At 45.2% G+C, this 72,089-nt stretch overlaps 3 protein-coding genes across 5 annotated transcripts; 1 reads left to right on the forward strand and 2 right to left on the reverse strand.

Moving 5' to 3' along the window:
• Positions 1–2,476: 2,476 nt before the first annotated feature.
• Positions 2,477–4,600, reverse strand: LOC100274649 (uncharacterized). 2 transcript variants are annotated; one of them, XM_035966792.1, is made up of 4 exons: positions 4,233–4,600; positions 3,507–4,148; positions 3,295–3,415; positions 2,477–3,044 (listed from the first exon to the last, which is right to left on the reverse strand). In XM_035966792.1, exons 1-2 carry the CDS (start codon positions 4,239–4,241, stop codon positions 3,738–3,740), a joined length of 420 nt encoding a protein of 139 aa, XP_035822685.1. In that variant the 5' UTR covers positions 4,242–4,600; the 3' UTR covers positions 2,477–3,044; positions 3,295–3,415; positions 3,507–3,737. The 2 variants fall into 2 exon arrangements, with proteins under 2 accessions (XP_035822685.1, NP_001142452.1); NM_001148980.2 differs by lacking the exons at positions 2,477–3,044; positions 3,295–3,415 and having other exon boundaries at positions 3,583–4,148; positions 4,233–4,477.
• A 2,387-nt stretch (positions 4,601–6,987) lies between these two features.
• LOC100279894 (uncharacterized) lies at positions 6,988–10,839 on the forward strand. Its single transcript, NM_001152846.2, is given in 3 exon segments — positions 6,988–8,623; positions 8,744–9,669; positions 10,403–10,839. Coding segments are annotated over 3 exon segments (2,409 nt in total). The 5' UTR covers positions 6,988–7,294; the 3' UTR covers positions 10,557–10,839.
• A 2,402-nt stretch (positions 10,840–13,241) lies between these two features.
• Positions 13,242–15,942, reverse strand: LOC100141385 (CBL-interacting protein kinase). Of its 2 annotated transcripts, XM_020551253.2 has the most exons (3): positions 15,788–15,942; positions 14,940–15,125; positions 13,242–14,838 (listed from the first exon to the last, which is right to left on the reverse strand). In XM_020551253.2, exon 3 carries the CDS (start codon positions 14,825–14,827, stop codon positions 13,496–13,498), a length of 1,332 nt encoding a protein of 443 aa, XP_020406842.1. In that variant the 5' UTR covers positions 14,828–14,838; positions 14,940–15,125; positions 15,788–15,942; the 3' UTR covers positions 13,242–13,495. The 2 variants fall into 2 exon arrangements, with proteins under 2 accessions (XP_020406842.1, NP_001108478.2); NM_001115006.3 differs by having other exon boundaries at positions 13,248–15,125; positions 15,788–15,871.
• Between the last annotated feature and the right edge of the window lie 56,147 nt (positions 15,943–72,089).

Genomic DNA, 72,089 nt, shown 5'->3' on the forward strand with positions numbered 1-72,089 from the left:
CGCCGCCTGCGCCGCTCCGACTGCTGTGCCACTCGACAGAGTGAGGCTGACAGCAGCCAAGTCCGGCCTCTGGCGCCATAGGAAACTCCGCATCGCCCAAAGGGCTCGGACTCGGGCTCAACCCTGGAAGACGACGAACTCCGCTTCGCCCGACCCCAGGGCTCGGACTCGGGCACAGCCCCGGAAGACGACGAACTCCGCATCGCCCAACCCCAGGGCTCGGACTCGGGCTCGGCCCCAGAAGACGACGAACTTCGCATCGCCCGACCCCAGGGCTCGGACTCGGGCTCGGCCCTAGAAGACGACGAACTCCGCTTCGCCCGACCCCAGGGCTCGGACTTGGGATCGGCCCCGGAAGACGACGAACTCTGCTTCGCCCAACCCCAGGGCTCGGACTCGGGCTCAGCCCCGGAAGACGACGAACTCCGCATCGCCCGACCCTCGGGCTCGGACTCAGCCCTGGCCTTAGTCGACGGTCTCCGCCTCGCCCGACCCAGGGGCTCGGACTCGACCTCGGCCTCGGAAGACAGACTCGACCTCGACCTCGGAGGAGCCTCCACCTCGCCCAACCCAGGGCTCGGACCAACCACGTCACAGGAGGCACCATCATTACCCTACCCCAAGCTAACTCAGGCTACGGGGAACAAGACCGGCGTCCCATCTAGCTCGCCCCGGTAAACAAGTAATGATGGCGCCCCACATGCTCTATGACGACGGCGGCTCTCAGCCCCCTTACGGAAGCAAGGAGACGTCAGCAAGGACTCGGCAGCCCCGACAGCTGTCCTTCCGCCAGGCTCCAGCGCTCCTCCGACGGCCACGACACCACACGAACCGGGCGCCAAAACCTCTCTGGCTGCCACGATGGCATGTACTTAGGGCACTAGCTCTCCTCCGCTAGACACGTTAGCACACTGCTACATCCCCCATTGTACACCTGGATCCTCTCCTTACGCCTATAAAAGGAAGGTCCAGGGCCCTCTTACAGAGGGTTGGCCGCGCGGGGAAGGACGGGACGACGCTCGCGTAAGCCTCTTGCTCTCTCCCGCGTGGACGCTTGTAACCCCCTACTGCAAGCGCACCCGACCTGGGCGCGGGACAAACACGAAGGCCGCGGGTTTCCCCTTTTACGCCTGTCTCCCTCCGGCTTTTTCCCCCCTTCGCGCTCCGTCTCGCGCCGACCCATCTGGGCTGGGGCACGCAGCGACAATTTACTCGTCGGCCCAGGGACCCCCCGGGTTCGAAACGCCGACACCGCCGAAGCAAGATAACTTGGTAATGTACTTGTTAGAGTTTCAGTTTGATTAAAAGCAATAGTAGTATCTGGCAAATAAAATGTTCTAGTTCAAAAAATTATAAAAAATTTGGAAGCATAATGACAATATATATTGTCTACAACTGCCTAGTGTTCTATTCTTAATTAACAAATCTTGCAAAAAGAAGCAGTGGCATATAAAACTTGTGGTTATGAAATTTGCCCTAGAAAAACTTTCAAGAAGAAAGGTCACCATCTCGAACAGGTCACTGAAATCTTGCCAAAACAGAAGCAGTAGTATGTCTGATGCTCAATAGAAATAGGTAGGTAATCATTAAAAATGGACAAGCCACAAAATGATCATCTACATTCAAGAATTAAATAGCAATAATGGACTCGACACGGTAGAGTAGAATGGTAACTCGCTTGTTGAGTCGTGAAGTACAACGACTCCAAGAATAGTGTCAGGATTTAAATCAGATATGGTTCATCCCAGTCTCCCCATGTAAGTCCTAAAATTGACGTGGTTGTGGAATAATCCTAAGCTCTCTGGATTTAATAGGATGCAACATGTAGAGCTCCGTACATGAAATCAAACCATAAAATACAATTGGCGTCATTGAGAGCACATATGCTTCTGATGCTATTTAGTACTTACATTCAGTAAAAACAAGGATGGAATTAACACTGCTGAAACTCTGACAAGGATAAAAAATAAGGATTCCAAAGACAAAATTGATAACTATTGATGGACCCTTACTTCTAGTGTTGCACTGAAGTTTCTTTTCTCTGCTTGTTCTGTTCTTAGGATCACTAACCTGTGCAAGCTTCATCTAATCCATACTATAGAACTGATATCCTCACAAAAACAAAAAGTGTTCTATAGCTTTATGCTTATAATAGTCCTAAAGAAGTATGCACAACACAAGATGCATTATTTCAGGAATGGAAATAAGTTAGACAACAGGTACCATCAGCCACTACACATGATTATTACCTCAAGTACCTAGATAAATTTTCTAACTATATTTATTGTGCCCTGAAACCAACCAACAGCTCCTCAGACATTTGTGTTGCAGAGCATTTGAGCTTCAATCACACATGTTACTTTATAAGTTGTACGCTAGGTTTACAAAATGAAATTAGAATTAACTTTGTCAAAAGGATTCTGGCATTTTGACCTTTCTTAGAATACGCAGAAATTGGCATAACAAGAACTCCACATTAAATGAAATAGTTGAAACAAAAAAAGTTGAAATTAATGAAGTCATAATAGGTCTTGGTAGGTTTCCTTTATTTTGCCTGGATACAAGACGACGACATTTACAGTAAAGGGCATAATTGTTTTCAACATGCAGTTCAGAACTATCACCCAGTTATGGCAGTGTTTTTGTGAACTCGATCAGATGAAACAAATTCAAGTTTGGTACCCACAAAAAATCAAAAATAATACAAGAGAGATGAAAATTAAAATTATCCTCTCTTTTTTTCAAAAACTATACTTGACGGGTAACTTACAATAACCAAGGTAAGGTGAGCCTAACAAGATGAACAACAAGCCACCAGAGGGAAACCTTGTATGGTCGACAGAAGACGTCCAGGCTAACATCCAAATGTCATACGGTTGTTGTCTCGAGCAAATATGTATCTTGCAGCTTCATAAATGTGTTCCATCAGCCAGAAAAGAGAAAACTCATATAAGTCTCAGCTCATATTCGCCAGCCATCGTGATATATCTAACCCAGGGGAGTGCCTGGTAACCACTCTTTTCAATTATCTTCAGATAACGGACCTGCACAATATGCAATATAGTGCATCATTCAGCGACCGAATATTCCAGACAAGATACAATAGATATAATGCTACTCCCTCCATTCTAAATTATAAGACATTTTGGATTTTCCAGATACATATCTTTTGCTATGAACTTAGATGTACACTACATAGTAAAAGTAATGTATCTATAAAAACTAAATCGTCTTATAATTTGGAATGAGGAAGTACACCAATAGACAAATATCTTCAAATAGCAAATCTATTACCTGAATACCTGATACGGTGAAATATGGTATCTCAAATTTCACTCGTATTGGTGCCTTCTTCTGGGGCCCCTTCTTTCGCTGTTATGCTAGGAAGACTAAATTCTGCTCTGCACATGTACTCCTACAGGATGGATTGCTTCAGCACATGAGCACATTTCAAAATTGCAATGAACATGGAAAAAGGAATTGATTAGGAATTGGATAGTAATAACCTTTGCCACCAGGGAATGATTTTACTTTCCAGACCATTGCATCTCTCTCAGGAGCATATGCAACAGAACCCATTGAAGCAGATGTCCATGCATCTAAAATTTTATAGAAGCGGATGTGGAGGCAGTCAAACAGAGGAGAAGGGGACAACCGTCTCTATGGTGGTCATCAGCTGCCCACCAGGGACACCACACACCTGGTACCCTTCAAACACGACAGGATTCAGGTTCGCCCTAGCAGGCGTGTATGACAAGATTCAAGCGCTCCTCGATCATGACACCGCTATCAACTGCACGACCCCCAATGTGGCCCTCATCGGGGAGCGAGGCAGCGACGCCGAGTGGCACCTCCAAGAGGAAAGACGCATTCCTGGACCCAAACGTGAGGCATGGGACCCCGCTGTCGGACACGGTGATGACGGAGATCTCCGTGACGCGCGCTCTGGAGCCGCCTGTCTTCGTCGGAGTCGTTGGAGATGAAGTCGGTGACTGCTCACCGACGGGGGTGAAGTTCCTGCCGATCTGCACGACCGGGTCTACTGACCGGGACCGGAGGCGAGGCCACTCGAATTTGTTGCGGATGGAGCTCCGCGCTGGTTGGATGACGCCAAGGCGCCCGGTCATTTTCGATCCACGCCATCGACCCTGTTACCAGTGAAGGAGCGGAGTAAAATATGAGCACGAGATGGTGAGCGAAGCACCCGACAACCACGGACATGAGGCGCTCGCCTGAATCATCCTGGAGGTTACACCCGTCTCTTCGCCACGCGCGTGCTTGGGTATCTGGATCAGGGCGATTGAGGGAGAGAGAAGGGGGGGAGATGGAGGTGTGAGTGTGGGCGCGCTTCCATGGATGGAAGGGCGCTGGCGACTGCCATGGATGGAGGGGCGCGGTTGGGAAGGAAAGGACCAAACCGTGTGCCATGGATGGAAGCGCGCGATTGGGGAGGCGCGGATTGCGGTTCTGGCACGGTGGGGGAGGCGTTCTGGATTGCGGCGACCGCCATGGATGGAATGGCGCGGTGGGGGAGGCGCGAATTGTGGGGGAGGCGATTGAGAGCGGCGTAGGCGTGGTGCGAGCTCATCCGTGCGATGAGGAGCGGAGGGCCAGGATTGCGCGGCAGAACTTGGCGCACGGTTGTGGACGCCTACACTACTGTCTTAAGTAGTAGTAGAGATATCAGAGATATTTATGTACTACATCTATACTATACTTAAAGCATCAGTTTCAACGGTCGTCACACATCATCTTTTTACAAATAACCCCTCATAGCTATTTCAAATTAATCCGTTGCACGCATATAGATGGCCAAACGGCGGCCCGGCATAGACCAGATGCACACGGGCCACAACTATGGCCCAGGCACGTCATGTCGGCCTGCTGACGGTGCCGGGCCAGCCCGTTAGCCCGTCGACCCATTTGATTGAATCAGTGTAAAATGTTAAAAAAAGTGCAGGAGGTGGGGTTCGAACCCATGCCCTGATGGAAGAAGAACGAGAGACACTGGGTGATGGAACAAGGGCGGGAGACACTGGGTGAAGCTGTCTAACCAGTAGAACATCATGCTCAGATATTTTTAATATTAAATATAAATTGTATATATGTATATACGTTTTTTGTAAAATAAAAAAATATAATCGTGTCAGGCCGAGCCAATACTACGGGCCGAGGCTACAGCCAAGCACGACACGACGTTCTTGGCTCTTGCAAGCATTAGGTCGTTTCTGAAACCACATTGGCGCAATGGACTACATTGTGTTTGAGGTTGCTGAATTGGATGGAGCAACAATGATTTGTCACACTAACAGTAAAATAAAAGGTTATTTGTTGGTTTTAAACGTTAGTAATTGCTACGAAGTAGCATAATTTATAGAGAGCACATCCAATTTTTATTGATGTATGACTTTAGCAATCACTTCATATTTTGATCTATCTTTTTTTATCAGTTTGACTTCATGTGACTTATTTTAGAAACTTGAGCTCACAAACTTTCTCTTATTTGGTCTTTGTATGGTGGAATTATATTATTTATAATCTACGTTCGTTCAGTCAGTTGTTGTGAACCCTCTTCTAATCGCTCACTTCATTGGTCGTGTTGTACCAAGACATATTGTATGGAGTAAACAATAACATCAGTTAGCCAAATAAAAAATATTATACAGAGAGCGGAGACAATCAATAAAAATCTTAAGATTTTTTTGGTGGATAGTTTACGTGGGTATTGTTGTAAGCCGTCGCAACGCACGGACAACCGACTAGTTTTTAATATAAAGGAGTGAGCTGAAGCATAATATAAGTTGTAAAGTAGAAACAAATTTGTATATATTTAGCTCTTCACTGTTAATGTGTGACGTACTCAATTCTTGTATCTAAGTCGGCCGTAAGTTTGCAACATGTTTCTTTTCCCTCTCCATCTCAATATTTGGTCTACTTATATTCTCTTATTATATTTGCTCTTAGGTGCCGTTTGGATCATTGAAATTGAATTTCATTCTAACAATAGTAATTTAGTCATATATCAATTAAGCTAATTCGGTTTTATGTAAAAAATATGTGTATACTATTATTAGCAAGTTGTTGGAGATATTTATGTGTTAAATTTTTACTATAGAGGAGTTAGACGAAGAATGTCATGTAAGTTACAGAGTAGAAACAAATTCCACTAATGCATAAATCATTTCCTATCATCCACCCCATGAATTTGAGATATGATTATATCTGAACTTTGGAAAGTGGTGGAATATTAAATTTCAAACTAAATAAGTTAATTTATTAAGTGAATTCTAAATCCTCTAAAAAAAGGGATCCAAACGTCTCGTTAGAGTTTTGTCCGAGCCACCGACCACCATTGTTCCTTTGTTTTTAACCCATAATTCTAGATATGTGTATAGACCAAGGACTCATAAACCAAAAGTTCATTTAATCATCTCCTAAATATGAGTTGTTTATTACTACGTCCCAAAATATGATTCTTTCTACCTCTTTCCATCCACATTTATATGAATAATAATGAATGTAGATATATATACAAACTATATATGCAGATTAATTATAAATCTCTATCTATATGTCTAGGTTATTTTTCAAACCATTACAGTTGAACTACCATTCACGTTAAACTCATGTTTATCGTTTCATCCACTTAAAATACTGTCACATATAAATTTTTATTGCTTTTAGCTATTAATCACAAACCGTTTAATACTTAGTCTCTATGCCAAATTAAATTTCGTTCAACACTTGATAGATGTGTGTTATATGTGCATAATTAAAATTCGTTCAACACTTGATAGATGTGTGTTATATGTGCATAAATTTATTATCATCTATTTAAATATGGACTTATGAGAGTTTTTCTCACATAAACGAATAGGGAAAGAAACTAGTAGAAAAAAATGGCATGGCCATTGTGGTGTGGCTTTACCTGGTTTTCTCACGGTCACGGCTTGCTTCGTCTCCCTTCCGTCGCCGACCGAGAAGGAGTGGGAAGAAATGGATTGGAAAAGCTAGGGTTTTCGCCATGGCCATCGCCCACCTCCAGCTCCCCGTTGTCGAATCCATTCTCCCCACGCTCTCCTCCTAGCTGCGGCATCTCACATCGCCGAAAAAAGGGGCCCGCCCGCTTCTACTCCGCTCCCCAATTGGAGGGTTTCCCTCCCCTTCCCCCAAATCGAATCGCAGCATTACCCGCCGAGCAAGCAACCCACACCCACTCACCCGCCTTTCAAGGTTCCTACTGCGCTGGCGATCCAGCTGGGGGCGAGCGCAGCGGTGGCGGCCGGATAATCCAATGTGTATGCTCTGCGCCGTGCAGCGCTGGTCGCGGCGCGTCGCCACCATGCTCCCGTGGCTCGTCGTCCCGCTCATTGCCATCTGGGCTGCTACCCAGCTACTCCTCCCGGCCGCCTACCGCTTGGAGGTCACCTCCCCGCGCCTCGCCTGTGTCTCCGTCCTCCTCCTCACCCTCTTCTGGTATGAGATCCTCCTCCCGCGGCTCTCCCTCTGGCGCGCTCGTCGCTCCGCGCGCCTCCGGGAGGAGCGCCGCGCCCACGCCCTCGAGCTCCACAAGCTCCGCAAGATTGCCACCCGACGCTGCCGCAACTGCAGCAACCCCTACAGGGAGCAGAACCCCGGCGGCGGCAAGTTCATGTGCTCCTACTGCGGCCACGTCTCCAAGCGCCCCGTGCTCGACCTTAATTCGACCGGGAAGGCCTCCTCCAGGTGGCCCTGCGCTCAAGATTGTGGAGACTGGCTCGACCTGCGCTGCTCTGCCAGCCCCAGTACCTCCTTCTGGGGGTTCTCATGGCACCTACTGTTGTCGTTTTTTACAACAACAGTGAGGTGGCTCTTGAGGAAGACATTCAGATTTACATCGTCAGGTGACGGTGAGGGCTTGGGCCCAGATGGTAAGAGGTTGGCAAAGGCAGGGGATAATGGAGGAAAAGCTGAGGAGAGCAGGGTCGAGAAGGCGAGGAGGAAGGCAGAGGAGAAGAGGCTGGCAAGGCTGGAGAGGGAAATGCTGGAGGAGGAAGAAAGGAAGCAGCGGGAAGAGATGACAAAGCTGGTGGAGGAACGCAGGAGACTGAGGGATGAGAAAGCTGCGGCAGAGGAGCGGTCCAAAAGCGCTACCCCTGTTGGGGAGAAGGATGCTAGGAAGGAGGCAGAGAGGCGGCGCCAGGAGAGGAGGAAGAAAGAGGACAAGGGGCCAAGCAAGAGTAATTCAGATTGTGAGGACATTGATAGACGGTTGGGCCGAGAAGGCGACATGAAGCGGGCCTTCGATAGAAAGATTGAGTCTGACAGACGTGAGGGTTACAAGCCTCATTACTTTGAAGCTAACAATCGTAGTAATAAGACAGTGGAGAGCAGGGCAAAGTACTTTGGCCGTATGACGGGTGGTTTCTTATCTTCGTCAAGAGGGTTTGGTGGTGGTTCCTTCTTTGGCAGAAGTATCCAGGCCCCTGCCCCTCAAGTTAACAAGGTTAGTAGACCCATAGTTCCTGCAACTGACCAGGGCAATGCAGCCAAAAGGGATGTCCAACATGCATCCACACAAGCTGCAGCCAAATCTACTTCAGCTGGGGAAACCAGAAATTCATGGACTAATTTTAATCGACCGGTGAGTAACAAGGGCATTTCTACTTCAGGGTCGAGTCGTGTCGTTAGAACCAATTGCATTAGCTTTTTTTACGTGAATTTCCATCTTAAATCTTTCACTTTTGTATTTTGCTTTATGCAGGTCAGCCCAAATGTGCAGCCAGCCCCTACCAGCTTTAAAAAGTCATGGCATCAGCTGTTTAGTCGTTCAGCATCAGTCTCCCCTTGTCCTGATGCTACAACTTCAGCTCGTGATACGAATCAGAAGCCAGAGCCAAATGGAGCGCAACTAAGCAATGCTTATACATTCCTCTTTCAGTACCCTCCTCTTGACAGCAAGCCAAGTTCGAGCCAGTCCATGCAATTTCCAGGTTTTCCACCGCTTAATGGAGCACCTCCCAATAAGCCACTACCTCATTTTCCTGCTGGACATATGCCATTCTATGATGATGCAGAATCTGTGGTATTTGAAGATCCAGAACAGTTTGAGGACCCATGCTATGATCCCGATGCAATCGCATTGCTTGGGCCAGTTTCAGAGTCTTTAGATAATTTCCCTCCAGACTTGGATTGTGGATTCATCTCGAGTGATGTTGTCAAGGAATCACATGGGAGGCCTTCACCAATTGAGTCTCCTCTCTCTAGGTCTCGTATGGTTGAAGAAAATCCTATCAAGCCCCTGCACTTGTTAGTTGCAAAAAGGCCTGGTGGTCCTATTCAGCCTGAGGCTAGCAGTGAGCAACGCACATGGCAAATGTGGAGCACACCATTGGTTCATGAAAGTTTAGGTCTCCAAGGTCATCAAAGTCAGTGGCTTCAACAGACAAATCAATTAAACTATAGTGCCAATGTTTTCAATGGCAGAACAAACGCCCCCCTGGGTACTGGTTTGAATGACAGTGATCCTTGGCTGCAGAAAGCACCTTTCAAGCAATTGCCACCTGATACTCCAAGCCTGTTCCTTCCACATGAAATACCAGGGAAATTACACAACGACTTGGTTTTTGGGTCTCCAAACAAATCAGCACGTGAACACCCCTTTGGATCACCTGGTCCTTCTTGGCCCAAGTAAATACCTTTCTATCTTCTTTTTCTTTTCAGTGATTTTGCTGCAACAAAGGCTTTCATGACCCTTGAACATCCTATAATTTTAACCTGAGCTATAGAACTGGTATAATAAGTTAATAACTGATTATAAAATAGTCATCATGAATTGGTTAGAAAGAAGCGTACAGAAACCAAGGAGAGATGATAGCTGTCATCATGAATTATTGGAGTGTTAACTAATGTTTTTGTACTTGGGTCTTGATGATGTGCTCCTCTAACGTTTAGTGTATCATTTGGATTTTGGTGGTCTGGTCATGATTTGTTTTCCAATAGTAACATTTATTTTCAATAGCTCAGGGGTACTCAAGTGTCTGATAACTGTCTAGTCGCTGTGTTACAATGAGGAAGTTTTGAAGAGGATAAACAGACTAAAGACATGATCTTATTACTTATAGGATGCTTCCTGCGACATCATGGTCTTCTATGTTCATATCATCCATTGTTTGCATTGATTTTTTTTGTATTTTTAAATAATGTGGATGGCTGCTTCTGAGACATAATTAGAGGCTAGACTTAGATGACGCAAAATCAGAACTTGCCGCTTGATTTCTGTTTTAGGCCTGACAAAACATTTCAGCTATCCGTATCTAATCTGGATTCGTGTTTTTTTCGGTAGTAATATCATACATACATACACACATACTGGCAACACTGGAACTGATGGCTTTGCTTGGGTTGTGTGTGATCTACGCAGGGAGGAACTGTCGTTGAGTGGAGCCCAGGAAGGTGGTGGCCATTTTTCATTGCTGTCGGGCGCACATGTTGGCGGCAGCGGAGACTTATTTTGCTCCACAAGTCCTGATGTGCAGTCCTTGGTGTGGTCTTTCAACGAAAAGGAGACAGCATAGCAGGGACGGACTTTGTTGTGGAAGGAAATGGAGGATGTCTGACTGAGCCAAAACCTCCTTGCCTCCTCTGAGTGTCACAGGGCGGGGTTAATCGGCGAGGAGATAAGTAGTCTCCCTCCATGTCCCTTGGCGCAAAGAAGATTTGGGGGGGGGGGGGGGGGGGCATTTTGTTTAGTATCGACTCCTCTCACCTGACCTGTTACCACGCGCCATCTTACTTTCACCTGATGGGTCGTTGTATGAACTCTGGGATTCAATGAAAAATGGGGCTGATTTGTTTCAAGGTGGCTGTTGGGCTGTAGTAAGTATTCCTTGGTTGCTGGATGTAGATGCTAAGGTTTTCAGTTAGTTTCTCCGTGACATACAGTACAAAGCTCTGCTACATTTCCAGTACAAACAAGCCACCACCCAAGATGTGCAGTGAACCTCTCTGGTCGGCCTACAAGGCACCGACGACGGTGGCGGCGCGCATCCATGACGGCGGCAAACTCTCCCTCTCTGTTCGTTTCTCGCAGTGGCGGTTCTCCTGTCCAAGGCGCTCCAGATCACACGGAGGATCCCAATAAACGCCTGACGGCTACGGAATCCCGAATCCGTAACCACCCAAGAGCGCAATTTTCTTCTTTTCAATTTTCCTTTCTATTCCTTATTCCAATTTAAATTTCCAATTTCAAGTACAAATGCAACAATCCAAAAACTCATCATGATATGCAACAATATATAATATTTATTTTATCCATCCATTTAGGCCTTTGTTTCAAATACACATATTATTTATTTGAAGAAAGTATTTATTTTGAATGTGTAGCCCAATTAAAAGTTCATTCAAAAACTTAATATTCATCACTTATTTGTATTTTTAAGGGAATATATCTTTTAATGTATAATCTCTATTAAAGGATATTCTAGCTTAAATATTTGATAAAATGTTCGAAATATATTATTCAACAAAGGAATGATTTAACTCTCAAATGGACCTTTTTATTTAACATTTTATTAGACACCGCCTTTATTTAAATCTTGGGATAAATCACATCAATTCCCAAAATTGAAATTTTAGGGTGTTACATAGGACAACTCGTGCTCCTCTTTCCGAGAACTGTTCAAGAATCTAAAGAACAGGATCAATCGGTCTTTAGATCTGTTTCGCCAGTCCGCTATGTTTCTCGCGTCGACCAATGGTGTGCTGGCCCACGCTGATGTGTGATGCGGACCTCTTCCAACGTCAAAGAAAAATGAAAAAAAAGATAAACAAAACAGAAAAAACTTATCTATATCATCACTTTCATCTCTTGTTTGTGGAAGATTGGAGATACATCGCATCAACGGCAAAAGCGCACATGTTGAAAGAGGAGCTCACACAGTTTATCTCATAATTATACACAACCTAGCATATAAATTTGAATTTTATATCTATTATTTGATAAAATATATGATAAATTTGAGGTCTATCTTTAATAAATCTTTACAAACTCAATGCTAAGAACAAGAATATAAATTTATATAGTTGATTCTATATCCTATTTATTCATAATCAACCAAAAAATTAATATTCGAATAAGTATCATTTTCATCTCTCCTCTTCCATCTAATTTTTTTTTTGGAAAAAACGATAAACAAAACAGAAATTACTTATCTTTATCATCACTTTCATCTCTTGCTTGTGGAGGATTGGAGATACATCGCATCAACGGCAAAAGCGCACATGTTGAAAGTCAGGAACTCACACAGTTAATCTCATAATTATGCACAACTTGGCACAGCGGTGATTAGTCGGCACTAGAACTAATAGTTAGCCACTAAAATTAGTTGAGACATCCAAACACCCATTTTTAGTAAATTAGTTAATAGTTATATAGTTATTTGTTAGCTAGCTAATTTCACTAACAATTTTTAGTCAGCTAACTATTAATTATAGTGTATTCAAATACTCTATAGTCGGATCGGATGGACTCTAGACCCACTTGGGAAGTCTCATTCCGGTGAAAAACGAGCTGGTGACGGCTTCTTTGGTTTAAGGTTTATTAGGAACGTGAAAAACGAGATCTATCCTTGGTCCCATTCGATGGAGACGAGTTGTCTTTAGTGCAAGTGGACTAGTGGAGTCCAAACATTGGCTGAACTGAAGATTTAATAAACTTACCAACATGTGATGTACGTTTCACCTTTTTTTTACATGTTCTTTTGTGTTCTTTGTCATACCGTTTATTTTAGCGGTACTTTATAATGCTGAAGTTACTGTCGCTATTTATAAATATGGAGACTGGTAAAGTGGTAAAGAGTTACTTGCTCATTCCCCACTTGAAATGCTAATCTACTCACAAGTAAGTTGAGATACGCCGGCCTAACAGAAAAGGAAGAGATACATAACACGGCACCATCCGGTTTACATCCGGAAATATTTCGTTGACAATCTGGGAGAAGAAATGAAAGCCCAATAAGAAAAAAAAATATCAGTTCTTCAGATTTCGTGGGCTCAATCAAAATTTAATCGGACATAATAAAGCGTTCTCGAAGCAATGGCAGATCGCTATTGGAAGGAAGTCCTTTCTGCTGTTATTATGTGCAGGAGGAATGGCTAAAATCAAGCGGTTCCATAGGCAAGTGATTAGGTGCATATCTTTTGCAAATATCTTGCATATTTCACCAAAAGAAGCTGTTAGAGTAGCACAGGAAAGCTCAAACTTTTTTCAAGGATCAAACGCAATTATTTCATTATTGATAGGGACAACCATTACAGAACAGATACCAGTTTTCAGAATGGAACGACTAACAAACTCAGGCCTCCCAACAATTATTGCACGACAGAATACAGTCCAATGGTCCACAGAAACAGAAAGAATGTAACTAGTAAGAAGAACACGCACATGTCGAACAAAATCAATCTGAAGTGAAAGATCTAACAATTTTATGGAACAAAAAAGAGAGATCCAAAGCTACTACTTTTGTTGCTGGTCATCTCCATGCCAGGCCCAGACTATGTCCTTCAGTGCTGGCCGGATGTCCTCTTCCAACAGTTTCTTGTACTCAAGTGAATCACCGCCCGTTTGTTTCATCTCGATGAGGTGGTAGGATGCCGTGATCTCAAATATTTCAGTGTCGAACTCCAGGACACCCTTCCTCCCCACCTTCCTCCCCTGAATCTTGACAACACCATTGTCCTTCTTCCTTACCCTGAGATTCAGTGCTTTTGCAACATCTTCAAGCTTCGAGATGATGGACACGGCACCCTTATCAGAAGTGAACCGCGTCTCCTTCTTACACTCCTTTCTGATAAATAGGCCAGAGAGGTCCAATCCTGTGGAGAAAGATATAATTTCAAAGGCGTTTAAGCTTGTGACAGTCGGGGGCTTCACGTCTTCATGAACATTCTTCTTGCGCCTCATAGCAACGGCTGGAGCAGCATTTGTGGTGTCATTCTCACTCAGAATTTTCTCCTTTACTGTACGGGTCTCCACAGGGCCTTTTCGAAACCAGGTAGACTCTTTTATCTTCTGCACTGAAATTCTTGTGTCTGGGCTGGGGTCGAGGATCTTGTACAAGAGCTTCTTGAGTTTGTGTGAAAACCAACTAGGGCACCTGAAATCACCATTCTGTATCTTGCGATACATCTCCATCATGTTTGGGGCCCGGAAAGGAAGATAACCAGCAACTAGTACAAATAGAACAACACCACAGGACCAGATGTCTGACTTTGCCCCATCATAGCCTGTCTTGCTGATCACCTCTGGAGCTACATATGCTGGAGTCCCACAGGTGGTGTGGAGTAAGCCATCTTGCCCCTTGGATTCTGAAAGTGCACTCAGTCCAAAATCTGAGACCTTGAGGTTCTCATTCTCATCCAACAGAAGGTTCTCAGGCTTCAAGTCCCGGTGATACACACCTCGGCTGTGGCAGTAATCCACCGCACCAATGAGCTGCTGGAAGTACTTGTGTGCAGCGGCCTCTGTGAGCTTGCCACTCTTGCCAATCTTGTCAAAGAGCTCTCCGCCTTTCACATACTCCATGACAAAGTAGATGTTGTTCCGCGTCGCCATGACCTCATGAAGCTCAACAATGTTCTTATGAGCCACCAACCGCATCGTTGTGATCTCCCGCCTTATCTGCTCCGAAAGCCCGGCCTTGAGCACTTTGTCCTTGTCCATCATCTTAATGGCAACACTCTCGTTGGACTCAAGATTCTTTGCGTAGTGCACCTTGCCAAATGTGCCTTTCCCCAGTAGCCTCCCCACCTCATACCGCTCCATCAAAATCTTTCCTGTCGACTCCATATCTTCTCTCTCTGCAAAAAGTATAAATCACACTGCTGGCGCCAATCAGGTGGGACTGGGCAAAGAGTTAGCCTTCCTCCCCCATGTCATGATCCATGACGGTGAACAGTACTCTTATGGCTTGGTCGTGGCGCAGTCTGAACGTTGTAGAATCGATGCAGATCAGGTCATCAAGAGTTGAGCAGATCAGCAGCCCTCGGGGAGCAGCAAGGTCCTTGATGTCGCAACAGAAATATCTTCTAGGAAAGCACATCTTTCAGCATTCCTTGAGGCTTTAACTTGTTGTGATCTCTGTTACCTGCGCAGGAGGAAATAAACATTAGATCCGGCGATGGATGCATAGCAATATGCACAGAAGCTAACGCCTTTTTTGCTAGCTAGCTAGCTAGGTAATGTAAGGACAAACAACCAAATAGATGCTTCACAGTTCACACAGAATTTAAAAAAGGGGGCGTCCTGTACTAAAGCAAACACGAACACGACTATGTGGGTTATCAGTAGTAGAAGATACAATGTTTCCCTACTGGAATGAGTCAGAAAATTCCAACAGCATCATGCATCCGTAGAAAAAGAAACACAAGTGGGCTACATACAAAGAAGATAAGACAGAAGGCATATCCCTAGCACATCTGCATAAAGAGTGAATCCATCCACGGCAGACGTGAGTCCAACCATTCCACATCTGTCAAGAACTTCATAGGACGCAAGTGGCGGCGAAGCGCTTTATCAAGGGAGGGGAGGGCGCAATAATCCAGCAAAAATCTCGCCCCCTCTATACAAAACATATAAACGCCGTATACCTACCGGTCTCCGTCCGTCTGATCAAATTGACGGCACAGGAGAACAAGAACAGGCTCCCGGATTATCTTGGGGGACGGGGGGGACTAGATTCCTCGGTCAACATACAGAACGGTGCGTCGAACTAGTACTGAAATCTGAAACTGCACTGGGGGGGCTCACCTTGCTACGGCGCGGCGGCGGACGGCGGAGACGAGATTGCGGGAGTGGAGGGGAGGGAAGGTGGAAAGATGCGGCGATGCGGGGACGATGAGGAGAAGAGGCTCCTCTTTATACCATACCAGGCGGAGCTCGGGGTGAACAGAATAGAACAGGGTTAGCCGGCCTATACGCGTGGGTGATTTGACGATAATGACCCTGGGTGGTTCCGCCGCCGCGTTTCCTGCGCACCGCATCACACGACCGGATATGATGCTCGCTCGCTCGCTCGCTGCCGTGATTGATTGACAGGTGGGACCAAAGACCAACCAACATGCTGCTGCAACGTTAGTTTAGGAAGTTGTTAAGATGCTTTTCCCCTACTTATGTGATTTTTGCTAAATTTAGGTCCCGTTTATTTTCTCGGCTAAACTTTATTAACATTTTTACTCTTAAATAAAAAAGATTGTTTATTACGTAAATCCAGACGCTTTGAGAAGGGACGGAGTACATGGCTGATGTGGGGGTCTCATCCTTTTGCTGACTCAGGTAGGGACCACTAGGAGGGGGGGCAGCCTGTTCCATGGACCATGGACCTTGGACTGATTGAATGATTGGACCACCACCCTCCAGATGATTCATACATACGTGGCGCTTGGATCTTGTGTGGTGGCCGTTCAGTAACGTTGTCTGTTTGTATAACTAGTGTATAGAGCTCAAATATTTCTCTACTTTTTTTTTGCTGGGGTTAACCTTTGTTTAACATAAATTTTAAATAGGGTAGTTAGATCTTAGTTAGTGGAATCCGAGGTTCATGTAACCACTCTCCTCACTTGCACTGTAAAAAGGAAGGGGATGAACAACATTTGAAGGGGATTTGATCTAAAATGGGTTCCGATCCTTTCTAGAGACACAACATCGATTAGGACAAGCCATGTTCAAAGACAGACTCGACCCCATACACTCTCATGTTAGAGTTTATCTATTAGGCAGTCACAAATGTGGATTAGTATTACTAGGCTAGAACAATGTCACCACAAACCATAAGGTAAGGGGGAGGTAGAAGGATTTGATACTCACTGGTGTTTAGGTTTGTAATCTTTTCCACTTTTATGTCCACCAATCGATAAATATCAAAAGGACGTAAGATATTACACACTACGGCCCTAGCCTCTCTAATAGTATGTGTCCAGGTTCAACACAATAATTGATTTGCGCCATGCTCCTTCCTAATTCTCTCTCTTTTTGGTACTCTGTGTAGCTCGGTGTTATTACACAATAACATGTGCATTACTTTTACTATATATTTGTATATAATGTTATACATCTAAGTGTATATATAGTAAACTATATGTATGTAGAAAATTCAAAACATATTGGAAGGGTGATTTAAAATTTTGTTATGAACTTCATAAGCTGCAATTTGCATATAGCTAGAGAAATGGAAACAAACCCCCTTTTTGTTCTTTTCAATGAACATAAATTATAGAATACCTTTGTCAACTTCAAAAAATCAAAACCATGTATTTTGGTTTGAATTTTGATTCTGTCCCTCTAATAGTTCATCTGTTACTACTATGTCCCCTCATGAATATTTCTCGACCTTCTTCCCCAAACGTGAACAATATTATATATTTTAATATTAAAATAAATTTGATATTCAAATATAAATTTGAATTTGTTTCTTTTGTCTCTTATCCTCGTTCACCAGTCACACCTCTTCAGTAACTAAACAACTCACCTTTGTCGCTTTTATATATGACAAATATATACCCGTTACATCAGTTTTGAGCTATAAAAGCTTCTTATTTGGCACACACTCATGTCTAGGCTAGGTTGCCCGGCCGACCCCACACTAGTGGCACTGGCAGCACACACGTGGGTGTGTAGCTCATGTTTCATCTTTTTTTAAACCACCAATATGTAATACAATAAACACTTTCCAAACTAAATCAGCTTCCTACGTATTTTGAATACGAGATTAATCCTTTATTGCACTAGTATTTACTATATATTTTATAGTTTTTTATTTAAGGTTTGTTAAATGCAATATACGGGCATCACAGCATGTTTGGATATATCCCTGAGTTAAAATAAAGTGACTAAAATTTAGTTACTTTAGGGACTAAAAATTTCTTCTTGTTTGGACCTTTAGCTACTAAATTGAATGAGGGCATGTTTCAATGCACTAGAGTAAATAATTAGCTACTAAAATTAGCTGAAAACATCCAAACAATCTAGCTAATAGTTTATCTATTAGCTATTTTTAGCAAATTACTAGCTAATGTTAGCTAGCTAGCTAATTTCACTATCAATTTTTTAGGTAACTAATTATCAGCTCTAGTGCATTCAAACATGCCCTAAACTTTAGTCACTTTACTTTTTACTTTAGCTTGTCAGATCCAAAAATATATATCAATAAGAAATATGACTTGATCTAGTGATACATTTAAATTTTTAGTTTTTCCCAAAACGAAAACAGAGCTTGTCATATTGTACATTAGATACAGCTGGCTCTTGTTTGTCTTGTACTTTCGATGCTACCCTTGTTTTCTGTCGCTTATGACTCAGTTATGTTTCCTTCACTTGAATCTAGTACCACGCACAATGAATCTTGTATAGAATGGTGGCTGCATTCATTTTCAGGATGCATGTAGTGTATTCCCTTCACACAATAGCGCCTCATCTAGTCCAAAGTCGTGGCTTCATTCATCTACTAGATGCATCAAACATTGCAAAGATCAATCATGAAATAACATGTGGCAATACTTTTTCATTGATAAGAAATCAATACTTGAAAAATGAGTAGCCTCAGAGTCCAAATTCATTCGAAACATGGCAGTAGTGCATTTTGATAGAAACATACGCTCATTCGAATCAAGGTCTATTCAAATTAAAGCAACTACTTGGTGAGTTACCTATATATTTCTCTAAACAATAGTGGGGATGTAAATATAGTTTACCTATATATTTCTCTAAACAATAGTAAGGATGTTGAGTACCGTTTATTTTCCTCCCAAAAGTTTTAGGATTAGAGAATTATTGAAGCTATGTGGCTATCTGCCCCATAGCTCACAAAACATTATTCCTTTTACTTTATATGGTCTGGTGTTGTACTTGGTAGAACTATATCAATTTATATTCCAAAATTTAGGGTGTTACATTTGCTGAAAGAAAACATAGACACTCTATGCCTCTAAATTTTTGGGATGAGACTTCTCTTGCTGTCTTTTTTTAATAAATCGCACACCCAACATAGTCATCTCCTATGCCGCACCTCGATCAACTTTTTCAAGTCAAGCCAGATTATAACTCTTTAAGAGCTTTTGGGTGTGCTTGCTGGCCAAATCTTTGCCCCTACAACCGGCATAAACTTCAATTCTAGTCAAAAGAGTGTATTTTCTTAGGATACAACAACATTCATAAGAGTTTCATAATCTCTTGATGCTACCACAGGTCGTATGTATATATCACGAGAATGTCATATATATTTGATGAAGGTGTTTTCCCTTTCACTAAATTACATCCAAATGTCGGTGCACAATTTCATTCTAAGCTTTTTCCCCTTCCTTCCACATCATTGGCACCCCACTATCTTCTATTGGACACGAATATGTAGACTCCACATTGGATAATATTCCTCCTAATTATGCTATAAATTATCCTAAGAATTGATGCTATGTAGGAGACACAAGAAGCTGCAATGAATCCGGGAGAATCCACTTTGAGATCTGTGTTAACTAATCATGCAGGCACATCTCTGTCCCAGCAGCCTGTGGCAATCATGGGCGACATCGCTGACAACATGATGCCTTAGGCCCCCCTCTATCTTTCACTACGGGTATCCGAGGCAGGGGGCTACTGGTGACATGGTGCCAGATTCTATCGAGCCGCCGACATCGCCAACAACACCGGCAACAATCGATGATGTGACTGAAGATCTGCCTGCAAGTGATGGAATGAATCCCGGATCCTATATGCTTCTAGGATTGAGAGCACCTAGAGGGGGGTGAATAGGTGATCCTGTAAAATCAAACACTAAATAGCCACAAACTTGATTATAAAGATGTTAGTGCGAGTTAATCAAGTTTATGAAGCGAGCTCTTGCGAACACAAGCAATCACATAGAGGAGCAACACAAGAGACACGCGAATTTTATCCCGTGGTTCAGCCAAGTAACACTTGCCTACTTCCACGTTGTGGCGTCCCAATGGACGAGGGTTGCACTCAACCCCTTTCAAGTGACCCGATGATCAACTTGAATACCACGGTCTTTCCTTTGAGATCTTTTCCCGTTTGCGAGGAATCTCCACAAGTTGGAGCCTCTCGCCCTTACAAAGTTGATCACAAGAAGCACAAGAGTAAGGGAGGGAAAACAACACACACAAAATTCAATCCGCAGCACACACACGCACACAAGTCAAGACTTGAGCTCAAAGCACAACACAGGGAGTTCACAACTCGAACGGATCTCAAATCACTAACACTGAAAGGGAATTAGGCTTACACCTATTTCCTAAATGATTTTGGTGGTTGAATTGCCCAACACAATAATTGGACTAACTAGTTTGCTCTAGTGTATAAGTTATACAGGTGCCAAAGGTTCAAAAAGCCAATAAAAGACAAAGAAAAGGGTTCAATAAAAGGAGCAAAGGGATAACCGAAGTGTGCCCTGGTCTGTGCCACCGGACTGTCCGGTGTGCCACCGGACAGTGTCCGGTGCACTAGGGGACTTCAAGCTGAACTTCGCACCTTCGGGAATTCTCAGGGGAGCTCCGCTATAATTCACCGGATTGTCCGGTGCTACACCGGACAGTGTCCGGTGCTCCAGAAGAGAGCAACCCTGAACTCGCCAGCTTCGGATTTCCGCTCCGCTATAATTCACCGGACATGTCCGGTGCACACCGGACTGTCCAGTGAGCCAGCGGAGCAACGACTACTTCGCGCCAACGGTCGACTGCAACGCATTAAATGCGCGCCAGCGCGCGCAGAGGAGCAGAGCACGCGCGGGTGGCACACCGGACAGTCTACAAGACTTGTCCGGTGCACCACCGGACAGCCAGGTGGGCCCACACGTCAGAGCTCCAACGGTCGGAACCCAACGGCCTGGTGACGTGGCTGGCGCACCGGACGGTGCGCCATGCGACAGCAGCCTCCACCAAACAGCTAGTTTGGTGGTTGGGGTTATAAATACCCCCAACCACCCCACATTCAAGACATCCAAGTTTTCCAACTTCCAACCACTTACAAGAGCTAGGCATTCAATACAAGACACACCCAAGTGATCAAATCCTCTCCCAATTCCACAAAAGTTTTAGTGTTAAGTGAGAGTGATTTGTTGTGTTCTTTTGAGCTCTTGCGCTTGGATTGCTTTCCTCTTTTTCATTCTTTCTTGAGATCAATACTCACTTGTAACCGAGGCAAGAGACACCAATTGTGTGGTGGTCCTTGCGGGGAAGTTTTGTTCCCGGTTGATTTGAGAAGAGAAAGCTCACTCGGTCCGAGGGACCGTTTGAGAGAGGGAAGGGGTTGAAAAAGACCCGACCTTTGTGGCCTCCTCAACGGGGAGTAGGTTTGCGAGAACCGAACCTCGGTAAAACAAATCATGGTGTCTCACTTCTTATTCGCTCGCGATTTGTTGTGCGCCCTCTCTCTTGGACTCGTTTTTATTTCTAACGCTAACCCGGCTTGTAGTTGTGATTAACTTTGTAAATTTCAGTTTCGCCCTATTCACCCCCCCTCTAGGCGACTTTCAATTGGTATCAGAGCCCGGTGCTTCATTAGAGCCTAACCGCTCGAAGTGATGTCGGGAGATCACGCCAAGAGGGAAATGGAGACCGGCGACAAGCCCATCGGCGACAAGCCTGCTACAAGCCACGGGAAGGCTTCATCGGAAGAGTCCCGCAACAAAAAGAAAGGGAAGGAGAAGAAAGCCTCTTCCCACAAGTCGCATCGGAGTGGCGACAAGAAAAAGAAGATGAGAAAAGTGGTCTACTACGAGACCGATACTTCATCACCTTCCACCTCCGGCTCCGACGCGCCCTCCGTAACTTCTAAGCGCCATGAGCGCAAGAAGTTTAGTAAGATCCCCTTACGCTATCCTCGCATTCCTAAACATACGCCTTTACTTTCCGTCCCATTAGGCAAACCACCAACTTTTGATGGTGAAGATTATGCAAGGTGGAGTGATTTAATGCGATTTCATCTAACCTCACTCCACAAAAGTATATGGGATGTCGTTGAGATTGGTGTACAGGTACCATCCGTGGGGGATGAGGATTATGATGAGGACGAGGTGGCCCAAATCGAGCACTTCAACTCCCAAGCCACAACTATACTCCTCGCCTCCCTAAGTAAGGAGGAGTATAACAAGGTGCAAGGTTTAAAGAGCGCCAAGGAAGTTTGGGACGTGCTCAAGACCGCGCACGAGGGAGATGAGCTAACCAAGATCACCAAGCGGGAGACGATCGAGGGGGAGCTCGGTCGCTTTCGGCTTTGCAAAGGGGAAGAGCCACAAGACATGTACAACCGGCTCAAAACCTTGGTGAACCAAGTGCGCAACCTCAGGAGCAAAAAGTGGGATGACCACAAAATGGTTAAGGTTATTCTTAGATCACTTATTTTCCTTAACCCTACTCAAGTTCAATTAATTCGTGGTAATCCTAGATATACACTAATGACTCCCGAGGAAGTAATCAGGAATTTTGTGAGCTTTGAGTACATGATCAAGGGCTCAAAGAAAATCAATGAGCTAGATGATCCCTCTACATCCGAAGCACAACCGGTCGCATTTAAGGCAACAGAGGAGAAGAAGGAGGAGTCTACACCGAGTAGACAACCAATCGACGCCTCAAAGCTCGACAACGAGGAAATGGCGCTCGTCATCAAGAGTTTCCGCCAAATCCTCAAACAAAGGAGGGGGAAAGATTACAAGCCCCGCTCCAAGAAGGTTTGCTACAAGTGTGGTAAGCCCGGCCACTTTATAGCAAAATGTCCTATTTCTAGTGACAGTGACAGGGGCGACGACAAGAAGGGGAGAAGAAAGGAGAAGAAGAGGTACTACAAGAAGAAGGGCGGCGATGCCCATGTTTGTCGCGAGTGGGACTCCGACGAAAGCTCTAGCGACTCCTCCGACGACGAGGACGTCGCAAACATCGCCGTCACCAAGGGACTTCTCTTCCCCAACGTCGGCCACAAGTGCCTCATGGCAAAGGACGACAAGAAGAAGAAGGTTAAATCCAAATCCTCCACTAGATATGAGTCTTCTAGCGATGATAATGCTAGTGATGAGGAAGATAATTTGCATACTCTTTTTGCTAACCTAAACATGCAACAAAAGGAAAAATTAAATGAATTAATTAGTGCTATACATGAGAAGGATGATCTCTTGGACTCCCAAGAGGACTTCCTTATTAAAGAAAACAAAAAGCATGCTAAAGTAAAAAAATGCTTATGCTCTAGAAGTAGAAAAGTGCGAAAAATTATCTAGTGAGCTAAGCACTTGCCATGAGACTATTGACAACCTTAGAAATGAAAATATTAATTTGTTAGCTAAGGTTGATTCAAATGTTTATAATGCTTCAATTTCCAATCCTAGAAATGATAATGATGATTTGCTTGCTAAGATTGAAGAATTGAACATTTCTCTTGCTAGCCTTAGAGATGAAAATAAAAAATTGCATGCTAAGGCTAAAGATTTTGATGTTTGCAATGCTACCATTTCCGACCTTAGGAGTAAAAATGATATATTGCATGCTAAGGTTGTAGAACTAAAATCTTGCAAAACCTCTACATCTACAGTTGAGCACACTTCTATTTGTACTAGATGTAGAGATGTTGATATTAATGCTATTCATGATCACATGACTTTAATTAAACAACAAAATGATCATATAGCAAAATGAGATGCTAAAATTGCCGAGCATGAACTTGAAAATGAAAAATTTAAATTTGCTCGTAGTATGCTTTATAGTGGGAGACGCCCTGGCATTAAGGATGGCATTGGCTTCCAAAAGGGGGACAATGTCAAACTTAATGCCCCTCCTAAGAAAGTGTCTAATTTTGTTAAGGGCAAGGCTCCCATGCCTCAGGATAACGAGGGTTACATTTTGTACCCTGCCGGTTATCCTGAGAGCAAAATTAGAAGAATTCATTCTAGGAAGTCTCACTCTGGCCCTAACCATGCATTTATGTATAAGGGTGAGACATCTAGTTCTAGGCAACCAACCCGTGCTAAGTTGCCTAAGAAGAAAACTCCCAGTGCATCAAATGATCATGACATTTCATTTAAAACTTTTGATGCATCATATGTCTTAACTAACAAATCCGGCAAGGTAGTTGTCAAGTATGTTGGGGGCAAACACAAGGGATCAAAAACTTGTGTTTGGGTACCCAAAGTTCTTGTCTCTAATGCCAAAGGACCCAAAACCATTTGGGTACCTAAAGTCAAGAACTAAAATTGTTTTGTAGGTTTATGCATCTGGGGGCTCAAGTTGGATCATCGACAGCGGGTGCACAAACCACATGACAGGGGAGAAGAAGATGTTCTCCTCCTATGAGAAAAACCAAGATCCCCAACGAGCTATCACATTCGGGGATGGAAACCAAAGTTTGGTCAAAGGATTGGGTAAAATTGCTATATCACCTGACCATTCCATTTCTAATGTTTTCTCGTAGACTCTTTAGATTACAACTTGCTTTCCGTTTCTCAATTATGTCAAATGGGCTACAACTGTCTTTTTACTGATGTAGGTGTCACTGTCTTTAGAAGAAGTGATGATTCAATAACATTTAAGGGAGTGTTAGAGGGTCAGCTATACTTGGTAGATTTTGATAGAGCTGAACTCGACACTTGCTTAATTGCTAAGACTAACATGGGTTGGCTCTGGCACCGCCGACTAGCCCATGTTGGGATGAAGAATCTTCATAAGCTTCTAAAGGGAGAGCACATTTTAGGATTAACAAATGTTCATTTTGAGAAAGACAGGATTTGTAGCGCATGCCAAGCAGGGAAGCAAGTTGGTACTCATCATCCACACAAAAACATCATGATGACTGACAGGCCGCTGGAGCTCCTACACATGGATCTATTCTGCCCGATAGCTTACATAAGCATCGGCGGGAGTAAGTACTGTCTAGTTATTGTGGATGATTATTCTCGCTTCACTTGGGTGTTCTTTTTGCAGGAAAAATCTCATACCCAAGAGACCTTAAAGGGATTCTTGAGACGAGCTCAAAACGAGTTCGGCTTAAGGATCAAGAAGATTAGAAGCGATAACGGGACGGAGTTCAAGAACTCACAAATCGAAGGCTTCCTTGAGGAGGAGGGCATCAAGCATGAGTTCTCTTCTCCCTACACGCCACAACAAAATGGTGTAGTAGAGAGGAAGAATAGAACTCTATTGGACATGGCAAGAACCATGCTTGATGAGTACAAGACTTCGGATCAGTTTTGGGCCGAGGCGGTCAACACCGCTTGCTACGCCATCAACCGGTTATATCTACACCGAATCCTCAAGAAGACATCATATGAAATCCTAACCGGTAAAAAGCCCAATATTTTGTATTTTAGAGTCTTTGGTAGCAAATGCTTTATTATTGTTAAAAGAGGTAGAAAATCTAAATTTGCTCCTAAGACTGTAGAAGGCTTTTTACTAGGATATGATTCAAACACAAGGGCATATAGAGTCTTTAACAAGTCCACTGGACAAGTTGAAGTTTCTTGTGACGTTGTGTTTGATGAGACTAACGGCTCTCAAGTAGAGCAAGTTGATCTTGATGAGATAGGTGATGAAGAGGCTCCGTGCATCGCGCTAAGGAACATGTCCATTGGGGATGTGTGTTCTAAGGAATCCGAAGAGCCTCCAAATGCACTAGATCAACCATCCTCCTCCACGCAAGCATCTCCACCAACTCAAAATGAGGATGAAGCTCAAGTTGATGAAGGAGAAGATCAAGCAAATGAGCCACCTCAAGATGACGACAATAATCAAGGGGTAGGTGCAAATGATCAAGACAAGGAGGATGAAAAACCAAGGCCGCCACACCCAAGAGTCCACCAAGCAATCCAACGAGATCACTCCATCGACACCATCCTTGGCGACATTCATAAGGGGGTAACCACTAGATCTCGTGTTGCACATTTTTGTGAGCATTACTCGTTTGTTTCCTCTATTGAGCCACACAAGGTAGAGGAAGCACTATAAGATTTGGATTGGGTGGTGGCGATGCAAGAGGAGCTCAACAACTTCACTAGGAATGAGGTATGGCATTTGGTTCCACGTCCTAATCAAAATGTCGTAGGAACTAAGTGGGTCTTCCGCAACAAGCAAGACGAGCATGGTGTGGTGACAAGGAACAAAGCCCGACTTGTGGCCAAGGGATATTCCCAAGTCGAAGGTTTGGATTTTGGTGAAACCTATGCACCCGTAGCCAGGCTTGAGTCAATTCGTATATTATTGGCCTATGCTACTTACCATGGCTTTAAGCTTTACCAAATGGACGTGAAAAGTGCCTTCCTCAATGGACCAATCAAGGAAGAGGTCTATGTTGAGCAACCTCCCGGCTTTGAAGATAGTGAGTACCCTAACCATGTCTATAAACTCTCTAAGGCGCTTTATGGGCTCAAGCAAGCCCCAAGAGCATGGTATGAATGCCTTAGAGATTTCCTTATCACTAATGGATTCAAAGTCGGAAAGGCCGATCCTACTCTATTCACTAAAACTCTTGACAATGATTTGTTTGTATGCCAAATTTATGTTGATGATATTATATTTGGGTCTACTAACGAATCAACATGTGAAGAATTTAGTAGGATCATGACACAAAAATTCGAGATGTCAATGATGGGGGAGTTGAAGTATTTCTTAGGATTTCAAGTGAAGCAACTCCAAGAGGGCACCTTCATTAGCCAAACGAAGTATACTCAAGACATTCTAAACAAGTTTGGGATGAAGGGTGCCAAGCCCATCAAGACACCCATGGGAACCAATGGGCATCTCGACCTCGACACGGAAGGTAAGTCCGTGGATCAAAAGGTATACCGGTCGATGATAGGCTCATTACTCTATTTATGTGCATCTCGACCGGACATTATGCTTTCCGTATGCATGTGTGCAAGATTCCAAGCCGACCCTAAGGAAGCTCACCTTACGGCCGTAAAACGAATCTTGAGATATTTAGTTTATACTCCTAAGTTTGGGCTTTGGTATCCTAGGGGATCCACCTTTGACTTAATTGGTTATTCGGATGCCGATTGGGCAGGGTGTAAGATTAATAGAAAGAGCACATCGGGGACTTGCCAGTTCTTGGGAAGATCCTTGGTGTCTCGGGCTTCAAAGAAGCAAAATTCCGTCGCTCTTTCTACCGCCGAAGCCGAGTACATTGCCGCAGGCCATTGTTGCGCGCAACTACTTTGGATGAGGCAAACCCTTAGGGACTATGGTTACAAATTAACCAAAGTTCCTCTTCTATGTGATAATGAGAGTGCAATCCGCATGGCGGATTATCCCGCTGAGCATAACCGCACTAAACACATAGACATTCGGTATCATTTCCTAAGGGATCACCAACAAAAGGGAGATATCGAGATTGCATACATTAATACTAAGGATCAATTAGCCGATATCTTTACCAAGCCACTTGATGAACAAACCTTTAACAAACTTAGGCATGAGCTAAATATTCTTGATTCTAGGAACTTCTTTTGTTGATTTGCACACATAGCTCATTCATATACCTTTGATCATGTCTCTTTTATATGCCATGACTAATGTGTCTTCAAGTATATTTCAAAACAAGTCATAGGTGTATTGAAAGGGAATTGGAGTCTTCGGCGAAGACAAAGGCTTCCACTCCGTAACTCATCCTTCGCCGTCGCTCCGACCATCTTTCCGTCTTTGGTATAATCTTCACTCATGTTTTATTTTGCCAAAGGGGAGAAAGTTATTTAAAGGGCTCTAATGGTTCCGTTTTTGGCCACCACCACCAATTTCAAACTTTTAGTCTTTCAATTGGTTTTAAAGAAGAATTTTTCAAATTGGTATCTTATTTGTGATGTAATTTCAAATTGGCATACCCTCTTCAAGATTAACATCAAAACCCTCTTGAACACTAAGAGGAGGATTTCATTAAGGGGGAGTTTTGTTTAGTCAAAGGAAAAGCATTTGAAACAAGGGGAGAAAATTTCAAATCTTGAAAATGCTTCGCAAAATCTTATTCATTTACCTTTGGCTATTTGCAAAAAGACTTTGAAAAGGATTTACAAAAGAATTTGCAAAAACAAAACAAGTGGTGCAAGCGTGGTCCAAAATGTTAAAAATAAAAAGAAACAATCCATGCGTATTCTATAAGTATTTATATTGGCTCAATTCTAAGTAATCTTTGCACCTACATTATGCAATCTAGTTCAATTATGCACTTCAATACTTGCTTTAGTTTGTGTTGGCATCAATCACCAAAAAGGGGGAGATTGAAAGGGAATTAGGCTTACACCTATTTCCTAAATGATTTTGGTGGTTGAATTGCCCAACATAATAATTGGACTAACTAGTTTGCTCTAGTGTATAAGTTATACAGGTGCCAAAGGTTCAAAAAGCCAATAAAAGACAAAGAAAAGGGTTCAATAAAAGGAGCAAAGGGATAACCGAAGTGTGCCCTGGTCTGGCGCATCGGACTGTCCGGTGCACCAGGGGACTTCAAGCTAAACTTCGCACCTTCGGGAATTCTCAGGGGAGCTCCGCTATAATTCACCGGACTGTCCGGTGCTACACCGGACAGTGTCCGGTGCTCCAGAAGAGAGCAACCCTGAACTCGCCAGCTTCGGATTTCCGCTCCGCTATAATTCACCGGACATGTCCGGTGCACACCGGACTGTCCGGTGAGCCAGCGGAGCAACGGCTACTTCGCGCCAACGGTCGACTGCAACGCATTAAATGCGCGCCAGCGCGCGCAGAGGAGCAGAGCACGCGCGGGTGGCACACCGGACAGTCTACAATACTTGTCCGGTGCACCACCGGACAGCCAGGCGGGCCCACACGTCAGAGCTCCAACGGTCGGAACCCAACGACCTGGTGACGTGGCTGGCGCACCAGACAGTGTCCGGTGGCGCACCGGACTGTCCGGTGCGCCATGCGACAGCAGCCTCCACCAAACGACTAGTTTGGTGGTTGGGGTTATAAATACCCCCAACCACCCCACATTCAAGACATCCAAGTTTTCCAACTTCCAACCACTTACAAGAGCTAGGCATTCAATACAAGACACACCCAAGTGATCAAATCCTCTCCCAATTCCACAAAAGCTTTAGTGTTAAGTGAGAGTGATTTGTTGTGTTCTTTTGAGCTATTGCGCTTGGATTGCTTTCCTCTTTTTCATTCTTTCTTGAGATCAATACTCACTTGTAACCGAGGCAAGAGACACCAATTGTGTGGTGGTCCTTGCGGGGAAGTTTTGTTCCCAGTTGATTTGAGAAGAGAAAGCTCACTCGGTCCGAGGGACCGTTTGAGAGAGGGAAGGGGTTGAAAAAGACCCGGCCTTTGTGGCCTCCTCAACGGGGAGTAGGTTTGCGAGAACCGAAACTCGGTAAAACAAATCATGGTGTCTCACTTCTTATTCGCTCGCGATTTGTTTTGCGCCCTCTCTCTTGGACTCATTTTTATTTCTAACGCTAACCCGGCTTGTAGTTGTGATTAACTTTGTAAATTTAAGTTTCGCCCTATTCACCCCCCCTCTAGGCGACTTTCAGACACAATCGATCAAATGCGTGGAGGCGGAGTCTGGATGTCTTAGTATGCTTAGAGAATGCTTGGTGTACTCCTCCATGCGCCTAGGGTCCCTTTTATAGACCCAAGGCAGCTAGGAGCCATTGGAGATCAACTTGGAAGGCATTTCTTGCCTTCTGTCGAGTGGTGCACCGCCGGACATCCATTGTAGCGGTCCGGTGCACGATCTCCTTCCATATCGGGCGCTGCCGACCGTTGAGCCTCGGGACCATTTGGCGCATCGAACACTGTCCGGTGTGCCCAACCGACCGTTGGCGCGAGCCACGTGTCTGAGAGCACCTAGAGGGGGGGTGAATAGGTGATCCTGTAAAACTTCAAAACTTAAGCCACAAAAACTTGTTAAGTGTTAGCACAAGTATGACCAAGTGGCTAGAGAGGAGTCAAAACACAATAACCACAAGAAATCAATCACAGAGATGACACGGTGGTTATCCCGTGGTTCGGCCAAGTACAAAAACTTGCCTACTCCACGTTGTGGCGTCCCAACGGACGAGAGTTGCACTCAACTCCTCTCAAGTGATCCAATGATCAACTTGAATACCACGGTGTTCTTGCTTTTCTTTTCTCAATCCCGTTTGCGAGGAATCTCCACAACTTGGAGCCTCTCGCCCTTACAAAAGATGTTCACAGAGAATCACGGAGCAAGGTAGGGATTAGCAACTCACACACAACACAAAGATCACAGCGAATACGCACACACAAGACCCAGACTTGAGCTCAAAAGACTAGCACACTAGAACGGAGCTCAAATCACTAGAATATCGAACAAGTGTGCAAGATTGATGTGTGAGTGATCAAGAGTGCTCAAGGAATGCTTAGTGTCCTCCTCCATGCGCCTAGGGGTCCCTTTTATAGCCCCAAGGCAGCTAGGAGCCGTTGAGAACAAATCTGGAAGGCCATCTTTGCCTTCTGTCGTCGGGCGCACCGGACAGTCCGGTGCACACCGGACACTGTCCGGTGCCCGATTTCCTTCCTTAAACAGTGCGGTCGACCGTTGCAGATGCGGGAGCCGTTGGCGCACCGGACATGTCCGGTGCACACCGGACAGTCCGGTGCCCCCTTCCGACCGTTGGCTTGGCCACGTGTCCCGCGCAGATCGCGCGGCCGACCGTTGGCCTGGCTGACCGTTGGCTCACCGGACAGTCCGGTGCACACCGGACAGTCCGGTGAATTTTAGTCGTACGCCGTCGGCAAATTCCCGAGAGCGGCGTCTTCGGTCGAGGCAGCCTGGCGCACCGGACACTGTCCGGTGCCCCAGACCGAAACAGCCCCTTGGCTGTACACAGCCACCTTTTTCCTTTTCTTTTTCTTCCTGTTTCCAATACTTAGACAAGTATATTAGTACACAAAACCAATGTACTAAGACTTAGAAACATACCTTTGCTCTTGATTTGCACTTTGTTCATCCATTGCATAAATTCACATTTTAAGCACTTGAGTTGGCACTCAATCACCAAAATACTTAGAAATGGCCCAAGGGCACATTTCCCTTTCAATCTCCCCCTTTTTGGTGATTTATGCCAACACAACATAAAGCAACTAGAACAAGTGCGAAATCACTTCAAATAAAATTCAAATTGATTTTGACTCAATTTTGGCATATATGGATCATCCTTTGCCACCACTTGGTTTGTTTTTGGAAATCAAACTCAAATCTCTATCTCTATGTCAAACACACATATTGAGGCATAAAGAGAGTCATTCCGAAAGAGATTGATCAAAGATTTCAAAAACTCCTCCTATTTCCCATAATCAACATTTCTCCCCATACGAAGCCAACTTTTGACAAGAGAGACAATAAAAGAGTTTAACAAAACAAAAACTCTATTCTACTATTTTCAAAATCTCTCAAGTGGTAGCTGATCCATTTATTGCTTTGGCCTTTATTTTCTCCCCCTTTGGCATCAAGCACCAAAACGGAATCAATCTTGGCCCTTTAACCCCATTGCCTCACCAAAGTCTTCAATTAAGAGTACAAAGGCAATAAGATCTTAGAGATGAACTTGGAATAAGTTACCCTCTCATCGGAGTGCAGTGGAAGTCTTGCATGGTCCAAGTTCACCTTTCCCTTTCAATTCACCTTCAAGACTAAATCAAGCAAACTCAAGCAAATGGTTAGTCTCAAAGGGTCAAGTTGTAACACATCTCCCCCTAAACATGTGCATCACTTTGCAACGGACTTGTGAGGTCCAGGGAGTGTTTGTACAACTTGAGCACTACAATAAGCAACAAAATGCAGAATGAACCTGATCAAATGCATAAACACATGTATGCTACAATTCAATCCAAGTTCCGCGAATCTAAGACATTTAGCTCACTACGCAACCTGCAAAAGGTCTTCTCATCTAGAGGCTTAGTGAAGATATCGGCTAGCTGGTTCTCGGTGCTAACATGAAACACTTCGATATCTCCCTTTTGCTGGTGGTCTCTCAAAAAGTGATGCCGGATGTCTATGTGCTTTGTGCGGCTGTGTTCAACAGGATTTTCCGCCATGCGGATAGCACTCTCATTATCACATAGGAGTGGGACTTTGCTCAGATTGTAGCCAAAGTCCCGGAGGGTTTGCCTCATCCAAAGTAGTTGCGCGCAACACTGACCTGCGGCAACGTACTCGGCCTCAGCGGTGGATAGGGCAACGGAGGTTTGTTTCTTAGAGTTCCATGACACCAGGGACCTTCCTAAGAATTGGCACGTCCCTGATGTACTCTTCCTATCGACCTTACATCCAGCATAGTCGGAGTCTGAGTATCCAACCAAGTCAAAGGTAGACCCTTTTGGATACCAGAGTCCGAAGCAAGGCGTAGCAACTAAATATCTAAGAATTCGCTTCACCGCCACTAAGTGACATTCCTTAGGATCGGATTGAAATCTAGCACACATGCATACGCTAAGCATAATGTCCGGTCTACTAGCACATAAATAAAGTAAAGACCCTATCATTGACCGGTATGCTTTTTGATCAACGGACTTACCTCCTTTGTTGAGGTCTGTGTGTCCGTCGGTTCCCATCGGCGTCTTTGCGGGCTTGGCGTCCTTCATCCCAAACCTCTTTAGCAAGTCTTGCGTGTACTTCGTTTGGGAGATGAAAGTGCCGTCCTTGAGTTGCTTCACTTGGAACCCAAGGAAGTAGTTCAACTCGCCCATCATCGACATCTCGAATTTCTGCGTCATCACCCTGCTAAACTCTTCACAAGACTTTTGGTTAGTAGAACCAAATATTATGTCATCGACATAAATTTGGCACACAAACAAATCACCATTACAAGTCTTAGTAAAAAGAGTTGGATCGGCTTTCCCAACCTTGAAAGCATTAGCAATTAAGAAATCTCTAAGGCATTCATACCATGCTCTTGGGGCTTGCTTAAGTCCATAGAGCGCTTTAGAGAGCTTACACACGTGGTCAGGGTACCGTTCATCCTCGAAGCCAGGGGGTTGCTCTACGTACACCTCCTCCTTGATCGGCCCGTTGAGGAAAGCGCTCTTCACATCCATTTGGTACAACCTGAAAGAATGGTGAGCGGCATATGCTAGCAAGATTCGAATTGACTCTAGCCTAGCCACAGGAGCAAAAGTCTCCTCGAAATCCAAACCTGCGACTTGGGCATAACCTTTTGCCACAAGTCGAGCCTTGTTTCTCGTCACCACCCCGTGCTCGTCTTGTTTGTTGCGGAACACCCACTTGGTTCCCACAACATTTTGCTTCGGACGAGGCACCAGTGTCCAAACTTCATTCCTCTTGAAGTTGTTGAGCTCCTCCTGCATGGCCAACACCCAGTCCGGATCTAGCAAGGCCTCCTCTACCCTGAAAGGCTCAATAGAAGAGACAAAGGAGTAATGCTCACAAAAATTAACTAATCGAGAACGAGTAGTTACTCCCTTGCTAATGTCACCCAGAATTTGGTCGACGGGATGATCCCTTTGAATCATCGCTCGAACTTGGGTTGGAGGTGCCGGTTGCGCATCTTCCTCCATCACATGATCATCTTGTGCTCCCCCTTGATCACACGCCTCCTGTTGATGAACCTGTTCATCGTCTTGAGTTGGGGGTATCACCATAGTTGAGGAAGATGGTTGATCTCGTTCATCTTGTTCCTGTGGCCGCACTTCTCCAATCGCCATGGTTCGTATAGCGGCCGTTGGAACATCTTCTTCATCTACATCATCACAATCAACAACTTGCTCTCTTGGAGAGCCATTAGTCTCATCAAATACAACGTCGCTAGAGACTTCAACCAAACCCGATGATTTGTTGAAGACTCTATACGCCTTTGTATTTGAGTCATAACCTAATAAAAACCCTTCTACAGCTTTGGGAGCAAATTTAGAATTTCTACCCTTCTTTACTAGAATGTAGCACTTGCTCCCAAATACACGAAAATATGATACATTGGGTTTGTTACCGGTTAGAAGCTCATATGACGTCTTCTTGAGGAGGCGATGAAGGTAGACCCGTTGATGGCGTGGCAAGCCGTGTTCACGGCTTCCGACCAAAAACGCTCGGGGGTCTTGAACTCTCCAAGCATAGTCCTCGCCATGTCGATTAGCGTCCTGTTCTTCCTCTCTACCACACCATTTTGTTGTGGTGTGTAGGGAGCAGAGAACTCGTGCTTGATTCCTTCCTCCTCAAGGAACTTCTCCAGTTGAAGGTTCTTGAACTCGGACCCGTTGTCGCTCCTTATCTTCTTCACCTTGAGCTCAAACTCATTTTGAGCTCTCCTGAGGAAGCGCTTGAGGGTCCCTTGGGTTTCAGACTTATCCTGCAAAAAGAACACCCAAGTGAAGCGGGAAAAGTCATCAACAATAACTAGACCATACTTACTCCCTCCTATGCTCAGATAGGCGACGGGTCCGAAGAGGTCCATATGCAGCAGCTCCAGGGGTCTTGAAGTGGTCATCACATTCTTGCTGTGATGTGCTCCTCCCACTTGTTTGCCTGCTTGACAAGCTGCACAAGGTCTATCTTTTTCGAATTGCACGTTAGTCAAACCTATCATGTGTTCTCCCTTTAGAAGCTTGTGAAGGTTCTTCATCCCCACATGTGCTAAGCGGCGATGCCACAGCCAGCCCATGCTAGTCTTAGCTATTAAGCATGCATCTAGACCGGCCTCTTCTTTTGCAAAATCTACTAAATAAAGTTTGCCGTCTAATACACCCTTAAAAGCTAGTGAACCATCACTTCTTCTAAAGACAGACACATCTACATTTGTAAATAGACAGTTGTACCCCATGTTGCATAACTGACTAACAGATAGCAAATTATAACCTAGAGACTCTACTAAAAACACATTAGAGATAGAGTGCTCATTAGAAATTGCAATTTTACCTAACCCTTTTACCTTGCCTTGATTCCCATCACCGAAAATGATTGAATCTTGGGAATCCTTATTCTTGACGTAGGAGGTGAACATCTTCTTCTCCCCCGTCATATGGTTTGTGCATCCGCTATCAATAATCCAGCTTGAACCCCCGGATGCATAAACCTGCAAGGCAAGTTCAGGCTTGGGACTTAGGTACCCAACTCATGTTGGGTCCTACAAGGTTAGCACAAATATTCTTAGGGACCCAAATGCAAGTTTTATCTCCCTTGCATCTTGCCCCTAACTTCCTAGCAACAATTTTCTTATCCTTTCTACAAATAGCAAAGGAAGCATTTAGAGCACAATAAATTTCGGAAGGTTCATTCACTACTTTCCTAGGAGCATTATGAACTACATTTCTCCTAGGCATTTGGTGAACAACATTTCTTCTAAACACATTTCTACCATGCATAACATGAGAACTAGAAGCAGTCATAGCATAAGAGTCATAAGCATGTGAATCAAAAACATCATTACTCCTAAAAGCATTTCTGGAGTATCTTCCATCATAGTACATGAAAGCATGATTCTTCTTAACACTATTAGCCATAGGAGCCTTCCCTTTCTCCTTGGTGGAGATAGGAGTCTTATGGCTTGTTAAGTTCTTGGCTTCCCTCTTGAAGCCAAGCCCATCCTTAATTGAGGGGTGTCTACCAATAGTGTAGGCATCCCTTGCAAATTTTAGTTTTTCAAATTCACTCTTGCTAGTCTTAAGTTGGGCATTAAGACTAGCTAATTCATCATTCAATTTTGAAATGGAAACTAAGTGTTCACTACAAGCATTAATATCAACATCCTTACACCTAGTGCAAATTTCAACATGTTCAACACAAGAGTTGGATTTTTGTGCTTCTACTAGTTTAGCATTTAAGTCATCATTAATGCTCTTTAATTTAGAAATTGAATCATGGCATGTAGACATTTCACAAGCAAGCATTTCATTTCTCTTAATTTCTAACGCAAGGGATTTTTGAGCCTCTACAAACTTATCATGTTCTTCGTACAAGAGATCCTCTTGCTTTTCTAGTAGCCTATTCTTATCATTTAAAGCATCAATCAATTCATTAATTTTGTTAATCTTAGATCTATCTAAGCCTTTAAATAAGCATGAATAGTCTATTTCATCATCACTAGACTCATCCTCACTAGAAGAAGCATAAGTAGAGTTTCGAGTACTTACTTTCTTCTCCTTAGCCATGAGGCACGTGTGATGCTCGTTGGGGAAGAGGGATGACTTGTTGAAGGCGGTGGCAGCGAGTCCTTCGTTGTCGGAGTCGGACGAGGAGCAATCCGAATCCCACTCCTTTCCAATATGAGCCTCGCCCTTTGCCTTCTTGTAATTCTTCTTCTTTTCCCATTTTCCACTCTTCTTTTCCTGGTCACTATCATTATCGGGACAATTAGCGATAAAGTGACCAATCTTACCACACTTGAAGCATGAGCGCTTCCCCTTCGTCTTGGTCTTGTTGGGATGCTCCTTGCGACCCCTTAATGCCGTCTTGAAGCGCTTAATGATGAGAGCCATTTCTTCATCATTAAGCCCGGCCGCCTCAATTTGCGCCACCTTGCTTGGTAGTGCCTCCTTGCTTCTCGATGCCTTGAGAGCAATGGGTTGAGGCTCGTGGATTGGACCGTTCAACACGTCATCGACGTATCTCGCCTCCTTGATCATCATCCGCCCGCTTACAAATTTTCCAAGAATTTCTTCGGGCGACATTTTGGTGTACCTGGGATTCTCACGAATATTATTCACCAAATGAGGATCAAGAACGGTAAAGGACCTTAGCATTAGGCGGACGACGTCGTGGTCCGTCCATCGCGTGCTTCCATAGCTCCTTATCTTGTTGACAAGGGTTTTGAGCCGGTTGTATGTTTGAGTTGGCTCCTCTCCCCTTATCATAGCAAATCTTCCAAGTTCGCCCTCCACCAACTCCATCTTGGTGAGCATGGTGACGTCGTTGCCCTCGTGAGAGATCTTGAGGGTGTCCCATATCTGCTTGGCATTGTCCAAGCCGCTCACCTTATTGTATTCTTCCCTGCACAAAGATGCTAAAAGAACAGTAGTAGCTTGTGCATTTCTATGGATTTGTTCATTTATAAGCATAGGACTATCCGAGCTATCAAATTTCATTCCATTCTCTACAATCTCCCATATGCTTGGATGAAGAGAGAATAAGTGACTACGCATTTTGTGACTCCAAAATCCGTAGTCCTCCCCATCAAAGTGTGGAGGTTTGCCGAGAGGAATGGAAAGCAAATGCGAATTCGAACTATGTGGAATACGAGAATAATCAAATGAAAAGTTCGAATTGACCGTCTTCCTGTAGTCGTTGTCGTCGTCCTTTTGGGAAGAGGAAGATTCGTCGCTGTCGTAGTAGACAATCTCCTTGATGCGCCTTGTCTTCTTCTTCTTCCCATCTTTTCGTCTATGGCCTGAGCCCGAGTCGTTGGACTTGTCATCCTTTGGCTCGTTGACGAAGGACTCCTTTTCCTTGTCGTTGATCACGATTCCCTTCCCCTTAGGATCCATCTCTTCGGGCGGTTAGTCCCTTTCTTTGAAGAGAACGGCTCCGATACCAATTGAGAGCACCTAGAGGGGGGGTGAATAGGTGATCCTGTAAAACTTCAAAACTTAAGCCACAAAAACTTGTTAAGTGTTAGCACAAGTATGGCCAAGTGGCTAGAGAGGAGTCAAAACACAATAACCACAAGAAATCAATCACAGAGATGACACGGTGGTTATCCCGTGGTTCGGCCAAGTACAAAAACTTGCCTACTCCACGTTGTGGCGTCCCAACGGACGAGAGTTGCACTCAACTCCTCTCAAGTGATCCAATGATCAACTTGAATACCACGGTGTTCTTGCTTTTCTTTTCTCAATCCCGTTTGCGAGGAATCTCCACAACTTGGAGCCTCTCGCCCTTACAAAAGATGTTCACAGAGAATCACGGAGCAAGGTAGGGATTAGCAACTCACACACAACACAAAGATCACAGCGAATACGCACACACAAGACCCAGACTTGAGCTCAAAAGACTAGCACACTAGAACGGAGCTCAAATCACTAGAATATCGAACAAGTGTGCAAGATTGATGTGTGAGTGATCACGAGTGCTCAAGGAATGCTTAGTGTCCTCCTCCATGCGCCTAGGGGTCCCTTTTATAGCCCCAAGGCAGCTAGGAGCCGTTGAGAACAAATCTGGAAGGCCATCTTTACCTTCTGTCGTCGGGCGCACCGGACAGTCCGGTGCACACCGGACACTGTCCGGTGCCCGATTTCCTTCCTTAAACAGTGCGGTCGACCGTTGCAGATGCGGGAGCCGTTGGCGCACCGGACAGTCCGGTGCCCCCTTCCGACCGTTGGCTTGGCCACGTGTCCCGCACAGATCGCGCGGCCGACCGTTGGCCTGGCTGACCGTTGGCTCACCGGACAGTCCGGTGCACACCGGACAGTCCGGTGAATTTTAGCCGTACGCCGTCGGCAAATTCCCGAGAGCGGCGTCTTCGGTCGAGGCAGCCTGGCGCACCGGACACTGTCCGGTGCACCACCGGACAGTCCGGTGCCCCAGACCGAAACAGCCCCTTGGCTGTACACAGCCACCTTTTTCCTTTTCTTTTTCTTCCTGTTTCCAATACTTAGACAAGTATATTAGTACACAAAACCAATGTACTAAGACTTAGAAACATACCTTTGCTCTTGATTTGCACTTTGTTCATCCATTGCATAAATTCACATTTTAAGCACTTGAGTTGGCACTCAATCACCAAAATACTTAGAAATGGCCCAAGGGCACATTTCCCTTTCAGTGTCGCGCGTTGATCGCGCAACCGACTGTTGGCCGCTGGCGTCGTTGGATCACCGGACAGTCCGGTGCACCCCCGGACAGTCCGGTGAATTATAGCCACATCGCCTCTCTCTTTTCCCGAGAGCGACCAGTTGACGTTTGACTAGCCTGGGGCACCGGACACTGTCCGGTGCACCAACGAACAGTCCGGTGTGCCAGACCAGAGCTGGTTTTGGCTGAACTTTGCCAACTCTTCTCCAATTCGAATCTTCTTTTCTTGGCACTGTTTCTAGCACTTAGATAACCATGTTAGTATATAAAAACAATTCACTAAGTCTAGAAACATACCTTGCTCTTGATTTCACACTTCTCACTCATTTGGTACATATTAACTCACTCAATATGTGTTGGACATCTAATCACCAAAATACTTATAGAAATGGCCCAAGCGCACATTTCTCTTTCAATCTCCCCCTTTTTGGTGATTTATGCCAACACATCAAAAAGCAACAAGAGAAGTGCAACATCAATGCAAATAAAGACCAATTCCTTTTTCACTTAATATTTGGCATATATGGATCACTCTTTGCCACCACTTGTTTTGTTTTTGCAAATCAAATTCTTTTTCCTATCTCTAAGTCAAACACACTTGTTTGGGCAAATCGAGAGATATTCCAAGAGTAAAATTAATCAAGTGTCAAAACTCCCCCTTTTTCCCATAATTAAAATTCTCCCCCATAAGAGACCGAATTTTGCAATAAGAGTAATTTGATAAAAACACAAATTCTAACTCTATTTTTTGAAATTCACAAGTGGTTGGCTGATGTGGCAGAACCTCCCAAGTTATTGGGCCCACATGCACCTGTCCTTGTCTCAAAGACCTCAGACGACCATGCATGTGCACCAGATAACTTAACAGGATCCGTCCGATTGCCCCAAGGACATCGGATAAACCACTTACAACCAAGATCGCGAGATTAAGTAATACAAATCACACACACCAATATTTTTGCAGCGGAAATCTTATTACCAAATTTTACAAGTTACAAAAATTTTACTTTGTACATGATCGGAGTGATTACAAAAGTGATTCAAAGAAATAACTTTGAACTGTTATAAATTATTTATAGTTTTGAAATATATGCTAGCTCAAGTGACCATCCTCAATAAGAAGTATAGAAGAGTTACTTACACTTATAAGAAGGCCGAGCCCACGGCACTTAACACCATCATCAGCAGCACAAAACTATAACATGAAAAACAACAGGGAATAAAACCCTGAGTATGGAATTACTCAGCAAGACTTACCCGACTAAAGAAAAGACTCTCAAGGATATGCTAGATTTGGTAATCAAGGAGAGGCTTTAGCAAGAATCAACTTAGATACTTTTGTAGAAATAGCTTACTAAAGTGAGTCCTTACTTTCAATATTTTAACGCCAAATTAAATATTAATAGACTCTGTTTGCATCTGGTCTAATTTCACCATCTCATCAATACAACATCATTTTTATTCATGAGGTTCACATCCTGACTTAGGTTGTAGGGCAGTGACCAAGTCTTCATAACCGCGAAGGTACGGCGATCCGAATCGATTATACTCAGCTGAGGATCTCCGATCACACGACATATGTAGCACTTAACCCTTGCATATGTCAACCCGCCACCGGGGTTCTTAAGACCAGATCAGGTTCACGCCAACCGAGAGCACAGATACACCACCGTCCAGCCTCTTGCCACGGAGGGTACACGCTACTCTCGCCATCTCTCCACTCCCATTGTGTGGTATCTTATTCTGGTATTAGTCTGCCCGAGGCAAAGCTTACCCATGACAAGGCATGTGACCAGTTAAAGGGTCCTCGATCATCAAGCCTACATATGCATCCAATCCTTAATCAACCTGGGTAGAACATCACCTGTTCCTAGCCCAAGTTTCGATTTAAGTACTTTCATCCTTAGGATTGTTTGTTTTCCTTAGGACAAAAAGAGCATTTTAGGGAACTTTGCAGTAAGATCCCACCACGCTCTCAATGAAAATATTCTTGCAGGTAGAAGCCATCTTTCCTCAGGATAACCCCTGAGCAAGGCCTTAACGCAAAAGACAACCTCTATCCACAAGATCTGAGCAGGGCTAAGCATTTTTGTAAATCATATTTTGATACTTCACCAGAAGTATCTATAAAGGTATGGATTTCAAGGAAGACAATGCATCCAAGGGTTTCTAAGCAACTCTTATAAACCTAATGCACATTCACTAGACTTAAAGTGTGTAAAAATAATTTAAAAACACAAGGAAGGGGTTGCATGCATAGGGGCTTGCCTGAATAACACTAGGTTAGTGTTGTTAGACGATGTCCACTTGACGATCATCCTTTGTCTTGGCACTTGTTTAGACAAGTTCGTCCATCAGCATCACCATGCGGAGTAGCCCGCGCTTGGGGTCGACTTGGCTCGTTCTCCGCATTACGCGATTAATTAACGTACCTGAATGAAATGCATTATGCATATGAATGCATATAGATAGGAATATCATAAACCATAGCGAGCCGTTTACATGCGCTCTATCTCTCTTGACTAGAGCACAATATCTAAACTTAGACTAGAAATAGAAATCATTCCATTAACTTCTAGAATTAGTATTCTCAATTATTATGCAGCATAGGTCCCACTAAATTAAATATTTCATTTATCCTGCATTATAGACCTAAGGTGCACCATATTACGCATTTATTTCACACGATTACATTACCGGAGGGGCTGAGGTATTTTAGCAAACATCTAACACGAACACGACGCATCTGCTAAACACGGGAATTATTTAGACTAGCAAGTCAAATTAATCCAATTCGATTAGCCAAAATAATAAATTGGCTTACCAAGACCGAATGGATTCGATATCCGCGAGGGCGATGACGATTTTCCACTTTAGACATTTGGTCGAGCCCCAAGAGAGCGCTTATAGGCCTCGCTTCTCTCGAACATTAGGAATTTCTCATCCAAAGTAAGTCCGACTCAAAGCTTGCGAGAGCGTCGATAGTCTCTGAATAAAATCTTCGATCGAACACCTGGCGAGCATTGAACTGAGCTTCACTCTCTCTTCCATCCACAATTCTTGGAATCTCTCCACATTAACTAGAACTCCGCATAACTGGCGACGATTCTTGTTCTGTCTTTCGCCGAGTACTTGGGGTATCGACTAGGGGATTGCTTCTCCACATCTTCTTGGGATGCTTTTGTCACCGCGAACACCAGTCGGAGACAACACGTAGGGACTGGCAGCAAGACGAGACGATGAAATAACGACGAACTAGCAAGCTGAGCCACGACGAACGATGTCGACAACAAGACCAGGGCGACACAGATCCGGGACTGTTGCACGCACGACACGACGACAAACGACAACAATCGGCGAGGTCGACGACGCGATGGGGATTAAAGCCAAGCGAGCCGAGAGGACGCGCTGGCGAGCAGGAAACCACGCGAGCACAGGACAGGGAAAATGACGATACTGTCGCGCACAGTGCGAAGACGAACGACGCGTCGACGAGGACCTAGAATGTGCGACACACGACACGCAGTTAGCCTATCACGCAGGGAGTAGGAAACAACCGCGTGGCCAACAGAGGAGCCAGGGTAGAGATGGCAATGGGTACCCGAAACCCGAATACCCGACGGGTTTTACCCGATATGAAGGCGGGTACGGGATGATTTCTCTACCCGCGGATATGTTAATGGGTAAAAACCTCTACCCGTTGGGTAGACGGGTACGGGTGCGGGTTGGAACTACCCATACCCGTCTACCCATGGGTAAAATATGCCCGCATCAATACAACTATAACCATCTAATAGAGCCGATCTTAGCTAAAATAAAACTCTTCTATAGCTATCATTTGTTTAGATACCAAGTTATGTAATCATATGATTTGTTATATGTGAAGTTGAAGTTGTTTTTATATGTTTATTAATATTTTGAGTGATTGATATATTGGAGTTTAAGACTTTCCTAGTGGGTACGGGTTACCCGACGAGTAAAAATACCCGCGCGGGTACGGGTATGTGTAAGATTTTATACCCGCGAGTATATATGGGTAACCCGACAGGTAGAATTTTTTTTAATGGGTACGTGTATGAAATGGTACTACCCGACGGGTATGTACCCAACTACCCATTGCCATCCCTAAGCCAGGGGCGCGGCACAGTGAGAACCGAGCAGGGGAAACGGGGGGAGAGAGAGAAGGAGATCCGGTGTCCTGAAAAAATACCGCGTGCACGGAACTTCGGCTAGGGGCACGCAGCAATCCAGGGAGCCGGCCAAAGGGATGGAAGCCGCGGCGCAGAAAGGAAAGCGCGACACAGGGAGATCTGACCGGAGCTGGAGCAAGGGGAAGGAGACGCGCGAGCGCGAGCACCATGGGAGCAGAGAGCTCGGCCAGGAGAGAGGAAACAAAGGCTAGCTGACCGAGCGTCGTCTTCTGCGGCGAACAGCAGGGAGAACGACGGCGCCACCATAGGAGCACGAGCAGCAGCAGGGAGTAGAGGTGGCCGGCGCCAGGGCTCACGGCCAGGAGGACCGCTCCTTGGAGCCGAGCAGCAAGCCGAGAGGGAGGGGCTGGGATGTTGGAGAGGAGAGCTTGGGCACGTGGGGGATGAACGCCGGCTGGGAACTTGGAGGAAGGAGCACGACTGGATACTTGAAGACCCCAGGGGCGGCTGGGCGGCGCGCGGATGACGACGGCGGAATCTTCACCGGCGGTGAGCGGCGTGATAAGGCCAGACGGCTAATGACGGTGGAAAAAAAATCAGGGCAGCGGCTAGATCTTTTTCCATTTTTTTCTTCTTTCTTTCCTTTTTTGATAACGGAAATCGCAGATCTTTCTGGATCGAGATTTTTAGCGATGTGGACGGACCGACATGCCACACGAATACATATGACATGCTTCGAATTTAGCGAACCAATCTAATCGCTAATTACCTATATCCAAAGATTCGAATCCGGGCAAGAAACGATAACCCGAACAAGACTGATTTCACCTTCGGTAATATGCTCGGTGGAATTCGACTAAAATTAGCCGGAACCAAATTCGCTATTGTATACGCGATTTCGTCGTCAAAACAACGTGCGAACGGAGAAATTGGATCCTAACCTCGCGCACGATTTCACGCAGACAACGCACGATTCAGATTATTTTGCACCGAGTATTTTAGCCGTCAAGTTCAAATTAATCTGTCCGGAATAAAAAGGCGTAAAAGGAGGTCGAGCTTCTGAATTTGGATTCGCGCGGCGATGAATTTTAAATAATCACCGGACGCACCGATTTTCGGAACAGCTATGTTCCGAACATCACGAAAATTTCGGAAGAGCCTGGATAAATGAAAATAAAAAATGATGTCGCACTTGTGACAAACAAGACAAATGCGATATTAACATCGCGATAGGCGAAGATGTTTAAAATTCAGCATCCATTTTATCCACTGATCACGTGCTTAAATCCGTACTCGTTGTCGAGCGGAATATAAACACCTGGGGTGTTACAACCCTCCCCCTTAAAAGAATCTCGTCCCGAGATTCGGAACGAAAGACTTCTAAGAGTAGAGCAGCATGTAACCCATGTCTATATCAGCGATAACCGTGAGACATTTCCAATTAAAGGCGAGTGTCTCAGGATGTCGTTTCTCTAGTGGACATAACATGTATCGCCTTGGGCTAATTTAGAGATGTCCAACAATAGAGACGATATCTGCCAGAGGAACACCTAAGATTCCATGTGAGCAGTTTGCTTTTTCTGATGACACTGTACTATCTGAGTCTGTTGAGCGAGCGGTGGATATGCGACTTTACCCCAAACAGAATCAGATGCATCATCTTGGGTAAAACACATCGAAAGAGGTTTACCAACAAGTGGTCACGGTAAGTTCATAGCACACGAGACGGGTGTGAATGTTGAATATCATCCCAGTCAACGCGTGTTAGCCAGAGAATCTAAACCAATGGAAGGTGATATAGACTCGAAAAAATCATCAGCGAAGGGATCTATAGATGCGAACTTTGCAACCAGTCCGTTCTATCTAGCACTAATCATGGCTTGACCTGATCACTCATGCTAGAAAAGCACACGTGAGGCGATTGAGGCACGACTAGAGCGATGATTATGTGGTTATCAGTCGTCTTAACTTAATTCTTGCAGGTACTTCCTTAGGATGGATTGAACCAAAGTGAGTTTAGACAACTCGACAAAATGATCTCTAAACTCAACCTTTGTTCATTGGACAGTTGCAAGTTAGTAAAACCAACTTGTTGAAGTACTCATGACATTGAGTAGGTCCTCTCAGTACCATCGGTAAGCCAAGGGTTGATAGTTCTCTCTTGTTAACAGTTGATCATGCACTTGGGCAGAAATCCATTTGGTCAGGTTGTTCATCCATTTCTTCCATGCGAGAGGAACTGGCTTGTTTCGGGAATGCATGTATTAAATAAGAGAGCAAATGGACAAACTCCTGCATCCCAGCAGTAGGGAAAACCAATCTCCATTTTGAGAGCTAATCAGTTGTTTTCCAACACTAAAAAGCTTCAAGGCTTCACTTTTACAAAAAAGGATGCAAAGGGGACGTGTATGTGTGAAGTCACCATCAAAGTCAAGGAAAAGAGACCACACATGGGAAGTGGTATGCCCGTTTGATCCAACAGAGATGATAGATGTTGCTTGATCACTCGACAAACAACATAGAAATTGTTTCAAGGAAAGTGTCCACGGAAGATCACACATCAGTGTAGTTCCATAATGGATCATGACCAGAGACCTCGGTACCGGCATGCGCCAAGCAGCAAAATCCTGTGTGCGCATGCACAGGAGGCTCTCAGTTTCGCCGCGGTACCGTAAGTCCTTAATCATGACACCATCACCGAACATCACCAATAATGGATCTCACGTGGTAAAACTAGATTGTGCCAAGATAACACATTGATATAGTCTCATAATGGATTACAACTACTAACTGTGATACCAGCGCGTGCCGAGCAGCACGACCATGTGTGTACATTCACAGGAGGCCCTCGGTTTCGTCACGGCACCATCGGTTTTAGTCATAACACCATTACCAGACGTAACCAATAAGAAATCTCGCGCGGCACCAATGGATTAGGCAAGAGTGACAATATACAAAGAGATACTCCACTTGTTAAGAACAGTTACAAGTAGAGAACCAAATAGATTATGGCCCGATGAAATGAACAAGGTATGGCCATAACCTAAGCTTGTTGATGAATGAGTACGATGGGAGACTGTTAATTCAGCCCCAAGCATATTTCTATGCCCATCGCAACAATTACAAGTCAAGAATTGGTATCTGATTAGATACGGAGGAAAAACAATCACAAGATTAAGTTGGTATGCCTTCGATAGATATGAGAAAAATCAAAGGCACCAAATTCAAGAAAACGACTGAATATGTCTTTCCTAGACTGGGTTGGTAAAGCAACAATGTGATCCTCCAGAAGAGGCAAATTGGAATAGAAACATCAGCTTGCACCAACCAAACAAGGGAATGGTTTTGGAATGAGACATGACTCGAGATTCTTGTTTTAAGCCCGGGTACACTTTATGTCCAACGAAGAAGTTATCTAAGCATTTATTTGTATAAGTTTGGGTCATGGAGGGATAATAGTAAATTTAAATTTGGGTCTAGGTTTACCAAATTAGAACATGGCTTAATTTTGGGTTTAGGCAATCAAATCACTAACCTTCTATCGGCACATCAACACAAGAGCACACATAAAGCACCCTAAGAGGTCACCTAAAGAATGGAGAACACCTATTTCATCGGAGTTCATAATTCAGCATTACACCATATTATCTACAATCAATGGTTACTAGAATAAGGATGAGAGAAGCATTTTGGGTGTATAGGTGATAAACATGATGCAACAATCAGGATGCATGCTCGTCCTATACGTCCTCACAAGTTTTTTTGCCAACATAATGTGGCAATAATGTTCTATATCGGTGGCATACTTACGACTCTCACGGTATTTTGCTAGTCGTCAGCTACACATACGTTTTGAGGTTAGGGTCTGTTTGGTTGGGCTGTGGCTGTGAAAAAAGCTGCTGTGGGCTGTAAGCTGTGGGAAAAGCTGCTGTGGGCTGTGAGCTGTTAAAAAGCTAAAAACCGTTTGGTCGAAATCACTAAAAATCGTTAAAAGTTATTCGATATACGTTTTCACAGTTCCATCTAAAAGTCACTAAAAACAGGTCCAGAGATGCTTTTAATTTTGCACTACGAGAAAGTCGGCTTTTAGAAAAAGCTGATTCCTTGATTCAACACTTTGGTTTGGCTTTTGGCTTTTAGAGGACAAAAGCCAAAGTCAAAAGTCAAACCAAACACACCCTTAGTGTACCTGCAGAAAAATCCATCACAACCCAATTCCCAATGATGCAAGTCACGCATGACAGTTTATCACAGTTTATACTCCATATATTGCTATATGGAGGCCAGCTCATCATTAAGCGCCGAGCCACGCATAGGCGCTGTTGCCACACTTTAACCATAGGGCAACTCATTATGGTAACTCACCTTCTTACCTGAGCGTATGTGCGTCGTTACAAGTACATTACACTTCTCAGTAGTCCCATGTCTGTATACCCATACACATCCATGTGGTACTGAATTCCCGGAAAAGTAAATACTCCACATCGCAGCCTTCATATATACATATGTGGAACATGTATATAATCAAGCGCTTTTTATGCTCTTCCCTAGACCGATGTTTGTTCGGTCATGCTCTCACATCTCACCTTACCTTGAGCGTCGATCCATTCAAGACTGAATGGCCTTAAAAATAACAATACACATGTATGCAATACCCCCGGTTGTGGGTTAGTGGTTTTGAACTAAGTCACCTGATAGTCCTTAATTTAGAGCTTAACAGAGGATGTTGCTAGCATTATAGTTTTTCAAAACTGTTTTTCAAAGCCAAACAATGTGTTTAGTTTGAAAATAGGTTTTTCAAAACCAAAACTTTTGTTTTGAAAATACGTATGTGACCGTATATACTTGATCCTGCTTCGATACCAGCTGTGGCAGAACCTCCCAAGTTATTGGACCCACATGCACCTGTCCTTGTCTCAAAGACCTCAGACGACCATGCATGTGCACCAGATAACTTAACAGGATCCGTCCGATTGCCCCAAGGACATCGAATAAACCACTTACAACCAAGATCGCGAGATTAAGTAATACAAATCACACACACCAATATTTTTGCAGCGGAAATCTTATTACCAAATTTTACAAGTTACAAAAATTTTACTTTGTACATGATCGGAGTGATTACAAAAGTGATTCAAAGAAATAACTTTGAACTGTTATAAATTATTTATAATTTTGAAATATATGCTAGCTCAAGTGACCATCCTCAATAAGAAGTATAGAAGAGTTACTTAGACTTATAAGAAGGCCGAGCCCACCGGCACTTAACACCATTATCAGCAGCACAAAACTATAACCTAAAAAACAACAGGGAATAAAACCCTGAGTATGGAATTACTCAGCAAGACTTACCCGACTAAAGAAAAGACTCTCAAGGATATGCTGGATTTGGGAATCAAGGAGAGGCTTTAGCAAGAATCAACTTAGATACTTTTGCAGAAATAGCTTACTAAAGTGAGTCCTTACTTTCAATATTTTAACGCCAGATTAAATATTAATAGACTCTATTTGCATCTGGTCTAATTTCACCATCTCATCAATACAACATCATTTTTATTCATGAGGTTCACATCCTGACTTAGGTTGTAGGGCAGTGACCAAGTCTTTATAACTGCGAAGGTACGGCGTTCCGAATCGATTATACTCAGCTGAGGATCTCCGATCACACGACATATGTAGCATTTAACCCTTGCATATGTCAACCCGCCACCGGGGTTCTTAAGACCAGATCAGGTTCACGCCAACCGAGAGCACAGATACACTACCGTCCAACCTCTTGCCATGGAGGGTACACGCTACTCTCGCCATCTCTCCACTCCCATTGCGTGGTATCTTATTCTGGTATTAGTCTGCCCGAGGCAAAGCTTACCCATGACGAGGCATGTGACCAGTTAAAGGGTCCTCGATCATCAAGCCTACATACGCATCCAATCCTTAATCAACCTGGGTAGAACATCACCTGTTCCTAGCCCAAGTTCCGATTTAAGTACTTTCATCCTTAGGATTGTTTGTTTCCTTAGGACAAAAAGAGCATTTTAGGGAACTTTGCAGTAAGATCCCACCACGCTCTCAATGAAAATATTCTTGCAGGTAGAAGCTATCTTTCCTCAGGATAACCCCTGAGCAAGGCCTTAACGCAAAAGACAACCTCTATCCACATGATCTGAGCAGGGCTAAGTATTTTTGTAAATCATATTTTGATACTTCACGAGAAGTATCTATAAAGGTATGGATTTCAAGGAAGGCAATGCATCCAAGGGTTTGTAAGCAACTACTATAAACCTAATGCACATTCACTAGACTTAAAGTGTGTAAAAATAATTTAAAAACACAAGGAAGGGGTTGCATGCACCGGGGCTTGCCTGAATAACACTAGGTTAGTGTTGTTAGATGATGTCCACTTGACGATCATCCTTTGTCTTGGCACTTGTTCAGGCAGGTTCGTCCATCAGCATCACCATGCGGAGTAGCCCGCGCTTGGGGTCGACTTGGCTCGTTCTCCACATTACGCGATTAATTAACGTACCTGAATGAAATGCATTATGCAAATGAATGCATATAGATAGGAATATCATAAACCATAGCGAGCCGTTTACAGGCGCTCTATCTCTCTTGACTAGAGCACAATATCTAAACTTAGACTAGAAATAGAAATCATTCCATTAACTTCTAGAATTAGTATTCTCAATTATTATGCAACATAGGTCCCACTAAATTAAATATTTCATTTATCCTGCATTATAGACTAAGGTGCACCATATTACGCATTTATTTCACACGATTATATTACCGGAGGGGCTGAGGTATTTTAGCAAACATCTAACATGAACACGACGCATCTGCTAAACACGGGAATTATTACGACTAGCAAGTCAAATTAATCCAATTCGATTAGCCGAAATAATAAATTGGCTTACCAAGACTGAATGGATTCGATATCCGCGAGGGCGATGACGGTTTTCCACTTTAGACATTTGGTCGAGTTCCAAGAGAGCGCTTATAGGCCTCGCTTCTCTCGAACATTAGGGATTTCTCATCCAAAGTAAGTCCGACTCAAAGCTTGCGAGAGCGTCGACAGTCTCCGAATAAAATCTTCGATCGAACACCTGGCGAGCATTGAACTGAGCTTCAGTCTCTCTTCCATTCACAATTCTTGGAATCTCTCCACATTAACTAGAACTCCGCATAACTGGCGACGATTCTTGTTCTGGCCTTTTGCCGAGTACTTGGGGGTATCGACTAGGGGATTGCTTCTCCACATCTTCTTGGGATGCTTTTGTCGCCGCGAACACCAGTCGGAGACAACACGTAGGGTCTGACAGCAAGACGAGACGATGAAATAACGACGAACTAGCAAGCTGAGCCACGGCGAACGATGTCGACAACAAGACCAGGGCGGCACAGATCCGAGACTGTTGCACGCACAACGCGACGACGACCGACAACAATCGGCGAGGTCGACGGCGCGATGGGGATTAAGGCCAAGCGAGCCGAGAGGACGCGCTGGCCAGCAGTAAACCGCGCGAGCATAAGACAGGGAAAACGACGATACTGTCGCACAAAATGCGAAGACGAACGATGCATCGACGAGGACTTAGAATGTGCGACACACGACACACAGTTAGCCTATCACGCAGGAAGCAGGAAACGGCCGCGCGGCCAACAGAGGAGCCAGGGGCACAGCACAGTAAGAACCGAGCAGGGGAAACGGGGAGAGAGAGAGCAAGGAGATCCGGCGTCCTGGAAAAATACCGCGCGCACGGAACTTCGGCTAGGGGCACGCAGCAATCCAGGGAGCCGGGCAGAGGGATGGAAGCCGCGGCGCAGAAAGGAGAGCGCGACACAGGGAGATCTGACCGGAGCTGGAGCAAGGGGAAGGAGACGCGCGAGCACCATGGGAGCAGAGAGCTCGACCAGGAGAGAGGAAACGGAGGCTAGGTGACCGAGCGTCGTCTTCCGCGGCGAACAGCAGGGAGAACGGCGGCGCCACCATAGGAGCACGAGCAGCAGCAGGGAGTAGAGGTGGCCGTCGCCAGGGCTCACGGCCAGGAGGACCGCTCCTTGGAGCCGAGCAGCAAGCCGAGAGGGATAAGGCCAGACAGCCAATGACGGTGGAAAAAAATCAGGGGCAGCGGCTAGATCTTTTTCCATTTTTTTCATCTTTCTTTTCTTTTTTGATAACGGAAATCGCAGATCTTTCTAGATCGAGATTTTTAGCGATGTGCATGGACCGACACGCCACACGAATACATATGACATGCTTCGGATTTAGCGAACCAATCTAATCGCTAATTACCTATATCCGAAGATTCAAATCTAGGCAAGAAACGATGGCCCGAACAAGACTGATTTCACCTTCGGTAATATGCTCGGTGGAATTCAACTAAAATTAGCCGGAACCAAATCCGCTATTGTATACACGATTTCATCATCAAAACAGCGTGCGGACGGAGAAATTGGATCCTAACCTCGCTCACGATTTCACGCAGACGACGCACAATTCGGATTATTTTGCACCGAGTATTTTAGCCGTCGAGTTCAAATTAATCTGTCCGGAATAAAAAGGCGTAAAAGGAGATCGAGCTTCTGAATTCGGATTCGTGCGGCGATGAATTTTAAATAATCACCGGACGCACCGATTTTCGGAATGTTCCGAACATCACGAAAATTTCGGAAGAGCCCGGATAAATGAAAATAAAAAATGATGTCGCACTTGTGACAAACGAGACAGATGCGATATTAACATCGCGATAGGCGAAGATGTTTAAAATTCAGCATCCGTTTTATCCACTGATCACGTGCTTAAATCTGTACTCGTTGTCGAGCGGAATATAAACACCTGGGGTGTTATAGCTGATCCAGTTGCTTTGGCCTTATTTTCTTCCCCTTTGGCATTAAGCACCAAAACGGGATCATTTGTGGCCCTATAACCCCATTGCCTCACCAAAATGTCAATTAAGAGCAAAAATGCAATGAGAACACAAGTATGAACTTGGAATTAAATACACTAATACCAGAGTACAGTGGAAGTCTTTTAGTCGTCCAAGTTCACTTTTCCTTTCAATGTACCTTTGAGACTACATCAACTGTACTCAACCAAACAAGTTAGTCTCAAAAGGATCAAGTTGTAGCACATCTCCCCCTAAATATGTGCATCATTTGCATATGGACTAATGAGGTCCGGGGATGACTTGTACAACCTGAGCACCATAAATTTACAACAAATGATGTAAATGCGCAAAGTAATATGATCAAAGGCATAGACTACATGTATGCTATAGATCAATCCAAGTTACGCGAATCTAAGACATTTAGCTCACTACGCAACCTGCAAAATGTTTTCTCATCCAACAGCTTGGTGAAGATATCGGCTAGCTGGTTCTCGGTGCTAATATGATAAATATCGATATCTCCCTTTTGCTGGTGGTCTCTCAGGAAGTGATGCCGGATGCCTTTGTGCTTAGTGCGGCTGTGTTCAACAGGATTATCCGCCAAGCGGATTGCACTCTCATTGTCAAATAAGAGTGGGGCTTTGCTCAGATTGTAGCCAAAGTCCCGGAGGGTTTGCCTCATCCAAAATAGTTGTGCGCAACACTGTCCTGTGGCAACGTACTCGGCCTCAGCGGTGGATAGGGCAATGGATGTCTGTTTCTTGGAACTCAAGGACACTAGGGACCTTCCTAGAAATTGGCACGTCCCTGATGTGCTCTTCCTATCAACCTTGCACCCAGCATAATCGGAGTCTGCGTATCCAATTAAGTCAAAGGTAGACCCCTTTGGATACGAGATCCCGAAGCACGACGTAGAAACTAAATACCTAAGAATTCGCTTAACGACCACAAGGTGACATTCCTTGGGGTCGGATGAAATCTAGCACACATGCATACACTAAGCATACTGTCCGGTCTACTAGCACAAAGATAAAGTAATGAACCTATCATGGACCGGTATGCCTTTTGATCAACGGACTTACCTCCTTTGTTGAGGTCAAGATGCCCGTCAGTTCCCATCAGTGTCTTCGCAGGCTTGGCGTCTGTCGGAGAGGAAAATCTCCAGCCGAGTGGCGGAACACACCCGCCCTAAATCCTAAGATGAGGAGGGGCCCTAGCGTTTTGTCTGTCTGCTAGATGGTCGATGAACACGAGTGAACACGAGGATTTAGAGTGGTTCAGGCCGCCGGAGCATAATACCCTACTCCACTGTCTGTGTGTTGTATTGAGTCTGTGAGCTTGAGAGAACTCATGAACCTGTCTAAGGTCTTGTGTGCTTGAGAGCTTGCCTTGTAACGTTGTGTGCCTTCCCTTTTATAGCTCAAGGGAGGCACATACAAGGATGCAGAGCCCCGACATGTGGGCCCAGGAGCATAATGGAAGGAATACATTATAGGAGTAACTAATGCAAGTAACGCCTGAGCAATCTCCGGGCGCCATGATGTCCCAGTCCATGCAATATTGATATACGGTGGCTGCTTCCTTGGTAACATGCGAGTAATGATGAGCGTAGTGCACGTGGCAGTATGGGCGTACCGCCTGCCAGTGGAATGGGCAGGCACGCCACCTGCCAGAGTAATGGATAGGTCGCCGCCTACCAGAGGAATGGACAGGTCTCAATAAATGCAGAGGCGACACACCACCTGCCAGTGGAATGGACAGGCGGCGCACCTTATCCTCAATAAATGCAGAGGCCACGTAGCCCAGAGGCCTTACGTCAGGCTCCGCCCATTGGCTTACGACACGTGCAGTAGGCCACGCGGCAGCATCGGGTCTCCGCCTGGGCGGGGAGCAGAAGCGTATACAATAAGGTCCGGACACGTGTCGGCTCCGGACCCCCGCCTGGCCTTGATTAAGGCATGGGTATTCTCTGTCCCAGAATCCCGGGACCCTGCTGTGAGCGGCCCAGACCCCACACAGAGGGGTCCAGATCCCATCCTAGGGTCCGGTTTGCGCCCGTGGAGGTTCTGGACCTTACTCGGAGGCCCGATCAGTATATACAGGGGTCCGACACTTTCCCATGGGGGTCCGGACTCACTGTTGATACCTTGGAGTACATCATCTTCTCTGGCCACGTGGCGGCCCCGGAGCCGTCCACGTGGTGGGATCGGGTGCTGTTGCTAGCCCAGAGTAGTCACTCGAAGCTAGGGTGAGTCACGGCCTGGCCCCACGCACAGCTCCTTTACCACACGACCTAAGATATCCGCGTGGGTACTGCATCTTCATACAGTAGTAGGGGGTACCCCTGTTTTAGGGTACTGACAGTGGCCCCTAGGCCCACCTCAGGGGAGGATGAGAGCTTGCAGGTGGGGCCAAAACTTGTACTTTGCTTCAACATGGCTCGATTGGTGATTGACGCGTCGTTTCAGTGCGTGCTGATGCACTCACCATTAATCCGCCTTCAGTCACGTCAACTACCATATCTGTCCCCGCGGCTGACTGACCCGTGGCCCCCATGCCTGGTGGTTTTGTCGGGCCACACGTGGGGCGCCTCAATACCGCTACATTGGTTTAAAAAATTTCCTTCTGCCTTCTGCCGCGGCCCTAAGGAGGCGCACTACCGGCGCGAGCGGCGGTTCGCTCTTTTCGCACCCGGGATCCGGCGCCCAAGGAGTATGACTCGTGGGCCTAGGCCCCCGTGTCATAGACTGGGCTGTTGTTTCTTGCGGTGGAGATGAAGAGGCGCGCTACCGCGGGCGGCAGTTCGCTCTTCGAGCGCGTGCGGCGGTTCGCTTTTTTCGCACCCGAAGTTCAGCGCACAATCCGTATGACTTGTGGACCCGGGCCCCCCGTGTCAAAGACTGGGTTGCCTTGGTGCGCGTCGGGCGAGATTTTCTGCGGCGATTGAGGAGCGCGCGGAAGGGTTTCCCTAACAAGGATTCTGGTTTCCTTGAAAAAGGATTCTCCTCCGCGTGCAACATCTACTCTTTCGCATTTTCTTCTAATCGACCGTGGCCTTTCGCCTTCGTGCTCCTCTGCGCCCCTTTGCATTCACGCTCTTCTTCTTTGCGCCGCCGTAGTTGCCATGGCTTCGCTAGGTCATCCTGAGCGTTTCCAGTCTGAGGGGGCGCTCAACCTGGTGCGCAACCTGCTTGGATGGAGCACGCCGATGCTCGTGGGAAGGATCCGCGCCGGCGCCATTCCCTCGGCGATCTCGCCGCCGGGGAGTTCGTGTTGTTCGTCTCCTACCTCTCCTACGGGTTGGCGCTGCCGATCTCGCCTTTCTTCTTGCTGCTGTTGGAGGAGTTCAGGCTCCAGCTTCAGCACCTTACGCCCCACTCCATCCTCCAGGCGGCCATCTTCATCCACCTCTACCAGATGTTCATGGGGGTGCCCCCCTGCACCTCCCTCTTCCGCATTTATTTGTGTTGGTGAAGTCTGGGAAGGCTAAGGACCACCTCGGCGCCTACTACTTTCAGACAAGGCCAGATTCGGCCGTAGCCTACATCTCCACCTTCAGCGGCGCAAGGTGGGAAAATTGGCGCGGCGACTGGGTGATCGCTAGCGCCGAGGCCAACGACCGCCTCGTGCTGTCGAGCAACGCGCCAGCCCTCGATCGCAAGCACTAGAGGACCAAGCCGTCCCTGGCGCCGGAGTTCCTGCCCATACTGGACAGGATCAAGACCTTGGCAACCGGTGGTCTGACGTCGATGCACGTGGTCGGCGACTTCCTCAAGCGCCGGATCGCGCCACTGCAGAGGAGGACGCGCCTGTGTTGCTGGTTCACCGGCCCGAATGACATCGGCCAGATCCAGCGCGGGCCGGGTACCGACCTATCCTGAAAGGAGCTGGAACTTCTGGTGAAGGGGATTACTGGTGAGTCCTTCGTCCCTAATCCTCCCCCAGGGCATCCCTGCGCTCTGCGACGACCCAGGGTTGAGGACAGAGATCTTGGCTACGTTGCCGACCCTCGACGAGAGCTGCGTGGCGGTTTGCCAGACTGGCGGCCGGGACCGCCACCGCGGGATCCGGATCTCCGATACGTCGGCTGGAGGCCCCCAGCCTACCGGCGTGGCTCCCAACGCCCCCGCCGCGGCCCCCGCCCCTTGGACAAGGGCAAAGGGGCTGCAAGCAGTTCCTCCGCCCCAGGTGGCACCGGGGGGTCGGAGGAAGAGAGGCGACGCCGGCTGCACCGTGCCGACGGATCATTTGTTTCGGACCCCCAGAAGCGTCAGAGGACTGCTGGTGGGGCCAAGGAGGCCGGTGTCGGTGTTTTGGGTCCGACCGTGCACCTGGGGTTGCCCCTTGAGGTGCTTTTTGGAGTAGGACGGTGTTATCGACTGTAGCCCGATGGTTCATGCTAGATGCATGAGAGACAGTGGACGATTTTATACAGGTTCGACCCACTTAGAGAGGCGTAACACCCTACTTCCTGGTGTGGATTTTTTATGTGGTGGGTTACAGGGGAGTTCTCTAGTATGAGGGATGCTAGAGAGCTGAGTAGACGGCTAATGAGTGAGTTCTTGTTTGATGGGGTGCCCCCTAGGCCTTATATACTCGACCGTGGCGCGTTACATGCGGATATGATAACAACATGCACCTAAGTAATAGTGAACCAACTGAGCTTATCTTCCTATAATCCTGCTGACTTATCATCATTCAGTTCCGATGTCTGAGGGCGCTGCGCAGGGGAATCAGATCACTGCTGTGGATAACGTTTGAATTTAGTGAGCCGCACGGGCTTGAGTCGATCTGATCTTGTGTTGATCAATTCTGCCAGACATTCCTCCCCTGGCCCACGAAGGGATGGCCTTGCGAAATAATGGGCCCAAGGCCTTTTCGCGAGGCCTTCTTGCCTTCTAGTGGACCCGGGGGATATCTGTCCCCCACAAGCCCCCAATCTTTGAGTTGATTTTGAAATAATCGGCCCAAAGATTCTAGGTCCAGCTTGCAATTTTTGATTTTGGTAAGGAATGCTTTGAAAATATGCCTATCGAGTTGTTGCTTCTAAACTCTGAGTAACCCGGTAAAAACGATCTTCTTTTATCCTCTCTTGTCATTATTCATCGGTCTTCGCTTTATTCTTCAGAAATCGGTGCTCTGTCTCTGGCTTATGCTTTGGAGATCAGCATTCTGTTCGCTGGGGTTTGGGATTCATTGGGTGCACTGGAGGTGCACCCAATGGGTGTAGCCCCCGATCTTTGAGTGGATTACTGAAAATAATCCACTCAAAGGTCTTCATCTCATGCTTTTTTAGAAATCATTGTTTTATCTTCATCTCATGCTTTAGAAATCAGCATTTTATCGTTAGTTCATGCTTTAGAGATCAACATTCTGTCTTTTGGGGTTAATTATTCATTGGGTGTGCACCCAATGGGTGTAGCCCCCCGAGCTTTGAGTGGATTACTGAAAATAATCCACTCAAATGTCTTCATCTCATGCTTTTAGAAATCATCATTTTATCTTTGTCGAATGCCTTAGAATTCAGCATTATATTATCAGCCTTATGCTTTAGAGATCAACATATGGTTTTGCCTTTGAGATCAGCAACGGTCTACCCATGTCCTGTTAGGTTTGAAACTTATTTGATCGGCAACAGATTGGACATCCGGTAGATGGCTCTTGGCTGGTCTTCATTTCGCTTCATGCTTCAATGCTTCTGTTGATTAGACTTGTACTTCAACAGCTATTTTTGGTTTTCCTCCGATCTCTATTGATATCTTCCTTCTATCTTGATACATTCATTGCGTATACTGTATGGATGTGACTGCTTGGGAAAATCTATTGAAAATTCCTGGACGTCCCCCCCCGGTCAGGAAGACAACCAGATGTGCGCACTCCAAGTTGGATTGAGTCTCCTACTTCCTTGGAAGTAAAAGAAGCTAGGGTTCTGCTTGCTGAAGTTTGTCTGCTGAAAGAAAGAGGTCTGACCGTCGAAGCTATGGTCGCTGACTTTGTTTTTAAGAACATCCAGCCCCTGAAGGACAGAGCATACCCAACTTACTTGTACAGTGGTGTTACCGACTCAACTCGGGTTACTAATAAGAGAATTCCTGCTGAGGAATTGGTGAGCCGGCTAGACATGATCTTGAGAGGCAAAGTATCAAATGTTGGTGCTCCTGTTGCCTACTCTGCTTGGAATCTGCCACCTCTTAAGTCCTTTTTCAGTTTCGTGTCCAATCCTCCTACTGGTGATAGTGGTCTGGGTCTTAGAGTGTGACCCTCTTCTGAAGTTATTGAAGTCTTGGTTGCTTCTCTTTGTGATATTCCCAATGATGAAAGGCAGGTTCATTTTGAGATGCCAACGAGCCCAGATGATGCAGAAATAAATGTTGTACTTGATATGTTGGCTGGAGAATCATCTGACTCGGCCCCTACTGAAATAATGGTTGTTGCGGTTATACCAAAGACTATCAAAACAGTGGATACCCGTAAGCCTGAGGGTACTCGCCTAAAGAGTCTTCGCCAAGTCAACCGCCTAGCTACGCCTGCCGAGGAGAAGAAAAAGAGACGACTTTGGTGACTGTCGTGCTTGGACCAGGATGCTAGACCTTCTGCTCCTGTTTGCGAAGAAGTACCAATAGAGGTATTTACTGAAGTTGACCCCACTGGTGGTGTACCTGCTGAAGTTGACCCCAATGGGTGTGACCATACACCAACTGATCCCAACGAATGTATCCGTGCACCAGCTGACCCCAATGGGTGTGATCCTGTTGAAGCTGACCCCAATGGATGTGATCCAGCACCATCTTTTGTCCGCATTTTTTATGAGGACGAAGAAGAGGAAGAAGAAATTTCGCTAATTCGCAAGAATAACCGGCGTTACAGAGGTAGTAGAGGGGATAGTGATATTCCTTCTCCAGCTCTGTCTGCTCTTGTTATCCTTCAGGATTTATCTATAACAGATTTTGATCAGACCCTTGAGAATGTCATTCCTGAAGATATGATGTCAGAGCCGACTGATGGTGATATGATGGATGTTTGCTCTGACATTCCAAATGTGGGATTAGAGGTATCCCGGGCAGCATCTCATGCATCGTCGACCTTGGAAGGCGGTCTTCGGTGTCAAGAGGTTGGTCAAGATTGCCCGACTCCCATGGAGGTGACTGAGGATCCTTCAGCCATAAAGGTGGCTGTTGCAGAAAACCCAGCCCCCAAGGGTGGTGCTGGCGGTTACCCAGCCCCCGAGGGTGTCACCGGTAATGATACGGCTCGGGTGGGTATCGCAAGCTGCAACCCAGCCCCCGAGGGTGTTACCGGTAGTGATCCGGCTCCGATGGGCAGTGCGAGCTGCAACCCAGCCCCCGAGGGTGTCCGAGCGAGCTCTCCTTCCCATACCTCCATGGATGTCCACGTCGGGTCGTCTCCACCACGTTCTGATGGAGGGATAGCGATGCATACTTCTTTAGCTTCAAGTGGGGGAGTCGCCTTAGAGGTCGGCGCACCGGATGCCAGAATTCTGATATCTTCTAGTGGAGCTGAATCAACCTGAGAGCACCTAGAGGGGGGGGGGTGAATAGGTGATCCTGTAAAACTTAAGCTTATAGCCACAAAAACTTGTTAAGTGTTAGCACAATAAATGCCAAGTGGCTAGAAGGGAGTCTCAACAAAACACAATACCACAAGAGATCAATCACAGAGATGACACAGTGGTTTATCCCGTGGTTCGGCCAAGACCAACGCTTGCCTACTCCACGTTGTGGCGTCCCAACGGACGAGGGTTGCAATCAACCCCTCTCAAGCGGTCCAAAGACCCACTTGAATACCACGGTGTTTTGCTTGCTTTTTCTCAATCCCGTTTGCGAGGAATCTCCACAACTTGGAGCCTCTCGCCCTTACAATTGAAGTTCACAAAGAACACAGAGCAAAGGGGGAATGAGCAACGCACACAAGACTTCAAAAGATCAGAGCAACAACACGCACACAAGTCGCAACAAGAGCTCGCAACACAACTCAAAGAGTTCGCAACTCAACAAGAGCTCTAGATGCTATCACAATGAAACGAATGCGTGAGATCGATGTCTTGGTGCTTAGGAATGTTGTAGGAATGCTTGGTTATCTCCTCCATGCGCCTAGGGGTCCCTTTTATAGCCCCAAGGCAGCTAGGAGCCGTTGAGAATAAATCTGGAAGGCCATCCTTGCCTTCTGTCGTCGGGCGCACCGGACACTGTCCGGTGCACGATTTTTTTCCTTAAACAGCCCAGTCGACCGTTGCCGACCGTTGCAGATCTGGCGCACCGGACATGTCCGGTGCACACCGGACAGTCCGGTGCCCCCTCCCGACCGTTGGCCAGGCCACGTGTCCCGCGCAGATCACGCGGCCGACCGTTGGCCCGGCCGTCCGTTGGCTCACCGGACAGTCCGGTGAATTATAGCCGTACGCCGTCGGCAGTTTCCCGAGAGCGGCCTCTTCGCCCGAGGCAGCCTGGCGCACCGGACACTGTCCGGTGCACCACCGGACAGTCCGGTGCCCCAGACCGAAACAACCTGTTGGCTGTACACAGCCAACATTCTCCTTTTCTTCTTCTCTCTGTTTCTAACACTTAGACAAATATATTAGTACACAAAACCAATGTACTAAGGCTTAGAAACATACCTTTACTTGTGATTTGCACTTTGTTCATCCATGGGCATAGATTCACATTTAAGCACTTGTGTTGGCACTCAATCACCAAAATACTTAGAAATGGCCCAAGGGCACATTTCCCTTTCACAACCCCCGATGATGCTCTTCAGATTGTTCTAGTTGATCTTCCTTCGTCGAGCTTCAACATGGCTTCTCATGACTTGGCATTGTCTTCATTCTTTTCTAATCTTCAGGTAAATTAGCTTTTTTCATTTTGCCATTCCTCCTGGTAAATCACTTTCTTTGTACTCATTTGTTTTTAATAACAGGCTTTGGTTGATGGGATGTCTGCTCAATTGAAATCACATGGCACTACTATCACAGAAGGAGCTCTGTCCTTGACGCAGTGGAATCCATTGCTGCTCCAGAGGCAGATAGCTGATTTGAAAGTGTCAAATGCTGGTTGGTATCCTTGTTTCTCCCTTGGCTTATTAATTAATTTGTTTTTGGCCGTGTATCTTTCTTCGGCTGCTTTTTGTCAGATATGACCCGGCGGTACTCTAGGCTCGAGGAGAGACATCTTCAGCATCAAACCGACTCAACCCGATGGTACTCTTAGCTTGAGGAGAAACATTCCCAAGGTCAGATCGACCTGGCCCGGGTTTCTGCTTCTTTAGACGATGCAAAATCTTTGAATTCCTCTCTTAATGCTCAACTTGACTCTGAAAGGGCGGCTAACGAGGTAAGCTTACTTAATTGGATCTGCCGTGCTTTTACTGATTTCTAGATATTTGAGAGCTGATTCTTGTCTGTAGGAGGAGAAACGAGCACTTGCAGCTTCTCGCGACAATCTGGATAGGTTATATCGTGACGCCAGCAATTCTCTACCCATCTTGGAGAGGAGCCACCGCTTTACCATGACAGATCTGGATCATCATCTCCATAAAATGTAAGTATTCCAGGATGAGATCATGTGGCTTAGGCAATTGATGTCAAGCAAGGACTCTGTCATTAAAGATCTGCGTGCCTCCAAGAGATCAGTCTCCCAGGAGCTAGAGGCCGCTCGACTGGCTACCAAGGTTGCAGAGGACAACTGCGCCGTTCTGAAGGCCCAACGTGACAAGGCTATGGACAAAGCCATTCGCGCGGGGCGAATCTTGATGAGAAGGCCTAGTGTAGTTGTTCCTGATGACATTGTTGCAGATGTCAAGGCTAAACCTGATGCTTCGAGTCGCCCTTCCTCCTCGATTGCTCCTGCGAAAGACATTGCCAAGTAGAGATGTTTTGCTGTGTTTAGAAGATACTGAATGCATTTGTGAACTATAGGTGTGTGTGATTAGCACGCTTGAATATTCGGTAGGATATTAGAATGTGTTCTTGGCGCTGAAAACTATAACGTTTTGTTTCTGTTGTTAGAATTCAACAGTTGTCATGAATGATTGTAGAAGTAAGTGCGGTGTGCTGGTTTTGGAATCTTTTCCTAATTTATGCTAATTGATCAGCTGGTAAGGCATAGAGATCGCCATAAGATGAGTAAGCGCGAGCATGTTACACTAAGTCGAGTAAGCGTGAGCATGTTGCACCGTCTTAAGTCATTGCTGACTTAAGCTGATTGCTCCGTTAGTAGGGTATAGTGGTCACCCTAAGTCGAGTAAGCATGAGCATGTTGCACCATCTTAAGTCACTGCCGACTTAAGCCGATTGCTCCGTTAGTAGGGCATAGTGGTCACCCTAAGTCGAGTAAGCGTGAGCATGTTGCACTGTCTTAAGTCACTGCCGACTTAAGCCGATTTCTCCGTTAGTAGGGTATAGTGGTCACCCTGAGTCAAGTAAGCGTGAGCACGTTGCACCGTCTTAAGTCACTACCGACTTAAGTCGATTGCTCCATTAATAGGGTATAGTGGTCACCCTAAGCCGAGTAAGCGCGAGCATGTTGCACCATCTTAAGTCACTGCCGACTTAAGCTGATTGCTCCGTTAGTAGGGGTATAGTGGCCACCCTAAGCCAAGTAAGCGCGAGCATGTTGCACCGTCTTAAGTCACTATCGACTTAAGCTGATTGCTCCGTTAGTAGGGTATAGTGGTCACCCTAAGCCGAGTAAGCGTGAGCATGTTGCACCGTCTTAAGTTACTGCCGACTTAAGCCGATTGCTCCATTAGTAGGGTATAGTGGTCACCCTAAGCCGAGTAAGTGCGAGCATGTTGCACCATCTTAAGTCATTGTCGACTTAAGCCGATCACTCTGTTAGTAGGGTATAGTGGTCACCCTAGGTCGAGTAAGCGTGCTGATTGATAATAAACAATTCGAGTGCCCTTGAGAATGAAATCTTTTTATTGATGACGTATTTTCCAATTACAGAATACAATGCTGCCCCGATAACTTTTGAAATCTTACTAAGGGTAAAACTTCCTGAGATGCTATATATTTCATGAATTCCCTATTTCTGTGCCATCCATTTGAGTAAGCCGATATGATCCTAGCCGAGTGACCTCTGCTACTACAAATGGCCCTTCCCATAGTGGTGACAATTTGTGCCGTCCTTCCCCCATTAGAATTGAAAGCTCTCTTGTGAGTTTTGGTGTTTGGATGACAACTCAATTAAAGGACTAACAAGTGTACTAAGTGTTGAACAGGTGCTTAAGGTAAAGCCTACAGGGTTCAACACAAGTGAACAAATGTGATGGTCCAAGAACTGGATTATGGATACATAATGGACATCACAAGTAAGTTGGACATTGCAAAAGTGATACTCGGGTGCGTAGCTCGGAGACAACTGATCAAGCCAAGGACGGAGGAAGAAAAGCTTCGAGGTACCAAGTGCACGGGAGAAGGTCAAGGAGGCTGAGGAACCCAAAGCCAAGGGCGAAGAAGAAGGCTTGCAAAGTCAAGGGTGATCGAGTTGAGAACAGCTACGACACATCAAGGATCACTACATAAGGACGTGACTTACAACCAATGAGGTAACAGCTACAGTTATGTGGTGTAAGTCATAAGGCTCAAGACCAAGCTCTAAGAAGGAGATCAAGGTCACTAGAAGGAGAACAAATGTCAAAACCAGAACTGGAAGCAGCCCAAAAGAGCTAAGTTCACCTTGATCTTTAGTTTGGGTTGTTCCTATGTTTGGAGATGTTCTATGTGATCTTTGCAGGATGTTGGAGCCAAGAAATGTCAATCTAGATCAAGTCAAACAGACTTGATGATTTATGAGTCCAACATCGAAACTCAAGCATGTGAAATGCTATAGATGTAATAATTAAGAGAAGGTATGTTTCTAGACTTAGTACATTGGTTTTAGTGTACTAATATACTTGTCTAAGTGTTAGAAACAGAAAGAAGAAGAAAAGGAAATAGGTGCAAAAGGCTTGGCTGTGTACAGCTAAGACTCTGCTCAGTCTGGGTGCACCGGACTGTCCGGTGGCTCACCGGACAGTGTCCGGTGGTGCACCGGACAGTGTCCGGTGCGCCAGGCTGAACTCTGGCGAACTGGCCGCTCTCGAGACACGTGGCTGAACCAACGGCTAGATGGAGGCACCGGACTGTCCGGTGTGCACCGGACATGTCCGGTGCGCCAACGGCTCCAAGACTGCCAACGGTCGGCTTCGCTATAGAAGGAAAGAAATCGGGCACCGGACAGTGTCCGGTGTGCACCGGACTGTCCGGTGCGCCACCCGACAGAAGGCAAGATTTGCCTTCCTGGATTGCTTCCAACGGCTCCTAGGCCCCTTATGCCTATAAAAGGGACCCCTAGGCGCCTCCAGCAATATACAAGTGCAGCCAACAAGTGTAGACATCACTCGGATCAATTCTCACTCTCCCTCTTGTGCGTATCTCTCTAATTTGTGTAGAAGGCACAACTATAAGCCTTTAGAGAGAGGAGAAGTGCTGCTTAGAGCTAGAGCAAGGTCTTGAGCGTATCGTTACTCTGCCGGAGTGCTGCCAAGAAGTTTGTAAGCAGCCGCGGTTCTGTTGTAACCCCACTCAATAGTGAAAGGCTCTATCTGTCATACTGACAGATCTGAGCAAACGGAGGAAGGAGTTGAAATAGACTCCAAGCCCAGGTGTGGCTAACTTTAACGAGGACTAGGCAAGCATTTCAGGCTTGGCCGAACCTCGGGATAAATCCTTGCGTCTGTGTGCTCTGTTCTGTATTGTATCCTGACTCTCTTTCTACTCGCCTTTATATCTGCACTTCAATACTTATCTGCGGTATAAGCTTTATTTGAAGTGCAGGACATTTTGAGACAGGATCTTCTATTCCGCTGCAACCTACTTGAGGAGTCTTCTCACTCCACTGCGTACTAAGTCTTCGAGTAGAGTAAGAATTTAAGCTTTAAAGTAATAAGTTTTATTCGCCTATTCACCCCCCCTCTAGGCGACATCCAGATCCTGTTCCCGGGTCAAAGGGAACTTTCAATTGGTATCAGAACTAGGCCTCTCCAGTGTGGGCTTAGCCGTCCGGAGATAACAATGTCGTCACAAGAGGTAACTGTAGAACTTCTTTTAGGCGATGGCTCTAATTACAAATCTTGGTCTGTCTCTATTTATAATGCTTTCATGAGTGTTGATTCTGATTTGAGACATATCTTTAGTAGAAGTATTTTTCCATCTGATATTAGTAAAAATCCCTCTAATGATGAACTAAGATGTTTTTCTCTCAATCACCGTGCTTGCAGCATCTTAGTTGATTCTCTTTCTAGAGGTGCTTATTTTGCCATCATGAGTAATGATAATGATTTAATTGTTGATGCTCATGATTTATGGAATAGAATTAAAGTAAAATATTGTGTGGCAAGTTGTACTGCTTCTACTCCCTATATTGCTTGTGATACTAACCTTTCAAAGGGAGAAGATCAAGAATGATGGGCACCCAACGATGAATCCACCTCGTCGACAGGTTTGGTCTCCACTAATAATAAGTGTTTTATTGCTAACAATGATGGTGGAGACAAAAGCCATGATGAGGAGGAATATGAGGATGATAGCGAGGATGAATCTTCATCACCTCAAGGTACATTTTCCCGTTTGGCTTCCACTGACATTAATGACAGGGAAAATGAGACCGATGATGTGGAGGAAGAGGAAATTCGCCGTTTCTACAACCATCTCAACAAAGCAGACAAAGCTCTCTTGGTTAAGTTGTTGAGAAGAAACAAGGAACAAGGCGAGACGCTTCTCAGGCTAGAGGAAACACTCATCAAAACCAACAACAGCCTAGAGAAGATGACCAAAGAACATGAGGAGCTAAAGTACTCTCATGGGAATTTGGTCCAAAGGTATGAATATGTTTTAATTGAGCAAAGAAATAGTCATGATGCATTATCTAATATTGCTCAACTTAAAACGGAAAATTCTATGCTTAAGAGTCAAGTAGAAACAATGGACTTAGAAAAACGTGCTCTAGGTAAAAAGTATGATATGTTGTCATATTCTCATAATAAATTAGTTGATGACCATATCATGCTTAATGTTGCTCATGAGGTTATCATTGCAAACTTAAATTCATGTGAACCTCATTCTCGCATGTGTGCGCATTTGAATTGTATATCATCATGTGCTAACCCCTGTTGCTCAAAAGAAAGCCAATCATTGATTGAGCAACAAGTTTTAGGGTCACAAAAGAAATTCTGTGGGAATAAGAAACAACGACAACTGAGGAGAAGACACTTTGCTCAACTCTCTCAAGATATCCACGGGCGCGTGGTGAAGAAGCTTGAGAAAGGAAAAACTGCAGCAAGTGTCAAGCTCAATAAGAAAAGTGTTCCTAAAGATGAAGAAATCAACATAAGCTTGGAAAAAGGTAAAGATTCAATTAATCATGTTGTTTGCACTGATCATCTCTCCATGTCATTCAAGCACAAAAAGGGAAGAGGGAAAAGGAGGTGCTTCAAATGCAAAGTGATAGGCCACCTCATCGCGTCTTGTCCGTACAAAAACAAGGATGAAGGGACAAGAAGTTGTTTTGGATGCAACAATAAGGACCACACGATCACTTCATGTCCGGTCATAAAGAATCAAGGATGTGCATCCTCCAAGGTGACCCTCACCAAGAAAAGTGATACACAGCAAGCGTCATGTCAGGTTGAGCGACGCTTCTGCTACAAGTGTGGTGAGCGGGGTCATATATCCAAGGTATGTTATAAAGGTAAGATTTCTAAGCAAGTGAATTTGTGTCAATCTTATTCGCGTAGGAGACCCAAATCATACACTTGTGCTAGATCTATAACGAGATCACCTAGAATTAGCACAAAGGCATTTTGGGTACCAAAGGCACATTTACATGATCATTATGTACCCATCCCGAGATGGGTACCAAACTGTGCTAACTAGACCATGCAGGTGCCTTGAGATGGACTGGAGACCATGGGAGAGCTTCAGACGGTTATCTAAAACTCTATGCTTAATCTGTTAATAGTTTTGGTGTTAATTGACCCAAGGTTGAATTATTGTGAGACACTAATCCCATGTTCATCTCAAGTGAAATAAGGTGTATAGGTCCTGAATCATTATTGGTGAATCAAGTAAAGGACCTTGATGAGAATCTACAACCTGCTCTCAAAAGGACGGTACCCGTGTATTTTAAGTACATAATTGCAATTTAGTATTGCTCTTAAGTTGGCTTGTTGTGCTACCTGTCCTTAGAGTAGTTATGCTTTATGGATCATAATGATGGTTGCTTAATCATGGCTGGTGCTCTATAGGATATATCTCTTGAATCATTCATGAGTAACTCTTTCATTTGTTATATCCACAACGATTAACTCTCTTGGTGTATATGGATAAACATGTAACTTTTTATAAGTCATGCTATGTGTAGATATGATATTTTGTTTAGTGCATGTTCACATGATTACCCTAGTTTAGTATTGTGTGAATTTCAAATCCATGAGCTATGAGGTGCGTGAGCAAAAGGAGCCCTGAATTGGTGATAACAAGTGCTCTCATAAAGGCAAAGGTATGGAAAATGGAGCTATACAATTTCATTAAATATTCTTGAAATTCCATTCATTGTGATCATAGCTATGTTCTTGACTTTCAAATATCTTGGTTTAGGTAATTTATGCCTTTAAAATGTTGTTTCTTTTGTGCATCTATGAAACCTTCTTAATCATGACATGCTTAGATATTTCGCTTTATATACATGATTGTGTTGATCTTCAATTGGTATATGCAATGATAGTTAAATATGAAGCATGTACAGGTTGAGTAAATGTCAGACTTTCGTGAGTTTTCAATTGGTGTCACTGAGGCGTGCATTGCTGTATTTAGTCAACCTTTCATTTAGCCTTCAATTGGTGTTAAGTGGCGTTTCATTTGATATTCAAATTGGCATCTTTGGGTGATGGAAGTGGTAGAGTATGCCTTGACCAAGGTATGTTGTGATCCCCTCTAGCTCTAAAGAAGCTAGAATGTGCAAAGTGCAAGTCATTCAAATACTTGATGCACAACTTGAGGGGGAGCACACATAACTTGTGTCCTTTGAGACTAACTGTTTCTTGAGCGATCTTGTATAGTCTCTAGGTGGAAAAGAGAAGATAAGCAAGAAATGGAGCAATCAGGACTTGGGTACCTCTGTAAGTCAAGAAATTGGTATCTCAAGTTGTGAGTAAGTGCATATCTTTAAATTGCTCATGCTCTATAATATCTGGTGATAATAGATGCTTATTCTTAAATATCATGGAGCCATGATAATAAATGAACTTTGCAATTGGTATCTTTCAATTGATAGCCGTAATAGTTCGCTTCAATTGATATCTTTTGATAATCATGAGAATAGAAGTTTCTTCTTGTGCCCAATACTATAACTTGTTCTAAGTTTGGTGTCTTAGCAACAAGAACAAGTTAGGAAAATGAATCAGGCACAAGTGTGGAGAAGCTCTCAAGAGATTAACTACTTTCAAGATGGGAAGTACACTACATCATGGTAAAGGTACAAAAGGAAGTATTAATCTTTTTGCATATATGTATCTTACCTAAATATTGATAGGGCATATGTTCAATAAGTAAGGGGAAGTTTTGATAGTCGTTTCTCTTCCTTAACACCCTGCTGTCCCTTGACATCATCATATGTTCTTGCTTGAGTATGGTTTTTGGTGTTTGATGTCAAAGGGGGAGAATTTGTGTATTAAAGCTTATCTCAACCTGAGAGGAAAGCTTATCCTAAGGGGTGATGTGTTAGTTTGAGCTTTGCCAGTGTGATATTCATATGCTTCTTACAGTATTATATGTGTTGCATCATACGAACTAGTGTTTCCGCTGCGATGCGATGAATTATTAATTGGCTTCTATAGTGTAATAGATAGTCATGTGGTTAATGGTGCTTTAAGATTGCTTTAAATTGGTATCTTAGTTTAAATTGGTATCTTAAAGGTGAATAGTGGTAGGTTGATATTCCTGCGATATATCCACTAATTTGAATGGTGTTTAACTCTGATTATGTGCATTTGTGTGTTATAGCATCATGGTTTGATTCTTGACACAATGCATCCTAAAAAGTGCTAAGGTGTAGAAATGTTTCGAATTGCCTAAGTATGTGCAAATTGGCGTCTGAGGCCAAAATTATGTTTTTGAAGTAAGCACATATTTAGGGGGAGCATTCTATAATCTTAGAATTCAAATTTGTGCTTCAAATCTTATTCGTATGTAAGCTTTAATTGTGTTGCCATCAATCACCAAAAAGGGGGAGATTGAAAGCTCTCTTGTGAGTTTTGGTGTTTGGATGACAACTCAATTAAAGGACTAACAAGTGTACTAAGTGTTGAACAGGTGCTTAAGGTAAAGCCTACAGGGTTCAACACAAGTGAACAAATGTGATGGTCCAAGAACTGGATTATGGATACATAATGGACATCACAAGTAAGTTGGACATTGCAAAAGTGATACTCGGGTGCGTAGCTCGGAGACAACTGATCAAGCCAAGGACGGAGGAAGAAAAGTTTCGAGGTACCAAGTGCACGGGAGAAGGTCAAGGAGGCTGAGGAACCCAAAGCCAAGGGCGAAGAAGAAGGCTTGCAAAGTCAAGGGTGATCGAGTTGAGAACAGCTACGGCACATCAAGGATCACTACATAAGGACGTGACTTACAACCAATGAGGTAACAGCTACAATTATGTGGTGTAAGTCATAAGGCTCAAGACCAAGCTCTAAGAAGGAGATCAAGGTCACTAGAAGGAGAACAAATGTCAAAACCAGAACTGGAAGCAGCCCAAAAGAGCTAAGTTCACCTTGATCTTTAGTTTGGGTTGTTCCTATGTTTGGAGATGTTCTATGTGATCTTTGCAGGATGTTGGAGCCAAGAAATGTCAATCTAGATCAAGTCAAGCAGACTTGATGATTTATGAGTCCAACATCGAAACTCAAGCATGTGAAATGCTATAGATGTAATAATTAAGAGAAGGTATGTTTCTAGACTTAGTACATTGGTTTTAGTGTACTAATATACTTGTCTAAGTGTTAGAAACAGAAAGAAGAAGAAAAGGAAATAGGTGCAAAAGGCTTGGCTGTGTACAGCCAAGACTCTGCTCAGTCTGGGTGCACCGGACTGTCCGGTGGCTCACCGGACAGTGTCCGGTGGTGCACCGGACAGTGTCCGGTGCGCCAGGCTGAACTCTGGCGAACTGGCCGCTCTCGGGACACGTGGCTGAACCAACGGCTAGATGGAGGCACCGGACTGTCCGGTGTGCACCGGACATGTCCGGTGCGCCAACGGCTCCAAGACTGCCAACGGTCGGCTTCGCTATAGAAGGAAAGAAATCGGGCACCGGACTGTCCGGTGCGCCACCCGACAGAAGGCAAGATTTGCCTTCCTGGATTGCTTCCAACGGCTCCTAGGCCCCTTATGCCTATAAAAGGGACCCCTAGGCGCCTCCAGCAATATACAAGTGCAGCCAACAAGTGTAGACATCACTCGGATCAATTCTCACTCTCCCTCTTGTGCGTATCTCTCTAATTTGTGTAGAAGGCACAACTATAAGCCTTTAGAGAGAGGAGAAGTGCTGCTTAGAGCTAGAGCAAGGTCTTGAGCGTATCGTTACTCTGCCGGAGTGCTGCCAAGAAGTTTGTAAGCAGCCGCGGTTCTGTTGTAACCCCACTCAATAGTGAAAGGCTCTATCTGTCATACTGACAGATCTGAGCAAACGGAGGAAGGAGTTGAAATAGACTCCAAGCCCAGGTGTGGCTAACTCCAACGAGGACTAGGCAAGCATTTCAGGCTTGGCCGAACCTCGGGATAAATCCTTGCGTCTGTGTGCTCTGTTCTGTATTGTATCCTGACTCTCTTTCTACTCGCCTTTATATCTGCACTTCAATACTTATCTGCGGTATAAGCTTTATTTGAAGTGCAGGACATTTTGAGACAGGATCTTCTATTCCGCTGCAACCTACTTGAGGAGTCTTCTCACTCCACTGCGTACTAAGTCTTCGAGTAGAGTAAGAATTTAAGTTTTAAAGTAATAAGTTTTATTCGCCTATTCACCCCCCCCTCTAGGCGACATCCAGATCCTGTTCCCGGGTCAAAGGGAACTTTCAAGAATTCAGCGAAGGACCAAGTCTCCCACTACAAAGGATCAATGTCGTATAGCCTTATCATGATAGCGCCTCAGGGTTTGCTGGTATCTAGCTGACTGAATTACTGTATTCAATCGTTCTTCTTCCAATACGTCAATATTCTCTAGTCTGGTAGCCTCTGCCTCAGCTATGTTTTCGAAGACCAGCCTTGGTGCCCCAAACCTGAGGTCGGCAGGTAGCACTGCCTCCGAACCATAGACCATGAAGAAAGGGGTATTTCCATACAAAGCTCGACTAGGTTGAGTTCTTAGGCTCCAAACTACATATGGCAACTCTCTGATCCATTTTCCCGCGAACTTTTCATTCTTGTCAAAGACTTTCTTCCTGAGTGCTTCCAGTATCATTCCATTAGCCCTTTCTACCTGACCGTTGGCTCTTGGGTGTGCTACTGATGCATATTTGATTTGGATGCCCCGTTGTTCGCAGAAATCAAAGAATTCAGAGCTAGTGAAATTGGATCCTAGGTCGGTTATGATGCTATTTGGTATCCCAAACCTGAATATTATATCTTGTATGAATTCCACTGCCTTAGCTGAAGTTAGAGAAGCAATGAGTTTGTATTCTATCCATTTGGTGAATTTGTCAATGGCGACCAACACGTGAGTGTATCCTCCCTAAGCTTTCTTGAAGGGTCTAATCATGTCCAGTCCCCAGCACGCAAATGGCCATGTTACGGGTATGGTCTGTAGTTGCTGTGCTGGTAAATGCTGCTGCTTTGATAAGAATTGGCAAGCTTCACACCTCTGGACTAACTCGGTTGCATCACTCTTTGCTGTTGGCCAGTAGAAATCAGACCTGAAGACCTTCCCAACCAGAGTCCTGGATGTTGTGTGTATCCCGCACTGTCCGGTGTGGATCTCATCTAGCAGTTGCTTCCCAGTAACCGAAGGAATGCACTTCATGAGGACTCCTGTTGCGCCCCTTCTGTACAGTGCATCCCCGATGAGGGTGTAGTGGGCTGACTGCCTTGCTATGCATTCTGCTGCGACTTTATCATCTGGTTCCTCTTCGTTCTTTATATACTTGATGATAGGCTCCCTCCAGTCATTAGAGTCTAACTCTGGCTGGCTCAAAACATTGCACTCTCCTGCCTGATCTGAGGAAATGCTTGGGTGTGGCACCTCTTGGACGAAAACTCCAGGT

This window comes from Zea mays, chromosome 4, assembly GCF_902167145.1.
Source record: "Zea mays cultivar B73 chromosome 4, Zm-B73-REFERENCE-NAM-5.0, whole genome shotgun sequence".
In the NCBI taxonomy this organism is placed as follows: Eukaryota; Viridiplantae; Streptophyta; class Magnoliopsida; order Poales; family Poaceae; genus Zea; species Zea mays.

What these genes read in the sequence shown, in the direction of transcription:
- LOC100141385 (XM_020551253.2), bottom strand. Translation starts at nt 14,827, where the DNA reads ATGGAGTCGACAGGAAAGATTTTGATGGAGCGGTATGAGGTGGGGAGG.